Below are 52,112 nucleotides of genomic sequence, written 5' to 3'. Positions count from 1 at the left end.
CCTCTATAAGGTCTCTCCTCAGCCTCCAATGCTCCAGGGAAAATAGCCCCAGCCTGTTCAGCCTCTCCCGATAGCTCAAATCCTCCAACCCTGGCAACATCCTTGTAGATCTTTTCTGAACCCTTCCAAGTTTCACAACATCTTTCCAATAGGAAGGAGACCAGAATTGCATGCAATATTTCAACAGTGGCCTAACCAATGTCCTGTACAGCCGCAACATGACCTCCCAACTCCTGTACTCAATACTCTGACCAATAAAGGAAAGCATACCGAACACCTTCTTCACTATCTTATCTACCTGCGACTCCACTTTCAAGGAGCTATGAACTTGCACTCCAAGATCTCTTTGTTCAGCAACACTCCCTAGGATCTTACCATTAAGTGTATTAAGTCCTGCTAAGATTTGCTTTCCCAAAATGCAGCACCTTGCATTTATCTGAATTAAATTCCATCTGTCACTTCTCAGCCCATTGGCCCATCTGGTCCAGGTCCTGTTGTAATCTGAGGTAACCCTCTTCGCTGTCCACTGCACCTCCAATTTTGGTGTCTTCTGCAAACTTACTAACTGTACCTCTTATGCTCGCATCCAAATCATTTATAAAAATGACAAAAAGTAGAGGGTCCAGCACTGATCCTTGTGTCACTCCACTGGTCACACCTTCTGTGTCCTTCTAGTTTCCTGCTTGTCTAATTTGGATTCCAAATCTACAATTTTTTTAAATCTCTAACTAAGTTTGTACTACTGCAAAGTCTCTTCAAAGGACTTTGAAGAAGTTCTTTGCCTCCCTCAGACATGAACTCAGTGAATCCCTTTCTCACTATCACACTGCTGTGCCCCTTCAGCTGTTCGACTACACTGCAGGCCTGGCAGCATCTGTGGCATCTGCAGCTCTTTCAGTATCTCTTGGAATAATTTTTTAATGTAATTCCTCACTTTGGACTCAGTAAATGCACTGCTTCTCTTATGACATGATTGGGCGTCTGTTTTCTGATACGGGCATTATTTAAATATAATGGATAAGCTGCAAAAGCTAAGTGAAAGTGCATCACCAATCAGAAACATGGAGCATCTGCATTTTGAGGGTAAAAAAGGAATTGAAGGAGAGGGGTACTGTCAGAGTTCCAGGCAATAGAAAGGGAAGTTCGATGCCCACTGTACTTGGCACAGAATAGCCTCCAATGGTCTCTTCTTGAATCACTGACTAGGCTGTTCAATATCAAGTACCAGTCAGCAGAGCCTATGCGACATATACTCCTCCCATTGATAGTTTAAAAATGCAACAAAATTGTATTGACGTAATGAAGTTATTCATGGGAGTAATGAGGGCTGTTAATTTCAAGGCTTCCACTAAATGCTCATGACCAGTTTTGTGGTAAAGTTGAGTAGTTAAATGCTATGCTGCAGTTTTCATTGTTCAATAATTCCAATCCTGAGATAAAGATTAGTCTCATGACCTCCTTATCTGCCTGAAATCCTATTGGATCAACTAATGCACAAATGAGGAAAACAGTTGAGAAATCCAAGGCCAACTTATTAATATTGGAATATGTATAATGCTTGTAGTGTTACAATGAGAGAAAAACAATGAATAAAAATGTAGTGACTCGTGAAATGCAGGTATCAGCTCATTGAGCCAAGTGGCTTGATCAGTGCTGTCACATTCTGTGATTCTATCATCTATCCTAGTTTCACCTCTTCCTTTTAAAACAAATCCACTGACATTAATCCAGCGTTCTGTTGTAGTTTTTATTTTTCCAGCAGATGGCGCAAGGAACATGGTGGAATATGAGTGGCTAAAGCTTACTAGAAATCAACGAAGTAATTTCTTTTAGCGTCTTTTGTGGAGGATTTCTTTTCATGAGGCCTCATCAATTTTCCTATGTTATTGCTCCAAACTCACCTAAACTCTAGTGGTGAAAATGTGTTGCTGGAAAAGCGCAGCAGGTCAGGCAGCATCCAGGGAACAGGCTTATGCCCGAAACGTCGATTCTCCTGTTCCCTGGATGCTGCCTGACCTGCTGCGCTTTTCCAGCAACACATTTTCAACTCTGATCTCCAGCATCTGCAGACCTCACTTTCTCCTCAAAGATTTAAACTCTAGTGGTGCCTGACCATAGATGGAAATATTTGCCACTGCTTGATTTCCAAAGCTAGCAGCACCACCTTTAAAAAGGCATTATGCACCTGATCAAGCACTGTCAGTCTGGGGCTGCCCTGTATCAAGTAACTTGACTGTGGCAGAAAATGGAAATTGGTGTTGCAGTTTACAAACAGAGACCTGGAGATCCTGGTGGACAGGGTGATGCAGCAGAGTAGCACCCTGTTTCCCCCAGACCTGAGAGAGGAAGCCACTGCTCAAGACCATGCCAATGGTGATTCTATATATTCCATATACCTATTTGTTCTATATTAATAACAGTGAACTTCAGTATTAATTACATTCCTAGATATTGTACCTTGAAATTCTTTTGCAGTTATAAAACCTGCCACAGAACAGAAGGGGGAATCAAAATTAGAAAATAAGTTACAATGTGTGTTAATTTTCATAAGACCTTCTGTTAAAGTGAAGTTTTCACCAGTCACTGAGTCTCAGGTGAATGGATCACAGTCTGTCTCTTGATCTCACTGCCAGTACTGCCCTTCTCTCTAGCACGTCTCACACTTAAAGAGGCAGGTTTAAAGCATACCCTTTGCATATCCCCACATCCCATAAGTGATAAACGTTATCTGTGTTTTATTTTCTTGACCTTGGTGAAGGAAGTAGGGTCTGGTAGCTGAAGGCAGGTATCATTGGGGTAGTCATTGTCTTGACAGGCCTTTAGTGTGCCAAAGAAGCCATTCTTTACTAGCTTCATGATATAAAATTTCATGAGCTACCTTACCACTGTTAAACATTAAATATCATGAAGTTGCTGAACTACAGTCGATACAAGCAAAACAAGCCATAGATATTTAATTTCAGTGATTCAAAATTGTAAGTATCTTCTTAATGTAATAGTTGTCCATTACTGGGAACAGCCTCTTTGACACTGAAAATTGTCTGTATTATAGCTACGGAGTCTCATTCCTTCAGATTTGGAAAGCATAGTATTATGCTCATTATTGACTGGCCACGAGATCCAATGTTCATAGACTTGGAATATGTTTTTTAGTATAATTACTTCACTTCAGTTAGATGAGGGCCTATCTTACAAGACTTCAACAGTGACCTGAAGCGGAAAATTTCAAGTCTGTGGATTAAATTTCACATTCTACCAGTGCTTGAAGTAGGGTGGAAAGATTTACCTCATTTAAGTGGGCACCAGGATCACTTAGGTGACAGCTGAATAAGTGGCTGCTGTTGGGGCAGTAGCAGCAAAATGGAGACACCTTGATGATAGTACATCCTCAAAGTCAAGTAAGTGGGTCCAGGTAGGAATGTCTTTGTGAGAGAGAAGGGGCAGGTCGCTAAGAGAGGCAGGTAACATCATTCTTGATGCCATTGGGGATCACATATTATCAAAAAACGAGCCCCTCCCCAGCACCACAGCTATCCACTGGGAATCTGCCAGGCTTTACTAAGTCTCCCCATGTGGTGATGAACCCACCACTTAATCTCTGGTACCATCCAATGGAGGGGATTTTTCTGACCACTGACAAAATGCCATAACAATGGGATGATGATGATACACAGGTCACCCGTCATCTTCCTGCACCATTGTTCCACCTCCTAGCCCATGCCTAAAAGTTCTGGTAAAATGCAGCCCTACCTTTTGTAGTGCAAGTGCTTCCTAATAATGAGGAGCTAATAGAACAATGCTACCGAAATAAAACTCCATATTGGTCGTAGGGTTCATTTTCAGATAATGTTATTTTTTAACAAGCACTGAATTTACTGCACTTTCAACCTGGAACACTTGATGCTTAGGTCTACAACAGAACTACACTACTCCAAACCAGCAGGAACCGAAAACACTACAGACTAGCAGCTTATGATACATTATTTACTCCATAAGCAAAACACAATAGTATTTTAGATCGTATTTATGTTTCCCTTCTGCCAGCATTTAGAAAGTTTGTGGTGGACTTTAATCTGAGTCCATTTTGGGAGAACCCTTATCAGGAGTACCTCTCGAATGATTCCTTAACTTTAGTTCGAGAAATATAATTCCTTAAAGATGCTACGTGTGTGTAAAGGATTGCTCTGTGTCTCCACCAAATGAAAGGAGCCAGCTGAGTGTATTTCCGTCCTCCAGAAAGGCTTTTTGTATTATAATGTGTAAGCCACATTATAATAACCTGGAATTTTTGGGGATTTGGGCTATGTTTCTATAATACATTCTCCCACCAGGGGGTATAGAGTTGGACTTGCAAGTATGCAATACAAAAAACTGAGAGAGACAATGAAAAATCTAAAAGGTATAGAAGAACCAAACATTTAAACTAAAGTCAACTGGAAAGTCAATCACAACATTCAATAGTGTAGAATCTAGATTTATATTTCAATTATTGTTACAGTAAAATGTTTTAATTATCAGTTAATATTGTAGCATTTACCTTAATTCTTTGAGTGAAATGAGAGTTAAGAAGATGACTCTGCCCAAGTTAGAGAGCAACTTGCCTTCACTAAGCCTCAGAAGTCAATCCATTAACTTGTATGAGATGCATAAGCGAGCAAAGCAAGTTTAAGGGTGTCATGTGTGTTCTCAACCTTTGTAGCAATTTTGAGGCTGCACAGTTAATGTGTTACATATAGTGGTGTTATCACTGTTGTAATTAGGTTCACTCACTTTTGTGTTCCAAAAATTGGTTTTGATCATTGTCAATTTTTTTCTTCGGTTCAGCCCTGTTAATTTTAAGTACACTTGTATAACTGTGAAATTAAATATAAAATATTTATTGGTGACATTGATTCTAGCACAGCCAAACTTCTGTGGTCTCTTGATTAATTTGTAAACAAGGAGAAAAATGGGCAAATTTAATACAAAGCTCTGAACTAACTGCTGTATTACTGAAGTGCATTTTAAAGGGATGATAAAATGCATTAATTTATGTATTAACAAGTGAAATTATCCTGTTGAATTATTTGGCTTTTCAACCTCCATGCATTCCTGGCAGACTATTGATAGATCACTCTGTAAAACAGTCATAGCAGACTTGAAATGTTAACTCTATTTCTGCCTCAGATGCTGCCAAACCTGCTGATATTCTCCAGTATTCTGTGTTTGTTTCAGATTTTCAGCATTTGCAGTATTTTGCTTTTATTGCTGATAGATCACCAGCAAATGTACAAGAAGCTGGTGAGACCACATCTGGAGTACTGACAGCAGTTTTGGCCCCTTTATTTAAGGAAAGATATTTTATTGGAGGCAGTTAGTATAGGGGGGATTGTCTTATGAGTAAAGGTTAAACATGTTGGCTCTCGATTCTTTGGAGTTTCGAAGAATGTGTATTGATCTCACTGAAACATATATATCATTGACAGAATAATTGCTGAAAGGATGTTGCACCTCATGGGAGAGTCTAGGACCAGAGGGCATAGTCTCAAAATTAAGGGTGGGGTCTGATTGGAGGTGGCGGAAATGACGAAGGATGATACGATTTATCTGGAGGTTGGTGGGGTGGTAGGTGAGGACCAGTGGGGTTCTGTCCTAGTGGCAATTGGAGGGGCGGGGTTCAAGGACGGATTCCAATTCCAATACCCATCTTCAAAGACCGCAATTTCCCCTCAGATGTGGTTGATGATGCTCTCCATCGCATCTCCTCCACTTCCCGCTCCTAAGCCCTTGAACCCCGCCCCTCCCATCGCCACCAGGACCGAACCCCACTGGTCCTCACCTACCACCCCACCAACCTCCAGATACATCGTATCATCCTTCGTCATTTCCGCCACCTCCAAACAGACCCCACCACGAAGGATATATTTCCCTCCCCCTCCCCTATCAGCATTCCGGAAAGACCACTCCCTCCGCGACTCCCTCGTCAGGTCCACACCCCCACCAACCCAACCTCCACTCCCAGCACCTTCCCCTGCAACCGCAAGAAATGCAAAACTTGCGCCCACACCTCCCCCCTCACTTCCCTCCAAGGCCCCAAGGGATCCTTCCATATCCATCACAAATTCACCTGCACCTCCACACACATTATTTACTGCATCCGCTGCACCCGATGTGGCCACCTCTACATTGGGGAGACAGGCCGCCTACTTGCAGAACGTTTCAGAGAACACCTCTGGGACACCCGCACCAACCAACCCAACCGCCCCGTGGCTGAACACTTTAACTCCCCCTCCCACTCCGCCAAGGACATGCAGGTCCTTGGCCGCCTCCATCGCCAGACCATGGCAACACAACGCCTGGAGGAAGAGCGCCTCATCTTCTGCCTAGGAACCCTCCAACCACAAGGGATGAATGCAGATTTCTCCAGCTTCCTCATTTCCCCTCCCCCCACCTTATCTCAGTCCCAACCCTCAGACTCAGCACCGCCTCCTTGACCTGCAATCTTCACCGCCTCCTTGACCTGCAATCTTCTTCCTGACCTCTCCGCCCCCACCCCCTCTCCGGCCTATCACCCTCACCTTAACCTCCTTCCACCTATCGCATTCCCAACACCCCTCCCCCAAGTCCCTCCTCCCTACCTTTTATGTTAGCCTGCTTGGCACACCTTCCTCATTCCTGAAGAAGGGCTTATGCCTGAAACATCGATTCTCCTGCTCCTTGGTTGCTGCCTGACCTGCTGTGCTTTTCCAGCAACACATTTTTCAGCTCTGATCTCCAGCATCTGCAGTCCTCACTTTCTCCTAGTCAAAATTAAGGGTTGCCAATTTAAGACAAGTAAGGCAATTAAGGTTTATGGGGAAAGGACAAGACAATAGACTTGATGAGTATCAGGTCAGCTGTGATCATACTAAATGACAGCAGGCTTGAGGAACCGGAATGCCTACACCTGGTCCTATTTCTTTTGAATATTGTGATCAATTTGCACCTTTCTGCACTGACTCAGCTCTGTCATATCCATTACAGGGACATTTGCAGAGATATCTTGGTGCAATAAAGACTAAAATATTTAGGTACACTGTCCTGAAATGTGATAACAAACTTATAGATACCAACAACTCTCTAGGAGAGCTACAATAATAATAGTGGAGTAATAAAGGAACAGGCCCTTCGGCCCACTAAACCTGCACTGATTCCTAATCCCTATTCAGACTCGCTACTTATTGCCCATGCACAATATCTACCCCTTTATTTGCTTCACGTTCATGTGTCTATCAAGATATGCCTTAAATATTGCTAACATGCCTGCTTCCACTACCTCCAATGACAGTGGATTCCAAGCACCCACCACACTGTGTGAAAACATTTCCCTGCCCTTCTCCCTTTAACTTGCCCCCTCTCACCCTTGAATCTATGCCCTCTTGTAGTTGACCTTTCTACCCTGGGGAAAAGCCTTACTATTCACCTGTGTCTCTCAAAATTTTGTTGACCGCTATCAGGTCGCCTCCCAACCTTTGTCTTTCCAGTGAAAACAATCCAAGTTTATCCAAACTCTTCTCATAACTAAAACCCTCCAGATCAGGCACCATGCTGATAAACCATCTCTGATCCTCTCCAAAACATCCACATCCGCTGTGCGACCCGAACGGCACTCAATGTTCTGAATGTAGCCTAGCTAGCATTATATACAGCTGTAACATAACCTGCCAACTTTTATATTTGATGCCCCAGCCGATGAAGGCAAGCTTGCTATATGCCTTCTTGACCACCTTATCCACCTGTGCTTCCACTTTCATTGATCTGGTACACCTAGATCCATCTGTATGTCAATGCTTCTCAGGGTTCTGTCACCTGAATTCACACCTGAATTTGATCTTCCAAAATCTTGCATCTATCCAAATCATTTATTACAAACAACAAAGATCCCAGCACAGATCCCTGCAGAACACCACTAGTTATAGATCTCCATTCCAAAAAGCACTATTCTACCACTACTCTCTGTTTTCAATGACCAAGCTAGTTTTGTATCCATCTAGCCAGTTCACCTCAGATCCCATGAGATTCTACCCTCTGTACCAGCCTGCCATGAAAAACCTTATCAAATGCCTTACTAAAGTCCATGTAGTCAACATCCTCATCAATCATTCTTGTCACCTCAAAAAACTCAATCAATTTGTTGAGACACGACCTTCCCCACACACACCCATGCTGCCTATTACTAAAAGTCCATTCACTTCTAGTATGAATAAATCCTGTCTCTTAATATCTTCCCAACATTGACCACTAACATATTTGTTAAAATACACAATGTATGGATAATTAACTTTTGTTTAATTGTACACACAGAAATGTCTTCCCACTCAAATGGTTCTCTAATTCTAAATGCCATGATGTGGAGGTGCTGGTGTTGGAATGGGGTAGACAAAGTTAAAAATCACACAACACCAGGTTATAATCCAAGAGGTTTATTTGCCAATGAAGGACCGGCGCTCTGAAAGCTTGTACTTCCAAATAAACCTCTTAGACTATAATCTAGTGTTGTGCGATTTATAATTCTAAATGCATATTATGTTTCCTATGGAACTCTACTAATTCAGTTCCCATCCTGATCTGGAACCTGTCATCTTTAGCCTTAATTTCATATGGTGTTTCTATGTTGGAGCTGTTGCAATTGGCAATAGATTTGCAGTTCTCTAGATATCTCTTGAGTTTGGCACCAGAAATAGGAATCTGTAAAGTCCTCGCAACAACGTAAATGATTTAAGGTAATGTTGTGCACTTCTGCAATCCTGATAACTTTGTCTTTTCTTTATTTTTGGGCATTATGGGCCATAATTGCAGATGTGCAATTATTAAATATAAAGGTGAGAATGATACATGAAGGCTGCCCTCTGAAACAGCAATAATTGATAAAGGATTCCCTCTGGTTCATTTGCACAAAACACTTCTCTGAGTTCACATCATGGGAACAGTGGTACTTGAAAGTGTATAGAAAGGCTCAATAGGTGACATTCATGTCACTTGTGCAATGTTAAGAGAGATTTGGGAGCCTTTGTAGATCTTGGCTCTGTAGGACCACTCTTGGCTCTGTAGCTGCTCTTTCAGCATAAATGCATTTAACATAAAATGCGCCAACATTCAAAAGCAAGAACTGTTAGCGGTGGACAGTTTTCAGAAATTGGCCAGCTCTGCCTCCTGGCTTGTCACAGGAAAACCTGCCATATACACACACACCAGCTTCTCCAATACACAGGCAGACAACTGCACATTGAAAATCTGTCCACATGCAGACTCAGAACCATTGCCTTTCAGTGGTGTCTGACATTCCTTGCAGATAATAATCTCAGCCAACTTTTTTGAAGTGAAATTGAAATGTTATAACCAGGAGTTTCCCCATCTAAACTGTATTCGTACATGAATGGATTTTAATAAAATTGTTATATTACGTAAGAAAACATGGATCTGAGGGTGGTGCTTTTTTCCAACAGTCTCTGTCATGGATGTGATTTTTAAGAAATGTATGGTAGGTTAATGACAGCCAAAGCGAACATGGAGGCAGCAGCTGACAGCAGTGACTGCACTGCACAGCATTGAGCTCTCGGGAACTCATGAGGATGATTCTGATTAATTTAGCTGATATTTGTAAATTAATTTGTGAGTACTGATTTAACCTAAGATAGAAACTGGTTATTGATATTTGTAAATTTATCAATGTTACAATGAACTATTTAAAACAATAGTTGACAACCTGCACCATTTTCTTGACACACATGTTCACAATGATGCTTACAGAAGTTGTGGCTAGTGTTGTGCTGGGTGAGGGAGAATCCTACTCGAGGACTATATTTTTCCTTTGTCATTGGCTATGGGCCTTGCTGGCTAAGCCAGCATTTATTGTCCATCTTTAATTGTCCTGAAGAAGGTTCAGGTGAGCTGCCTTCTTAAACCATTGACTTGAACACGTTATCTTAGCTGCTACTCTTGAAAAAGGAATATAGGAACTTTAAGCCATTCAGCCTTTTGAGCCTCCCACCATTTAATAAAATCATGACTGATGACCTAACTCCAAGTGTCCACCTTTTGTCTATATCCCTTTAATACCTTTGCTTAACAACATTTATTTATCTCAGGCTTAAAACAAACAACTAACCTTGCATAAACTGCTGTTTGTGGAAGAGAATTCTTTTCTATCACTGTTTGCATCTCTCCGGAACGGTCTAGCCTTAATTCTCAGACTAAGATCCCCCTGCCTGTTTCTACAATCACCAACCAGTGGTCTACCCCTTTCCTGTTAATATCTTGTAGACTTTGATCAGATCACCTTTTAACATTCTAAATTCTAGAGGAACAGATCTGATTGTATAATTTGACCCCTGAAGTCTAGGTATCATTCTTCTACTCTCTCTAAGGCTAATATATCCTTCTTAAGGTGTGGTGCCCAGATCTGCTCACATTGCTCCAAGTGGGGTCTAACCAGGGTTTTCTATAGCTGCAGCCAAAAAGGGTGGCACCAGAAAAGCCCAACAGGTCAGGCAGCCTCCAAGGAGCAGGAAAGTTGACGTTTCAGGCATAAACTCTTTATCAGGAATAACATGCATCCTTTTACTCCAGTCCTCTAGATCTAAAGACCAGCATTTCAACAGCCTTTTTGATTATTTTCAGTGCCTGTTTGTGGCTTTTTGAAGATCTATGTGTCTGAACACCCAAGTCTCTTTGACCATCCATTTTATTTAACACAATACCATCTAGAAAATACCCTTTGTCAGTCCAAAATGAATAACCTCACACTTGCTTACTTTGAACCTCATCAGCCCATTCAGTTTTACTCATTCACCTAGTCCATCAATATCCCTTTGTAATGTTCTGCTCAAACTAGTGGCTTGGAAATGATGTACTGCCAGAAGGAGTGACTCTTCAATGAAGTATTAGATGAGGTTCTGCTAGCTGTTTCAGGTGGATATAAAATGTTCCTTGATAATATTGAAAGAAGGGGCAGATACTCCATGTGTGCTTGTCAGCATTTATCTCACAGCCAATTCTGCAAATTTATTTTTTAACTCATTTGTCATGTTGCGGTTTATGAGATTCTTTCTATACTACATTGGGTGTGAAGGAGTTAGGAGCATCCTGAAGTCATGAAAACTGCTTCATAAATACAATTTTTTTTTTCCTTTTAAAACTTGATTCTCTTCAAGCCCAGGTTTTGAGTTATGAGGGAAAGCTAAAGCTTGATTTTTTTTCAACCTGGAAAGGAAGTATCTGTGAGGCGATCTTACAGAGTAATAACAAATATTCAAGGGAATGGCAAGGGTTGGTCTCCAATGCTGCTTTAACTCATAAGAAAGGAAAAATGGTGTGTTGTTGGAATGTTCAAATCAGTGGAAGAAAGAAAAGTGAGCTGTCAAAAACAGTGAAGTCCTCTATGACTTACACTAAATGTATACCTACAATGATGTGAGGTAGGGAATTCCAGGATTTTGACCTGCAGATATTTCCACACAATCAGTTCTTCAGCTGAGATTCTATAATAGGATTTTTTTGCCAGTACTTAGCAAATGTATGTTTCAAAAGGATTACTTATGCCCTGCCTAGGTTTAGGTTTCCAAAGCATATATCAGAGACAGTAACCATCAGAAATGTTTGTTTTTTTGTCAAAATTTGCTTCAAATTACATGGAATTACATAACATACAGCAGTAAACAAGTCCAATCAGCATCATAGATCTTTGTTAAATGTGGAAACGGTCTTCAGACTGTTTCTATTTCTTCTGGGACTCTGGCTGCACAGGCCATTCTGTTTGTTCTCAGCTGTCAATCAGTTGGCCTTTTCAACCTCATGTTGGGATGGGTTTGTGCTGACAAGGTGGTGGGTAGTGTTCTGTGGGATGAGGTTAAGGGAACTCATGTCAAGAACTGAAGGCTCAGATGAGGAGCTCATGAAAATGCTCCTTCCAACACATGCTGACTGTTTCTTTATCCTTGATGATCACCATTCTGTTCTTAGTTCTTATAGGGGTAGGGTGCATGGGTTGTGACTGAAGAATCCATGCATGTTATGGCTGTTGGTGAGCTGCTAGATTTCCTTTGCCAACAAAATGAAAGTTGTTAGTCAGGTTGCTTGCAAAATTCTCCTGAGAACAATATCTCCTTGCTGATCCTGCCCAGGCATGCCAGAGGGAAGAACCAGTAAAACTTCAAAATGACAGTCTTGGTTTGAACTGCAGAGCCATTTTCAGCTATATGAGACATGTTCAGACTGGTTCCAGGTTTTACAGTTTTCTCCGAAAGGAAATGAGCTGAACAAACTGCAAACAATGGGAAAGGATCCTATTGTCATGTGCTGATGAACTTCAGCAACTTAAAGCTCTTTGTTACTTTGCTGTAGGGAGCTGACACGTCTCATGTTGACAATATAGACAGATTCATCCAAACCTGTTCACCCATTTCATATTTTATATGTGTTAAAATGATCAAACTCCATTGAATACCTTCACTAAATTGGATTTGTGCAGTTCAATCTATAAAATTTATTTTAAAAATATAGGGTTTTTTTTCGATGTTACTCTGGGGTTGCATTAGGCTGAGATCAATTGACAGACAGTTCGTGTGCTTGGGGAATTTTTTAACCTGAGCAGATGCAGAAAAATCTGGTTACTGCAGTTTCCAACTGACATGTTTGGGAGTTTTAACCTCCCTTAGTTGGAACAAGCATTGTGGTTAGGGAGGCAGTACAGACAACGAACCACAAATGATCAGACTGTGAACACTGAGATGTAATGAGCCAGCTCTTGTTCTGGAACTTGCTAAGAGTATTAAAAATAATAAGTCTTCCATGATTGTTTCAATTATCCATTTCTCCTTATTTTGATTGAGTCTGATCACTCCTGCCTGACATTGAGATACTGACAATCAGCTAATCTACAATCAGTTATATAGTTATTTATACTCTCCTTTGTGAAAATAAATTATCAACCAGGTATTCCAGGCTAAACTAAATTAAATAAGACCTGGAAGGAGGAGTACATTGAACAATGTTTAGTTTCTGCTACATTATTAACTACTTGACATCACAATTATGCTGCAACAATTAAAGTGCAACGTGGCTTTGTTTCAGTTTGGAGATTGTTTGGCATTGCCCTCCACATTTGCACTCAAGTAAGAATCATTCTGAGGCTTCAATTATAGTGTGAATGCAATCTAAATGGACCAATTAAATTCTGCTTGCATTTATTAATAATGCTTAGTAGTAAACAAATTTTCTCTGAAAGTATTTACATTTCTGCTGTGCTTTTAAAGATTACCGTAATTGAGTTGAAACACTTCTCCCTTAGGGTCGGAACATTGTGGGTTCATGCAAACTCATCAAGGGATTTAGACAAACAATCTATGTTGATACCAAATATACAATGCCAAGAGAGTACTGTTGGTCGTCCTATCTATCTGTTCAGGTGGATGTAAGCCTAAGGTTACCTTTCTGGGAAGAACAATGAAACTAATGTTGTGCTATTTCAACAATGCCCCCAAAACAGAGTAATTCATCAGTTTATTTTATTTCTATTTGGGTCTTTTTGATTGTATACAAATAGGTTGTTCCATTTTTCATAGAAGTGACTATGCTGCAAAAGTTGTGAACTGTCTGAAACATTGAGAGACATAAGTGCACTTTCTTTCTTAATCTTGGTTCTCAGATACTAATCACAAGATTGTATTGTGTGTGAAGAGATATAGGAGCTAATTTTGGTCTTATTTTTGCTCCAGAGTACAAGAAAGTGTATAATGGAAGCAATGTTTTCTGCTTATTTTGGTGACAATTTAAATTGCTGTTGAGAATTGAGTTTACACGTAGTAGTTTGTGTCTAAAATTTGAAAATAAAGATCTAGAGTACAGACACCAGTTGCACACAGCTTTGGGTATGCAAGAAACATGACGCAAACAATGTGCAAGCCTCATTTTAATCTACTCCATTTGGCTTATTTCACTCTGTGTCCAATTTACACTCCACGGAATCAATGTTGAAATTCATATTTAGGCATTCAGTTTGTTAGGAATAGCAGAACCTTTAAAATGCACTATATTACAAAAGCAAGTATTTGTAAGGTAGTTTGGACTGATCTTTTATTACAAGTAATTACATCATTATGAGGCTTTCTGGCAATTTGCATTATTATTTCTACCCAGCATTGTTCCTGGTACTTATGGGTTTCCAATGGGAATTCCCCTGTGAGCTAATTGGAAGAAGATACATGGTGTGACCAAAGAAACTTTAGTCAGAACAAGCCCACACTATGCCCACTTCCCACGCAGCTACATTTGCAGGCACAGGCAAGTGTATTTAACTTTGGCCAATCACTTCTGCATACTAGCTAAAGCTGGGGTGGTGATATCAAATGGTAAAATGAGGATTTACAGAAACATTAACCAATGTCAGAGAAAATCTAATCATAACGTGTTTTGCACGGAAGAAGCAATATGGAGTAAGTGATAACTGGCATAATCTGCCTGCACCAGCCAAGATGCTGTTAATGAAAGTGCTGGTGCATTTTCTTGGCAGCAATTATAGGGTGGTCTACACAATGGCTAGGTTGATGAAGAGTTAGATATAAGGTTATGCCTCATGCTGGAGAGATGCCTGCAGTCGCCATACATCTTGATCATTGTGACGGTTGCAGATATAGTTGTGCTCTGAAACTTGTTTTACCCTAATTGCTGGCATGTTGCACACTGATTAATGGTGGTCGCACCATACTGTTGTCACAACCAACTCATGCAGCAGCAGCAGCAATACTTCAACGTCCTAATGAACATCAGGAGTTAGGGAACTTCAGCATTTCTCTGAAACTTAATGCTGAAACTTTTTTTTCTTACATTATTTTCTCCCTGCCGTTTCAAATTTGACAAAAGCTGTTCATGATGAGGAATATGTTAAACTCTGTCCAAAAGCTTTGAAATATTTTTGTCATTCTTTGGCCTTACACCCTATCAATCACCCATTTTTAAATTTTATTTAAATGCAATTTTCTCTTCCCAAATGTGCACTGATATCCATCCAAGTCTACTCTTCATCCAGTGAATAATTATGAAAATTATCTTATTCTAGAAAATTACATGTCATTTGGAATTGTCAGTTCGCTGTCATATAACAAAGGCTTACCCAGACTGATGAAAATTGATCATGCTCCCTGACATTTTTAATAATGACTGGATTGCTGGCGTTATCATCTACAAATGGGTTTCAGACACAACCAGAGTAACTGTTCTGATAAGCAGCTCTGTCCACTTTTACTTCTTGACTCATACAGCAGAGTCAGAATAGCTTGGCACTGCATTGGGAAGAATTTATAATACTACATAATACATGGTCCATTGGAAGTAGCAAACTATGACTCTCATGCAAGTAAGGGGACCACATAGAAAAAGCTTATTACACAGTGAGTGGTAATGACCCAGAACTTGTTGCCTACAAGTGTTTAAGTAGAGACAAGCTTGTAGAGATATACTAGGGGAGTGGGATTGACTGGATGACACTACAGAGTGCTTGCATGGACTCAGGCAGAATCAACACTCAACTACAGTAGCAAAATCATCAGGTCATTGTTTTCATATTAAAATGATATCTTCCAGGTCTATCGACCACCAGCAGCACCATGCCACAGAGTCATAGTTCTACAGCATGGAGACAGCCCTTTGGCCCAGACTGGTCCATGCCAACCAAAATGTCCATCAACGCTAACCCCATTTCCCTGCACTTGGCCTACCTGACTGCCTTGGTTGACCCACCTGGTCCTACCCGCCAAACATATCTCTTCATATCTTGACACCGTCCTGTTCCCCCTTGGTCCAAGAACTCCCCGCAAACATTCAGCACACCATCGATGCCCTTCACCTCTTCCATGACTTTCGTTTCCCACGTCCCCAATGCTTCATCTTCACTATGAACATCCAATCCCTGTACATGTCCATCCGCTATGCGAAGGCCTCCAAGCCCTGTGTTTCTTCGTCTCTTGCCGACCCAACCAGTACCCCTCCACTGACACACTCATTAGGTTGGCAGACCTGGTTCTCTCCCTCAGCAATTTCTTCTTTGAATCCTTCCACTTCCTTCAGACCAAAGGGGTAGCCATGGGCACCCGCATAGGCCCGAACTATGCCTGCCTCTTCGTCGGATATGTGGAACAGTCCAGCTTCCGCAGTAATACTGGCACCATTCCCCACCTTTTCTTCCGCTGCTGGCACCTAGCCTACACATCCCTGAACACTATGGGCAATTAAGCATGGCCAATTCACCTTACCTGCACATCTTTGGACTGTAGGAAGAGACTGGAGCACCCAGAGGAAACCCATGCAGACACGGGGAGACTGTACAAATTCCACACAGACAGTCATCCCAGGTCTGGAATCGAACCCAGATCCCTGGAACTGTGAGGCAACAGTGCTAACCACTGAGGCACTGTGCAGTCCACAAACCACCTTCTAAAGCTTTCCTATCCATGTATTTGCCCAAATGTGTTTTAAATGTTAATGTACCCACCTCAACCACTTACACTAGCAGCTATTCCATATGTGTTCCCCCTCTGTGTAAAAACTTTGCCCCTCAGGTTCCCTTTTATTCTTTCCCCTCTAACCTTAAAGTGATGCCCTGAGGTCCTTTATTCCCCAACCCCGGGGAAAAAAAGTGCATTCAGCCTATCCATGCCGCTCATGATCTTACACACTTCTATAAGTCTCCTCTCAGTCTCCTCTGCTCTAAAGAAAAAAGTCCTAGTTTGTCCAACCTTTCCATGTAACTCAGACCCTTGAGTCCTGGCAACATCCTTGTAAATTTCTTCTGGACCCTTTCCAGTTTAATAGCATCCTTCCTATACCAAGGTGACCTTGTAACAGTCCGCCCTGCTTAGCCTGAGGCAGACACCTCAGATTTATTATCAGGTTCTTGCGTGCTTATATATTCTCAGAATGCTCCAAATGGCCCTGACCCCAGGGTCCTAGCTTGGAATGTTTAACAAAGGAATATTTAGCAAGGAATCACTCCTTGTATAAAGTAGGCCAGTTCAAAATTGTTTAAAGCTGCGCCAATCAATTTGGGGGTGGAGCAGTTGGCGCAGGGCTGGTTCTGGAAGGGAGAGAGAACTGAAGGTCTGAAGAATGAAAGGTGAATGTGGGGAGTCTTTGGGAGTGGACTGTCATAATTTTTATATCTTAACTATCACGAATACAGAAGTAGCTCGTAAATCAATAGACACGCTTAACTGTATGGACCACCTATCAGTTAATTCCTAAATTGTTAAACCACTCCAAGTTCGCCAGCACTCATTTTGTCTTGTTGAATTTGCTCTGACAAGGTCACTTTTATTTTCTCTTTTCATGAATATCATCAGGTTCTTTGCCATATTCAGTATTTGCACAGAAATGTTAAATCAATATTTCATCATCTGACTTGTCTATCTTAATAATTCTGCCAGCAGACTGCAAAAGGACTGAGGTAAACATTTCCGTTCTCAACTCATGATCATGAGGTAGTTGCTGTGATTTGGAACCCAGCCATTGTTAGTGTACTATTGACTTATATTTTGCTTCTCTAAATTTATTTTGATAATCTTCAATAAAAATGAATTTGCAACTAAATGAACCACTAAAATTGTTAAAAATCACATAACACCAGGTTACAATGCAACAGGTTTAATTGGAAGCACTAGCTTTCGGAGCGCTGCTCCTTCATCAGGTGGTTGTGGGTGCTCCAAATCATGACTAAAATTCTAATTAGGACAACAAACCAAATATTGGCCCAGAAATTACTCAGATGGGTCATCTCGCAATGAATGATGGTTCAGCCTGTCCTGCTGCTCCCATTGCTTTCATGCAGCAGGTTGCTAGCTCCGCCACTTAATAATGGGGCAGCAGCACCAATATCACCTGCGATGTCCTGAACACCATGTCCACAGGTTAATCTCTTTAAACAAGTAAAGAAAAAGTGAAGAAGGAAACAGAACAAACAAAAGGGAATAGGATAAATGAGGAACTAATTAAATACAGCAATAAAAAGAAAAAAGGAAGTGAAGTGGGTAAGGGAGCACAATTAAGGGACAGGAAGAGAAAGACAACAATTGAAATAAAAATGTAAAGACTCTTTAAAATCAATTTACTAGTTGCAGGAGTCAGACTACACAATTTCAGATTGTACTTTTTAAGACCTCTAATGTTAGGCAGTTTTTAAATCATGTCAGTCACAACATAATTATAAGCTCTAAATAGCTGGAAAATGATTGATTCATATTTAAGATGAAAATTGGTGTTTTTTTGATGCTTAATGACTGCCAGTGGGAAGATTGATAGTGAACTTTTGATTTTGCAAGGTGTAATGGCAGAGCAATGCAAATTATCCAACAATTTGCAGTAATTCACAATTCATGACATATCTCTTCCTTATTACAAATTATTGGCTACATCATATGTTACAATAGTTCAAAATTGCTGGAAAATAATATCATTTCGTCAGGTCAGACGGCTAAAAACATCTTGTATATTATGGTGCCTTTACCATAAGCACTGTCTGGAAACATTTACACAACCAATTCAGATTGAAAGCATTTGTTTTGGATGAAGGGATAGCCAATAACAGGTAGATTTATTACATTCAACGTAAAGCTAAAACTATAAATATATAAATGCTGTGCAGAATTCACTTTGAACTATCGTCAGGAATTTGAAGCTTGCACATGAAAACAGAGCAATCATCATCGACTGCCAACGATGTTGTAAGAGAGCTGAGATTCCTGTAGGTTTTTCCAGTAAAGAGGTGTTTTGAAATGTTATTTTTGTACATCGTCATACTTTTGATGCCTTTCAAAATTGTTGCATGTTCTAAAACCAGCTGAGTGAATTTTTTTTTAAATTGAGAAAGCAAAGAAGTAATCAAAACCCAAAATGCAGGACAACACCAAGTTTCATAGAGTTAAAGAGAAGGCAAGATAAACAGAAAATAATGATTAAGCAGCATTATAAGTGTTAATCGGCATCAATTGGCAACTCACTGCTACCTGGCAAGAATCTCCCCACAATGATTGTGAAAAGTATAAAAGACGGGATGAGACAATCTTAATGCAAGATATGCCTTGCTGGATTTTATGCCCGAAATCTATCACACATCTTGCTATTGCCCACTTCGTTCAGACCCCTGCAAGATATGCCCGGGTTCTCACCATCATCCGGTAAAACTGAAGCAATTATAGTAGGAGATTGTAATGAGGCTCAAAGTAGACACATGGATCAAAGAGGAAGATCCTGCAGGATGCACATTTGGAAGAATCAAAATCAAATGGATTGCTGAGGTTGTGAACAGTCTTGTTTATCCTCAGACAGTTGTCAAGGAGGAGAGCTAGAGTGGGGGCTAGAGAACAGTGTTTGTGGCAAGCCCAGAAGGTCTTCCTAGTGTTTAATTGAAAGGAATTTCTGCCATTGTGATACTGGATGTCCAACAAGCAGCATAATAAGGTTGACAGAGATAGTAGTGGCTGGTAGGCCTGGATATTGTCATACAGCTTACATATAGAATGTTACCTGTTTTCGGATGGTAAGCGTTGGTGCATATAGAAGCAAGTATACTGCAAATGCTGGAAATTTTAACTATAAACAGGTAATGCTGGAAAAACTCCGCAGATTTGGAAGCATGTGTGGAGAGAAAAACAGAGTTAGTGTTTCAAGTCCAATATGAACTTGCTTTTGATGAATGTCGCTTAAAATGCATGAAGAAACATGACATTTTTAATGACGGTTATGAATGATTAACATGTTCTTACATGCTTGGATGGAATATTTCACCCAGGCATTTATTACTTTAAAATAGATAGTTCAATAACACCATTAGAAGTTAAAAAGATGGATCTTTATAAAACCATAGTAAGCTGTCATTAATAACACAGAAGAAGTGTCCAGTTTTGATTCTCTGAAGAATTAAAATAAATGTCTCTGTTGAAGATCATGGGGGAGAATGTTGTAGTGATTCAACCTAGTCACAATTTAAGGATTGGAATTTGTGACCAGTGACAATAGATGAGGTGGAAGAAGTTAATGACTGCAATATAGATTCATCAGCAAATCAACATCCTCCCTTTACCTTGCTATCTGACCCCTCAAACCTTCCAAACTGAGGGCAGCCCAAATGGAAGATTCACTGTCAGTGATTTCAGGCAGGCCATAAATTAATATCCTGCCAGTAAAGCACAGTAACGATGGAAAGCTGTCCAGAAGTGTCTTCTCACATTTAACTTCTTTGAGAACTTTGATCTGTGCCCATTTTCAAATATGGATCACGATCTATCCCATTAGATGATCCTGGAACAAGGCAATGATCTGGTATCAAATTTCTTTTGTTCCTTTTTTCTAACCTCTGTGTCCAGGTACAGCACGGGGCTCAGTGGTTAGCACTGCTGCCTCACAGCGCCAGGGACCCAGGTTCGATTCCAGCCTCAGGTGACCGTCTGTGTGGAGTTTGCACATTCTCCCTGTGTCTGTATAGGTTTCCTCTGGGTGTTCTGGTTTCCTCCCACACTCCAAAGATGTGCAGGTTAGGTGGATTGGCCATGCTATATTGCCCATAGTATTAGGTGCATTAATCAGGGGTAAATGCAGGGGAATGGGTCTGGATTGATTACTCTTTGGAGGGCCAGTGTAGACTTGTTGGGCCAAAGTGCCTGTTTCCATACTGTTGGGAATCTAACCAGCTAACCTGCTTTTCCTGAGAACAAAGTTCAGAAGCAGTGATGACTCAGGATTTTTTCAGACTGCTAGAGGTGGTAGTTAAGCCTGATTGAGAACTAGATCTGACAAGAGGGGAATTTCTACTTCTCTTTCTACTAAGATGACAACATTATTGTGGTCATAATGTAGGCTATTCAAAATTTCACAAAAAAACCCAAATATGAAAGATGGCCCTAAATTTCATGGGATATCAGATTTTCAAAGCAGTGAGGATTGGATTTCGTAGAATTTTAACTTAGCCCTGTCTCCCACTAATCAAGTTTTCATGTCTTCTGACTTTGAACTTATGTTTCTTGGCATGACCTTGCTATTCCTTTTCCAGACATAAAGGCAAGTCATGCAATAGCTAAACTGTTAGAGTAGTTGGGACTCACTTGCAGTAACAAACATTTAGTGTCAGAAGCTGTAGGTTGATTAAGTTTGGCTGAACTTTCTGCTCACATTTTATCTCTCTATCAATCAACCTAAAATAGCAGAGCCAAGTAAACTTTAGTGGTTGTCTTGACAAATGAAGAACAATTTTCCTAGTCTGCTGTCAGATAACGGTGTCCAGAGCTGACAATTATTGCTTCTTCTCAGTTGCCCTTGGAGAATAATGGTGGACCTGCTTGTCATACAGACATAGAGATGTACAGCAAGGAAACAGACCCTTCGCTCCTACTCATCCATGCCAACCAGTTTTCCAAACCTAATCTAGTCCCATTTGCCAGCACTTGGCCCATATCCCTCTAAACCCTTGCTATTCATATATACATTCAGATGCCTTTTCAATGTTGCAATTGTACTAGCCTCCACCATTTCCTCTGGCAGCTCATTCCATACACGCACCACCCTCTTTCCCCTTTCACCCTAAACCTATGCCCTCACCCATCCCCACCCCAGGGAAAAGACTTCATCTATTTATCCTATCCATGCCCCTCATGATTTTATAAATCTCTATGAGGTCACCCTCAGCCTTCAACATCCAGGGAAAACAGCCCCAGCCTACTCAACCTCTCCCTATAGCTCAAATCTTCCAACCCTGGCAACATCCTTGCTAATCTTATCTGAACCCCTTCGAGTTTCAAAATATCTTTCAAATAGAAAGGAGACCAGAATTACATGCAATATTCCAAAAGTGACCTAAACAACATCCTGTACAGCCTCAACATGACCTCCCAAAGAGACTCTCCACTATCGCCCTCTGTATTCTACCTTTGAGCAAGTTCTGTATCCAAATGGCTAGTTCTCACTGTATTCCACGAGATCTGACCTTGCTAATCAGTCACCCACGGGGAACCTTGTCGAACGCCTTACTGAAGTACATATAGATCATGTCCACCGCTCTGCCCTCATCAATTCTCTTTGTTACTTCTTCAAAAAACTCAATCAAGTTTGTGAGACATGATTTCCCCCACACAAAGCCATGTTGACTATCCCGAATCAGTCCTTGCCTTTCCAAATATATGTAAATCCTGTCCCTCATGATTCCCTCCAATGACTTGCCCACCACCAACATCAGGCTCACCGGTCTATAGTTCCCTGGCTTGTCCTTACCACTTCTCTTAAATAATAGTACCATGTTAGCCAATCTCCAGTCTTCCAGCACCTCACCGGTGACTATTGATGATACAACCAGTGGGCAGCTTGCCAGGCCAGACAATGAGGCAGCTGCAGTCATGAGGACCTAGGTCAGCCTAGGTAAGGTCGACATAATTACTTCCCTAAAGTTTTGATTCTTACAACAATTCTATTGCTTCATAGTTCATTTCACTGATACAGATTATATTAGCCCAGTTGTTTCACAAACACAAGTCAAAGCCTCAATTTTTAGTTGTAGTAAAACTATCATGGCAGAATTGAAACTCACTTTCTACTATCATTGTAGCAACATAACTATTACATTCTCAAAAATTGTTAAAACATTACCCATTGAGGTGATGCTGCCGGTAATGTTGGATCTGTGTTATTGTTGATACTATATTGTCTTCTCAACATGCTACTGAATGGACCTTATCATCTGCGGGGATCACATATTCATTGGACAATCTCATTCAGCTATCAGGAAATGTTCTTTATATCATTTCAGGTGCTCCCTAGAACTGATACAAGTGAACAAAAGGCTTTATATTAAAAAAAAGCAAAAGTGAGATGGTGAGATACAGACTGGAGGAGAGACAGGATCCTATACAGAGCAGTTGGTGGGGGCCGAGAAAGAGAGAGAGAGAGAGAGAAAGAGCAAAAGACTAAGATCTTAGGCTTGAGAGTTCAGAATCGAGAATAGAACGGAGCAGATCAAAAACCTATATCAACATTATTCTTAAAATTACCATATATAGGAGGTCATCATGCTCATATCAGTGACATTTTAATAGAGTTATCTATACTAATTCCATCTTCTTGCTCTTTCATTTTATTCTTTTTATTTTTCCTTTCAGTCATGTAATAGTTCAACCTTGATTACTACTTATGTAAAGTATTCCATTGGCTTGTTGTTCTAGCTTTGTGAAAACACTTCTAACAGAGAACAATCAAATAAGTAAACACATTGAAAGATATTTAACACACCAGTTGTCATAGAAAGTAAATAAACTGCTTTAGAATTCTTACTGTGATACATTCAAAGTACAAATATGTTTGTATTGAAAGATTATAAATGAAATTGTATGCACTGAAGAAAGTAAGAAAAAATTGCATTCATATCACATCTTTCAAGACCACAGGGTATCTGTTTAGTATCCTTGCTTTCATTGCTCAGATCTTTGAGTATAGGAGTTGGAAAGGCCTATTTAGGTTGTACAGGACATTGGTGAGGTCTCTTTTGGAGTACTGTGTCCAGTTCTGCCTTGTTATACGAAGGATATTATTAAGCTGGAGAGGGTTCAGAAAATATTTACCTGGATGTTGCCAGGAATAGAAGGTTTGAGTTATAGGGAGAGGCTGGATAGGCTGGGACTTTTTTCACTGGAGTGTAAAAATTTAGAAAGGACATGGGGGAAAACTTGTTTCCACGGAGAGTGGTCCTTGTGTAGAATGAACATCCAGAAGAAATGGTGGATGTGGGTACAGTTACAACGTTTAAAAGGTATTTGGATACATACATGAGTAAGCAAGGTTTAGACAGATATGGGCTATGTGCAGGCAGGTAGGACTAGTTTAATTTGGGATTATGGTTGGCATGGACCGATTGGGCCAAAGGGTCTGTTTCCGTGCTGTATGACTCTATGACTCTATCTCAAAGTGCTTTACTGCCAGTGAAACGCATGAACTGTTGTAATGTAAGAAACAGGCATGTCAATTTGTGCAAAGTGAGATCCCACAAGCAGCAATGTATAAATTACTAGATAACCTGATATAAATGTTGTGAGGTTGATTGAGGAATAAATTTTGGCCAGAACATCCTGCTTTCTCCCACCTTCAGTGAGAACCTTCATTCTCTTATTAAAATAGTACTCAGGCACTTTTCTTACTTTCACCTGAAAGGATAGTAGGGCCTCAGTTTAATGTTGCATCCAAAAGGCAGCAGATACAGTGGAACAGCAGATACTGCACTGGAACACTAATCTCGATGAAAAACAGAAGGAGCCGGAGAAACTCAGCAAGTCTGGCAGCACCTGTGGAGAAAGCAAAACAGTTAATGTGTTGAGACCAATCTGACGCTTCTTTGGAACAACTCTGTTTAGTGTTTTTCTCTCTCCACAGATGTTGCCAGACCTTTTCCATTTTTCCAGTATTTTCTGCTTCAATTTGCTTTTTTATTAATCTAGATTACGTGTTTAAACCTGTGGAATGGGATCTCAACATTTTATGCCTTATAAGCTTAATTGTAGTATCACACATGAAGTATATTTAACACTTTTGATTGATGTAGGCTTTGACTTTTTCTGGCTTCTATAAGAGAAAGATAAGAACCAGGAGTAGGTGTTGACAATTCAGCCGTTCCCCCACTTAATACAATCATGGCTGATCTCATTTTATAGGCGAGAAATTCACCACTGAGCTATAGCCTACACTAATCCATAACATTGTAGAGTATGATATGGATGTTGGCTGATAAATATCACTAATGTATCCACAATGCTTTTCATTTTTAGTTGTCGTATGTAATGTCAGTCACTACCGGCTTGTGTTTGCTTAGTTTGCTGTAACCATCCTATTTCCTTCTCTAGGTCTGAGGACTACTTGGTTCATAATGGAACGATAAAACCACCTATGAGTCTTAACAAGAAGAGGCTCTTGTATTAAGCAAGATTTGGTTAATTCCATGATAGCAATCAGGTACAGGTTACATTGTAAGTTCTATATTGTTACTAAGATTATAAGGAGATCTGGGAGGCAGAACAGTCCTCTTCAAGATCCTAAGCTGTTCTGTCTTTTTCTTGTGATATTATGAATTTGACTGGACCCTAATGCAGCATCCAACATTACCCCTTTCAGAAACTTTACGTTATACAAAACAAGTCTTAAGATCTTCTTGCAGCAATCCTGCACTGTTAGCTTATACCTTACTGTTCCTCATCGTCTAAAAGTATCCTCAACGGAAAAATAAATAACTGTAGGCTTCAAGTTATAGTTTTAGGACAAGGGGTATTAGATTTAAAACAGAAATGAGGAGAAATTACTTCCTTCAAAGGGTCGTGGAATTCCTTATCCCAGAGTGTGGTGGATGTCAAGACACTGAATGACTTTAAGGAGGAGATAGACAGATCTTTAGGAATTAGGAATGGGTTGAAGGGTTATGTAGAGCAGGCAGGAAAGTGGAGTTAAGGCTGAGATGAGATCAGCCATTGTCATATTAAGTGGTGGAGCAATTTCAAAGAGTTTAATCGCCTACTTCTGCTCTTGGTTCGTATGATCATCTAATGGGGAAGGCAAGACTACAAGCCAAAGCCTTCAACAAACAAAGGTCTGAAATTGCTAACATGTGATTCTGTCACAAGGTTGTAAACTATGATATAATGTTTTAAGTTAATTGCAAAAGCAAACAATGCTTTCAGATCTCACCTTGGAACAATAATCTTACATGCAAGAAAAATATTTGCATTTGTCTTGTTGCTAATTGTGAAAGTGAACTGTTTAAAAAATTCCTATTTTTCATCCCTATTTTGGAATCAATTAACTGGTCTCAGTTCAGGCAATGTCACAGTCACATTGTCGTCTACAAAACAGATGAAGAAAAAAAAATTATGACTGATTGACAATGCTGATTATCATCACATACCCCCTTATGAAAATAGTTTGGACAGCAGTTAAGAACAGGATTTGGCTTGTCTGTGATGCTCCTGTAAGCCTGGAGCTAGTGCAGACATGAGGGGCTGAATAGCGTCCTTTTACACTGTAATCACTATGTGATTAAAGTACAAACCACTAGCTAGTGCCTTCAGAATGCTTGGGAAAATGTTTCAGATAGTAGTCAGCGGCAGTATAGCTGCACCAAGGTTTGTAATGCAAAAGCAATGGACACTTTCATTACTGACAGCAATTCGACAACTGAAATTTGCAACTTTTTTGTACCGTATATCTGATTTCCAGCATATGCAGGATATTAAAGGGAACAGTGATGACCGCGTGAATCCGCTGTGAATAATTAGTCATTTTTCACACACTGTATTGTTTCCACTTTATAGCATTTATGGTGCACTATAGCTCTTTAGGAGCCATTATCTGATAAGATTTCACACTTTCCAACTAAGGGGTACAGAGCAAGGTCCTTTACCAAGCCTTTCCTATGATTGTAACTAGAGGGAAGGAATCCTGTTGCAAAATTTGATTCTGACAAAGATGCATTTAGAGTCATAGAGTCATAGAGATGTACAGCACGGAAACAGACCCTTCAGTCCAACCAGATATCCCAACCTAATCTAGTCTCACTGGCTAGCACCTGGTTCACATCCCTCCAAACCCTTCCTATTCATATACCCATCCAGATGCCTTTTAAATGTTGCAATTGTACCAGCCTCCGCCACTTCCACTGGCAGCTCATTCCATACACATACCACCCGCTGAATGAAAAAGTCGCTCCTTAGGTTTCTTTTATATCTTTCCCCTCTCATGCTAAACCTATGCCCTCTAGTTCTGGACTCCTCCACCCCAAGGAAAAGACTTTGTCTATTTACCCTATCCATGCCCCTATGAGGTTGTATCATGGGACTATACCATCTCATATTAGTCCAACTGGAATATTGGGGCTCATGTCTAATCCCCACCAAACAGCATGAGAAAAATGTAACATTGATCGTGGTCTAACAGAATTTATAAAAGTGAATCACTTTGAGTGTTTTTGGAATTTAAAAAAAAATGGTCTGGCATCTGTATAATAGAAGGTCCAAAACAGCATCTGCAGCCCTCACTTTCTCCTTCTCTATAATAAAGTTGGGTTAGGAAAGGTGATACACCACATCTTTGAACATTGAAAATTGCTGATCATTGAGGTGACACAATGTGGCTCATTTATACTGTTATCAATAAGGTCAGGAAAATACCAGCATTTCATGTTTGAAGTTTGTTAAAGCCCTTAGTGGTGAACAGGATGTCTGGTGTTTACAGTGTTCATAGATATCCCTTCACTTTGTATTAGAGCTGGGAAGCATGGTGGCTCAGTGGTTAGCACTGCTGCCTCACAGTGCCAGGGACCCGGTTTGATTCCAACCTCAGGTGACTGTCTGTGTGGAGGTTGCATGTTCTCCCCATGTCTGCATGGGTTTCTACCTGGTGCTCAGGTTTCGTCCCACAATCCAAAGATGGGCAGGTCAGGTGAATTGGCCATGCTAAATTGCCCATTGTGTCCAAGGATGTGTAGGCTAGGTGCATTTGCCACACCATGAGAAATGCAGGATTACAGGGAGAGGGTAGGGCATGGGTCTGGGTGGGATGTTCTTTGGTGGGTTGGTGTGGACTTGTTGAACCGAATGGCGTGTTTCCACACTGTGCGGATTCTGAAAGAATTCTGCTTTTTACAACACAACCGCAACAAATTATCTTTTGGAATGAAACAAGTCTCTTGTGATTGAAATGAAATTGCTTTTCAGACATCTCAAGGAGCCTTTCTTGTTCACATTAATACTTCATGCTTAATTTGGAATGGACAGTGATTTCATTTTCAGCTTTAAGGGATTCTGACATATTTTATAGAGAATTATGGATTCTTAGTTATGATTACAGATAGTTATTCTATTGAGAAGTTTGAATTCTGAATTCCAAAATTAATTGGTTCCCTTAAAATCATTCTCTCTCAAAAATATGGTTATGCTTCAATGTTATGTAGATGAGAATAAACTTTTTGCTGCAGCAATTATCATTGTAGATGTTGAGTGTCTGGATACACATCATTGATGCACAGTCATATCCAGAGTGCAGAATTAATAATTTATAACTATTTGTCGGAAAATTCCATCCTTGTTGGATATTGTATATCAGATACTTTTTCTTCTCAGCAGAGCCTTGATGTAAACACATCATTGACAAGCCTTGAAATAAAACAACAAACTGTGGATGCTGGAAATCTGAAACAAAAACAGAAATCAGAATAACTCAGCTGTCTGGCAGCATCTGTGGAGAGAAAGCAGAGTTACTGTTTCGGGTCCAGTGACAGGAAACGGTATTGACAAACCTTATCCCATTGCTTCAATACCTTGACTATTAATATTCAGCAGAAGCTCAGCGACATTGTTTATAGTGAGTCAAAAAGAATTATTTTTAAAAATGGGGCTGAGCATTTAAAATGGAGAAGATAAACTACCCATTTTGGTCCAGTCTATTGCAATTTTGAATTGCCTAATTTTTCTGGGGTATGAGCCAATTACCGAGTCAGGTGGCAGCCTAAAATGTTTCTGTAAATCAAAGTCTTGTTGGATCAATGAGTCAATTGGAAGTCAGAGAAAGTGGATGTCTGAGAATAATAATCTGTCAAATGAGGCCTGTCAGATGAGGGATAAGTTAGAATAGGATCCCTACAGTGTGGAAACAGGCCCTTCGGCCCAACAAGTCCACACCGACACTCTGAAGAGTAACCCACTCAGACCCCTTTCCCCTACCTTATATTTACATCTGACTAATGCATGTAGCCTACACATCCCTGAACACTTTGGGCAATTTATCATGGGCAATTCACATAACCTGCACATCTTTGGACTGTAGGAGGAAACCACGCAGATACGGGGAGAATGTGTAAACTCCACACAGACAGTCGCCCAAGTTTGGAAAAGAACCTGGGTCCCTGGTGCTGTGAGGTAGCAGTGCTAACCTTATGAATTTATTCCAAAGAGCTCCTTAAATCCCACCTTTTGACCAAGCTTCACCCCCATTTAGAATTTTCCTTTATGTCTTCCTCATGCCTCTGCAGTACATACACAAGAAGCTTTTGGTATTGCTCTTGTGATAAACAAAACCAAAATACTAATACGTTTCTCATGCATTAATCTGCTGACATAAGTGAAAGTATGTGGGCCAGTGTAGTTGACTCCACTTCATCCTCTCATTTCATAACACAAACAGACACTCTGAAATTGTATCCTCTGCCTGCTTGTGGAATGGATCAGTGTCATCTGTCACTCGTGTCACCTTACTGATCATGTCTGGAAACCTGAGGCACCTAACCCAATCGCCTTGCAGATTTTATTTGAAACTGTAGCTGAATCCAGTCCTTTAATAAGTTCTATCCTGTTCACTTAAAATATTTGCATTCATATCGATACTCAAAACTAACATCCTATTGAAGTGCTGCATAATTGCACAGATGTTTGCTTCTCTGAAATGTAAATTAAAGAAGTGAACTAATGAGCAGAACAAGGTTCACAAACAGTCTTTTTCTACCATCATCCAGTTATATCTGTATATTTGCAAACCTGATCAAAAGAATTTTTTTGAATAGATAATTTATTTGCATGGTTCCAATTTCTTGTTAATGTAATTAATGAGCACCTCTGCAAGTAACTCTTTATTCCTACTTGAAAGGCTTATACTTGAAATATTTCACTAATATAAAGACACCAACATTAATATCTTATGCAAATACCAAATATTCACCTTTGTTGTGCAAAAAATATATCAGGCACTTGGATCAATTGGATAAATCTAAATAAATGGATGATGACTGAAAACCTCACTCATAGCCACAATGAAGGTGTTGGAGCTGGTCAGTTAGTTTGGGACTTGCTAGTACTTGGAATTAGTGTTAATTTTTAGCAAAGTCTTTTTGTTGCGGCAGTTTGTAATGTGCCAGCATAGTGTTTGGAATAGGTGGGCAGTGGAATAATAATGTACTCTACTGACTAACCACAAAGTAATGTCACAGCTGGCTGTGTACTCTATATAAGCATTGATAATGACCAACCCCCCACCCAACCATGTGATCAGAATGGATGAGTGATGGTGATAAACATGCCCAAGGCAGAAACTAAGAAAAATTAACCAAAAATTGAAAAGGTGGCAGGTTATTAAACCCCAACCACACTAATGTCTTGCAGTTTATCAATTTGTTTCATATGTTTCTTGGCTGATTGAATTTGTTCAATCTTTTACATGGTTACTCTCAGAAACCTTCATTTTGTGTCTCATTTGTGCATCATGCAAATCCTGTCAGCTGCTGAAAATGCATAATATTGTTGGTAGTCAGAGGACCACCAGGACCTTTATTTTCTAACATCACCATTGAAAACAAAGACTGACAGAATCTATTAGTAGATATTTAATTGTGACAAGCAATCTGCTGATCAGTTAGTGCTAACTATAGTTAGGCATTAATTCTCAATGCTCTCTTGGCGATCAGTTAAATGCAAGTGTCACAAAATGGATTGCACATGCTTATGACATAATCCACAAAATCTCTAAAAAGAAACAGTAGATTGGATGAAGGACCAATGTAATATAGTTCAACAATAATGGGTCCGATTTTAATTTTGTGCAAGTGAATGGTTCTGAATCAGTTAAAATCTCGCTCTATTTGCACTTCCAATAGATGCATCCATCACTCTGATCAAAACTCTCAACTGGAAAAAGTGAACATAATTTCTCCAAAAGTAAAATCCACACTAAAATAACAACATTAACTGAATCATTTCTCCAAAGTTTAATAAATAAACTTGCAAGATTCATGCTCTGAGGTAGGAAAGATTGGAATTGCAGACCCATGTATATCTGAATGGAAATCCTCCCTCTAATTCTTCAATTTGGTTTGTCATGTAAATTTGATTTTGAAACTGCTGAAGAGTTTGGCAAGCAATGGGCAGCACTGCTGTCGTGAGCTTACATCACTGCAATGATGTGTATGAAAGGCATATTTCCAGTAGTTACTTCTGTTACCTCATTTATGGTAAGGATTAAATTAACAATAATTCAAATTGAAATCCAATGCAATTTCTGAAATACTTTTTCCAAAACAAGGAATAGGTTGTGATATCAAAATTCATAGGAGAAAGTGAGGACTGCAGCTGCTGGAGATCAGAGCTGAAAATGTGTTGCTGGAAAAGCGCAGCAGGTCAAGCGGCATCCAAGGAGCAGGAGAATTGACGTTTCGGGCATGAGTCCCTCCTCCTTACCTTTTATCTTAGCCTGCTGGACACACTTTCTTCATTCCTGAAGAAGGGCTCATGCCCGAAATGTCGATTCTCCTGCTCCTTGGATGCTGCCTGACCTGCTGCGCTTTACCAGCAACACATTTTCATATCAAAATTCATATAAATGTACAAGCAAGAAACAAGTCTAGGCCATTTGGCTCCTTGATCTTGCATTGTTCATTTTTATGTGGGGCCTTTGGGAGCCAGGTTCAGCATTAAGAAAGCAGAGAGCCATTGCACTGACAACACCTTCCTGAAGCAAACTAGAAAAGCACCAATGTAAAAGTACTGAGCTGCTCTGGTTCCACATTTTCTAAGTTTTGAGACATACCTGTCAATCTTCATCTGTCTATACAAAATGTCTTAATGTGGGTGGCACAAGGGCTCAGTGGTAGCACTGCTGCCTCACAACATCAGGGACCAGGGTTTGATTCCACCCTCTGCACTCCTTCTGTGTGGAGTTTGCACATTCTCCCTGTGTCTATGCGGGTTTCCTCTCGGCGCTTCAATATCCTCCCACAGTCCAAAGATGTACAGATGTGGTGGTATGGCCATGCTAAATTGCCCATAGTGTCCAGGGATGTGCAGGCTGGAAGGATTAGCTTTGGGGAATGCAGGGTTACAGGAATATGGTAGAGGGTGGATCTGAGTGGAATGTTAGTTTGGAGGACTCAATGGGCTGAATGTCCTGCTTCCACACTATATGAAATCTATAAGTGTTCTGAATAATCCACCAGTATTTCAGGCTGCACATTATGCTGCACAGTTTGTAAATGTAAACAAGCAGTGTCTTCTTAGGGAGTTGGTATGCTCAGAATCTGAAAATGCATTGCAATGTTTTTGCTGATGCACACCCAAAATCATTTCCAACAAAATCAGTGGGGTGACAATAACTTGAAATAATGCACAGTATTTTTTTGGTTTCAAACTTCTCTAGACAGTGGGGGGTCAGCATCAATCCAGGCCTAGAAATCTGAAATGCACCCAATTGAGTGCATTTCAGTCAATAATGTGCCTTGTGATTATGATATGGGTTCTGTCTGGCTCCCAAGGATGGCATTATAATGAACGTTTACCCTGTTTTGGAGAGATCATATCATGAACCGATTGTACATATAGCACTGTTTCCTGCTGACATCGCTGTTGTGGATTTAATGTTGGGCTTTATTCTAATCTTTGTGCTGCGCTGTATATTTTATGCAGTTCATTATCCCACCCACAGCACAATTAACTGTGCTTAGTGAGCAGTTCTAACAAAAACAAACATATAAGCTAACATGCAATTCATGAAGGTGCACAAAAAAGTAGATTGCCCTGTGGTCTGTTTATATTGGTCCAAGTCTCATTGTACAACACCCAATATCAGAATGATAGGAAGAAACTAGTCATTCTGGAAGTAAAATGCAATAAACTCTATTTTTCATTTGAAACCTCAAGCACAAATACAGTAAAACATTCAAACAAGTTAACTACCTGAAATTGCTGGAACAGGATATTTTGCCATGTACCTATCTGCATGGTTAGATAGAAGTTTTTCTGCACTATTGAAATTAAAAAAGTAACAGGAATTCTGAGCTGGTTACAGGGACAAGAAGAGATGTCTTCTTCTTCTTTGGCAATTCTTCAATTGAGGATGGCTTGTTTCCACTCTGGTTTGATCTCTTCTGACGTGGTTAAAATACATAATCTGTAGACTCTGTCATGTGGAGCAAGTGTTGCTTGGAGCGTTGGATAGATGAGTTGTTTGAAGACTGTTATCCTGTTTTTGATACCTCAGTTTCACTCAGTATGCTCCTAATGAAGCCTCTTGAGGTATTTGGCTCCCCTCTGCAATCAACCTTCTCCATTTGGTCCTTACAAAGGACAGTGTTGCTGATGTTTAGTGATTAGCTCCTTGAAACTGGGTATTTTGATTTGGGAGATGATGCTGCTGTGGCACCATCTTTCTTGTCATTCAGTTAGAAGATCCTGTGAGTGCACTGATGGTCATGCCACTCCTATGCTGTAAAGTGTCTAAGTAGGTTGTCCAAGTCTCCAAAGCATATAGGAGCATGGAGGTTATTTACATCCAGGAAACCATGTTTCAGATCCATAGGACATCTGGGAACTTAGTAAACAGTGGGTACAAACCCTTGTAGGTATTAATTGTAGCATACGTCTGCGAATTCTCATCTAACTGCAAATGCAAGTCCACATGGCTCATGTCCAACTTTGTGAAGGACATTCCCCTGCCAGTTTTGCGTACAAATTCCCTGTGCAAGGCATTAGATATTTATCCAGCTGTGAGAAGCAGTTAACTGTTTCTTTAAAATCCCCATGAAGGTGAACTGACCAGTCAGGCTTCACAATCGGTACAACCAATGCTGTCCAATCTGTGATTGGTTCTGATTTGGATATTGCAAAGCAATTTAACTGTTCCAAACCAGATGTCGGTGAGCTTTCCAGAGTGTGCACCCTCCTGGATACCGGCCTATGAGTTCTCTTACTCAATTTAGGTCTAGTGGGACTCTTGCTGTCTCGAACCCGCGTACTGGCAGCAACTACAATGGCTCGCTGGCCCAGATCCTGAAGAAAATTTTAACCATTTAACTGAGGTTTGGCTTTGTTTTGGGGTTTTGCTGTGGGTTGACCCAGAGTCCTTTTATTCAGGATATGTCCTGAGTAAGGTTGTGTAATTGGTGTTCCCCAAGTTCAGTCAGACTAGTGACGGTGTCCACTTCCATCAGAATACTGTGCAATTCAGATGCTCCACTTGCTGCATTTTCCAAGGATAAAGCCAGTTGTAGTGCCTGCTTGAAAGCCAGTTGGGCTTCAGCTATTAGTATGGTTTTGCATCATTAATCACACATACCTAAAGTTCTCCTAGCATCTCATAAAGGGTTAAACCAAAGTCACATGCCTCTGCTGGTTATCTTAACCTCGTCAAAAGTCCTGATACACATTCCCTTGGTTCTCAAATTGCTGTGTAAAACTGATAGCATCTCAGAATTAGAGGAGGTTTCGGGACGTATTATTCCTTAACTAAATCTGTCAACTCTTGGAAGGTTTTGGTATCTGGTGCCTCAGGGAAAATTAGGCTCCTAAGAACTGAAAAAGTTACAGAGTCCACAAGCTGTCAGGCGAATTACTCATTGCTTTTCATCTACCTCAATATCATTTGCCCAGGAAAAAATACGCATTCTTTCCACATACTAGTCTTTGACAGCAGGATTGAATGAGTCAAACTTCCCAAATAATAGCATGATACTAGAAATTCTTACCCTAACTCGAAAGTGACTGTTGCGTGCAAATTTCTTCAGGTGTGTGCTTTTCTCTTGCTGCCACTGAAATAACTCCACAGAGGCCAGTATCCCATCACCAAATCACCCTTCATTTACACTGATCCAGCTCCCTCAGAGCCAGCTCTCAGAGTAAACCCTCCTGTTTATAGCTGTCAGCCAGGCCTCTCTGATTGAACAAGCTAACAGCCCCAATCAAGGAACTCATACTCTCTGTGGCTGACCTTATTGAGATATGAAGGCAGGAGAATAACACTAAGTGAATTGTTCATTTGGAGAGCTAACAAAAACATGATGGGTCACATGGCCTCCTTATCTCACCTTTTGATTGGGACTTTACATCCTTTGGACTCAACGTTGAGTGTAATAATTTCAGACTGTCACCACTTAACTGTTTCTGCTGTTTCAAATGTCTTCTCATCTGACCTACCTTTCACTTTTTGCTTATCCCATTGCCATCCATGGTTGCCTTGCACCATAATTTCTCTTGTCATTTAAATCTGTTAGCTCCCACACTTGCGTTTTTTTTTCTTCTCCTCCCACATTTCCTACCCCCTTCCATCTGTGAAACCTGGTACGATTACAAAGAAAATTTACAGTCCAGGAACAGGCCCTTCAGCCCTCCAAGCCTGAGCTTTTCCAGGTTGTGACAGAAGACTATGCACTGAAGTACAGGCCATTCTGCTGTAGCACATGTTTCGTTAACACAAATTCACTATAACAGTATTGACGAATTGGGTACACTACTTCTAAAGTGCAAAATTTTAAAGCGTGTATTGGCTGTAATGCGATTCTAGACGCATTAGTTTAAATGATGTTGCTCGTACACGATTTTTTTATAACACAGGATTGCACGAGAATGGAACTACTGTGTTATAGCAGAACTGGCTGTTCTTAACTCTCATCCTCTTTGCAGATGCTCCAGAATGTTCTATTTTTTTTTCTCATGCAGAATTTTCCATTTGTTTTCCTGTGGCCTTTCCAAGACACAATGCTAGGCAGCTTGGTGCATCCGGATCTGTCATTGACTCCTAGCTCTGCAGCAGTTATGGGAATGGCCTGAGTCGTTCCAAATATGCTGTTGGCAGATTCTGGCCTAGTTTCCATCCCTGACAATAATTTTTGTGTCTCTCCAGTAACAGTCAGAAGGTCCCTCAGGCCCTTGCTTTATTTTTTGATATCCCCCCAGTTCCAGTCAAGAAATAGATGTGGGCCAGGACATGGATATGCAGCAGCTGTTGGAGTACAGTAGGGACCCAGAGAAGAAAGTTGGCCTTGCTATCAGGAGGTGAAAGGAAATTAAAATATCACAATAAACAAGCAAAATACAGGAGACTCACCAATTTGTAACTCGTGGATGATCTGCCTGCTAATCTTAACACTCAGGGATTTAAGTGCACAATTTGACTACATAACTGAACAATACACACCACATTCTCCTTGAGATTTATAGGCAGAAGAAATATTCTTGAATTAAATGACCTGGAATTGTTAAGATTTCAAATGCTGGCTTCACATTTGTTTGTATGAAACCGTTTCCTGTCAGAGTGAAAACCAAGGTGGTTACACAGCTGTGTATATCTTACTGTGTGAAAAGGGGCTTTTTACTAACTGGTTGCAGTTACTCACTGGCTTCTCAGGTTGACCACACTACTTCCTGGCTATGTTAAAAAGCTCATTATCTCAGCGAAAGAAATTGAAACAAATTCTTAAACTCCTTCCAAATAGTGAAAATGCGATTCCTTCATGACATTGAAGGTGGCAGATTAATGATTGACTTACAGAACAAATCAGCTCAGGGAGAAAGCTGACAAATGAGAAACTGGTTATATAAAGTTGCAAAAATCTCCCTTGGGTGATTTGTTACTGATATTTGTTTAAAAGAGCTGACCTCATTTGACAATGTAGCCGAAATTGCATTTTAGCATAATTTAAATCAAAATTGCAGATTGAAACAACTCTTGAATCATTGCTGGGGACATGGGACTGCTATAATTTTTGGTAAAGTAAAACCAAAGGCTGAATCTTACCATATTTTGACAAAATGTCATTTTTGTTCAGCTTTGGAGAGACCCAGCTGGTGTTCTCATAAGATTATTCCAAACTCGTCTCAGGGAGAGGCTGAATAGGCTGGAGCGTTGGAGGCTGAAGGTTTATAAAGTCTCATGGAGCATGGATAGCATGAATAACCAAGTTCTATTTCCTAGGGTGGGGGAGTACAAAACCACAGGACCTAGGTTTAAGGTGAAAGGGGAAAAATTTAAAAATGAACTGAGGGGCAACATTTTTATACAGAAGGTGGTGTGTGTATAGAATGGGCTGCCAGAGGAAGTGCTGGAGGCTGGTACAATTACAGCATTTAAAAGGCATCTGGATAGGTATATGTAGGGTTTGGAGGAATAGCGGTCAAATGTTGGGAAATGGGACTAGGTCAGATTGGGATATCTGGTCAGCATGTACGAGTTGGACCGAAGGGTCTGTTTCTGTGCTGAATGACTCTTTGACTGTATGAGTGCCAAACCTTTCCTATGCCCCCTCCCTTTCCCGATGCTTACCTGATTCTCCCAATTGCCACAGTTCATGATGCTTGCCACTGTGTGGATATCCTGGCATACACTGGCATCCTTGCTGCCGGTGTCATATAAAATACACAGCCAGTCTACACATTCTTTCCAGGTGTGGTAGAGAAGGGAAAATTGTTGCCCGCTTTGCAGACAGGCACCTGGAGGTCCTCATGGATGGAACTGTGCAGAGGAAGAATGTTCTCTTCCCCCAGGATCACTAGAGAAGGTCACAACACCAGACCCTGCCAAACTGGTCTGAGCTTGCCACCCAGTTTGCTACAGTCTCCATGGCCTGGAGAAATTCCCAGCACCACATAAGGAAGCTCAATGACCTTCTCCAGTCTGCCGGAGTAAATGTCACCCTTTTCTCTTTGCTACCTCTGTCTCACTCTATCTTTGCTACTGCACACAAGGCTCATGCTCTGCCACTTTAATATTCCATGCAACATCTTCCCTCACTCACTGTCACCCACTTCTACCCCTGCACAATACCGAGTCTGCCTGGCCTCAGTGCTGCCTACTCACTCACCTGGGGCACTTCAGTGATTTTCCCCCATCTACACCAGCACTAATAGCTGTGCTACCCACCATCACATCCCTCAATGCCTCCATCTCTCTCAGTCCAGGAGAACACATCCCAGAACAGAGCTGACAAGGCCAGGATGGGTTTGGGATGCCTAATATTTGACTCATCAGCACCTTCAGGAAAAGATCTTGACCCTCACCTGCAGGGACCACTCTTGTGGGAATGTGGAAATGTTCATTACTTGGTAATCAAACAACATTGTTATGTCAAGATTAGAGTGGCATTGGAAAGGCACAGCAGGTCAGGCAGCATCCGAGGAGCAGGAAAATCAACGTTTCGGGCAGGCGCCCTTCTTCATTCCTGATGAAGGGCGCCTGCCCGAAATGTTGATTTTCCTGCTCCTTGGATGCTGCCTGACCTTCTGTGCTTTTCCAGGGCCTGTCTAATCTTGACTCTAATCTCTAGCATTTGCAGTCCTCACTTTTGCCAACATTGTTACGTGTCATGCAAACCTCCCATTATCCCCACAGTGCATTTCATGTTAACCTCTACACCTCCCTCAAAACAGTCTCTGTATTTTCTCCTACAGGTACCAGGATGTTGTTCACTATGGCTACAATCAAGAGGGCTACCCTGAAAGCCTCTCCACATTCCTCCACCTCTGAAGAAGACAGTACTGATACCTCAGAAGAAGCACTGGCAAAGCTGCCTTCCACTCCCAGAGACACACACACGTACACACCACAAACAAACACACACACACACCCACACACACATTCACACACTCACTCACTCACCAACCAGCTCAGATATTAAAACCTCAAAGGGTATTTTATCCAGTGTACAGTTGTACGTACTTCACTACCATATCTCTACAGTTAGTGAAGAGAGAACCACCCTAGGTCATTGGCACTCAGAGGGGGCTGGAGAGAACGCTATGGTCTCAGAAATAAGGGATTTCAGCCATGTATACAAGCTGACGTAGGAGCAGCGGCAGGTTTGTTGGCAACATTATAACACAAACATTGCAGCAATGATGTTTGCACTATGATGCTTCTGGCATGTGAGAGATTGGCAGCCTCCATCGACAGGTTGGCAGCTGCTGTAGAGAGTCAGGACCAACTCTCTCAGAATCTGCTGGGTATGCATATTGACCTGCAGCCCATCATTCTAGTCATTAGTGTTCAGCACCAATGACAAAGTGACAAGGGCAAGAGACCTTGAGCTCACTCCAGGTGCCCCTTCCTCACAAGGAGACAGGGTAGTGTCAGTAGGCACCCAGCTCTAGGATTAACTATATGCAGAAACTTCCAGAAATCTTCTCTCAAGATGCCGCAGTCGGGAGCTAGGCTTCCATCTCCACCCTCAGCTCGGTTGGAGTTCAAACTGAGAAGGGTACATTTGCCTCTGGACAGGAGCACACTCAGAATATCCGAGCTCTTTAAACAGAAACATCACTGGGTTAACAGCCAAATGTCCAAGGTGAATGGGATTGAGTATAGGACAACTTCCCTTCACCCAGCTTCAGACCCTGAGACTGCACTGAGACATAGTGTGAAGGAAAGAAATAAGATCTTCTGAGGGAACGTAGGTGGCAGAGGTGAAATATTACTGAACATAAGTTTCACATATATTCCCTTTGCTCATCATTATTCGTGTGTAAATTTCTGCTGGAAAAGCACAGCCGGTCAGGCAGCATCCAAGGAGCAGGAGAATTGACTTTTCGGGCATAAGCCCTTTAGCAGAAATGAGAAGGGCTTATGCCTGAAACATCAATTCTCCTGCTCCTCAGATGCTGCCTGACCAGCTGTGCTTTTCCAGCACCACACTCTTCAACTCTGATCTCCAGTATCTGCAATCCTCACTTTCTCCTAGTGTGTAAGTTTCTGTCTAATTGCAACAGCAGCATTGAAGGTACAGAGCCCACTGAATCCTTAGTGCTACACAATATTCCATGGTCCAGGCTGTGAAGTGAACAGCTCCTGTACTATATGTGAATCGCAACTACTTTAGTAACTAGGCTTCCTCTTCCCAGATATTGCTAGTGGATCTCAGGGATTAGTAAGATTCACTAATTATCTGACCTGAAAAGGTCAGTAATGCACATAGTAAGGCATTGGTCTGCATATTGGAAGATGCTGCCTAAGGGTCACAGGAATCTGGTGCTTACAAACATGTTCCAAATATAGCGTACAGGTGTCTGTGGAATGCTATTGCTCTATGAAGGCCCTCACATCCTCAGCCTCCACCTTCACAAAAGCACTAACCTTGCCCACACCAGATGTGGGCACAGTTATGTTCATCCTCATTGCAGATTGTTACTTACAGGGCAATGGCCACTCCTTGGACAGTGGGTTTCATGCTCCACCTCTCAGTGTTGGTGAACCTCCCCTTCCTGACAGCCCTATAGGCTTCTCATTTCCCCAAGTCAAGACCCAACCCCATTTATCTGAGTCTGCCTCTATCTCCCACCATCAGCATCCAGTTCCAGGCATATAATGTAAACATACCAAATCGGTTGTTGCATCGTCGCCCCATGAAAGGCAGGGTACTGCTTACAGTTCACAACCTCCAACATGAACCCTATTGATCCCATGTTCTATTGCCCCTCTCCCCTGATGAGCTGCTTCCCCTTGCAGTGTTGTCATCTTCTCTGATGGTATTGTCCCATGATTAAGTTACCCATCTTTCCTCCCACAGTCTGGCCCACTGAAAATTACTGCTTACCATTTAGTAGACAGAATCCTCAGACCAACTGTGACCCACTACCCCTTGAGTAACTTAGCCACACAGTCAAGGATGATCAGTGACCAGATCGACAATTAATAACTGTCAAGTTCCTCAACTGTGTTCCCATGGCTCCTCAGACTGTTGTACTAGACCCACAGGGCTGACGATAACCCGTTCCACAGACTGAAGAGGTATAGACTCCCTGATGTGACCATCTTAACCAAACACCAGACAATGCCAAGCCCCTTGATTGAACTCAGAAACCTTCTGTGCTGGGACCCTCTGACTGAAGGGTGTCTTCCTGTATTTCAGGAAGGACTAATTCCCTTCTCCTGACCCTGTTTCTTATCCTCTTATGATGCAAGAGTGAGATGAAGTAGCACACTGTCATAGGTTGAGGCAAGACCATTTGCTTGCAGCACATGCAGTGTGTTTGCCACATAAGCTACTGGTAAATGTGAGCTTGACAGGGGAGATGCTTAGAACGTTTCCACCAGTGGAGGAATCACAGACTAGTCACAAATAACAGGACACTCATTTAAACTGAGAGGCAAAACACTTTCTTCTCCCATAGGATAGTGAATGTGTGAAAGTCTCTACCCAAAGAGTTATGAGGCTGGATCACTGAAGGCATTTAAAGAGGAGGTAGATAAGATTTATTGAAATATTGGCAAGTTGAGGACTGTGATGAGCTGTTATGAAAGAGGAGTAGAGGTCAGGGCAGATCAGCCATGAACTAGTAGATCGGCAGGGCAGGCTTGATGGGCTATACAGCATACTCCTGACCCTGTTTCTTATCCTCTTATGGTGGAAGAGTGAGATGAAGTAGCACACTGTCATACAGCAAGATGTCCACCTCTCTGAATGATCACTGCTGGCAACCAAGGATATGCTCCCTGGCTTGCTGTCTGTGCTAAACTACAAGGCAATGCTGTGAGTCTTTAAACCCTGGTGGAGCAGGCAGAGTACCAAAAGGCAAGGCTGGAATACTCTGAGCCATCCAGGAAGGTGTTAACTGAGTGTACGTTAAGAGAGTGAGCTAGCAGGCTTGAAACACAGCCTGCTCTATTCTGAGAGTTGGGTGCCTGTTGTGGTAGCTCGTTCAGAAAATGCACTGATTCTCAAGCCCAATTACTCCTGGGGTTGCCACAAATGTTAATGTCTAATTAAAGTCACAAAGACCCTGATTTACTTCTCTTTTAGAATCAAGTTATCAGAAAGCACTAACCAGATTTCTGTACAAGATTAGTTGTTTCTTACAAATAAGTAAATTCTAATCAGAAATAAATAACTATGAATTGTCAACATATCTCTTAACTAGTTAAAACTCTAACCACCTTTTAAAACTCCTACACACACACAAACAAAAAAAAGAACATAGAATATCCTTTATTGTGACGTGTACTCCATTGTACTTTTACAATGTCTGCCTCTTATGGCGCCATCTTAGGTACAAGTACCAATGTACAAATCTCAAATATATAAGAGGAATAAAATAGTTGCATAGATTTTCTGGTGGAGGGAAAAAAATAATTAATGAACCACAGTTCCATGGCACTAGTCCACATGATTTACTAAAATGATCCTTTTGGTTTGCCTTCTTAAATCTATTTTCTTTTGGTGCCTTAACCTCTTTGCAGGAGATGTAGGGCAATTGGTACACAAGTTACAAAGTCTCTTAGTTACCTGTAAAAACAATAGCTTACAGCAACCGGTAGGAGAAAATAAATGGCTTTCTTCAAGCTTCAGCTATTTTGAATATAGAGAAGCAACCTCCCCTTTCAGTGCACTGAAGACTCTTCATTGCTATCATTCATATCCACAAGCTACTCAGCTACCCAGGAACCAGAGAGCTAAGTCAGGCTGATAACCTTTGGCATATACAATTGGGCAGAGTTGCACAAACTAATCAACTAATTATTGCCAGCTAAATCTCAATTTGCATACACCCTCTGGTATTAAACTGTTTACAAACAGCTTCCACTATTATTTGAATAAAACAGCAGTGTAAATAGCACACATAATGAGTATCAGTAGCTTGCTTTTAAAAGCACAGCAATTCCTTCCACAATCCTTGGTTTTAAAACAGTCATTTTTTTTCCACTTCAGTCCACAATACAGCATAAAATAATAGTCATTACACTGTCGCTCAGCACAAAATGTCCTTGCAGCATTATTCCAATTATAGTTGCCAGTGCACCATGACAGTGAAGAAACTTACTGGAGGTGGGTCAGAGAAGCGCCATAATGATACAGGAAAGCTGGCACATGTCGGATGCTGGTGCCTGTAAATGTTAGGTGTGCATGGCCACAGGCCATTGAGCATGCTCTGAGATAGGAGCATAGGAACTGAAATAAGTCATTCAGCCCCTTAAGCCTGTTCCACCATTCAGTGAGATCATAGCTGATCTATGGCTTAACTCTATCTACCTGTCTTTGGCACACATCCCTTAATACCTTTGCTCAACAAAAATTTAAAGATTTAAACTTAAACTGATCCATCATCTACTGTCATTTGTGGAAGAGAGTTCCAAACCTCCACCACTCATGGTGTATAGAAGTGATTTCTAACATCTCTCCAGAATGGTTTGGCCTTAATTCTCGGATTACGCCCCCTAGTTCTAGAATCCCCAACTAGTGGAAGTAGTTTATCTTTGTCTACCCTGTTGTTTTTCCCGTTAATATCTTGAAGACTTCAATTAGATCACCCCTTAATCTTATAAATTCTAGAGAAAACAGGCCTAGTTTTTATAATGTCTCCTTATAACTTAACCCTGACGTCCAGGTATCATTTTTATAAGCCAGGTACCCGCTCAGACTTTCATGTCAGGAATTCTTGGCTTCTAGTTTACACCTGGTGGGTGGAAGAATGGGAAATTGCATCCTGACATGGCAACATTAGGTAGTAATGAGGGTGATGATGAATAATAATCCCCATTAATAAGCCTCTTGCTGCTCACTAGTGATAATCTCATCTTGACATCAAGGACTTAGTTGGAAATGCAATTTGTTGCTCCCAATGTTGAGAAAGGTCTACTCAACTTCTCATTCGATTCTCCTAAATTTCTTGCCATTGCCCACATAGTTCAGGTCCTCAGAAGACTTTGCCCGAGGAATTGCTGACCCTGTGGAGCTGTGTACTGAATAAGTACATTTAGTTTCTGTTCTGGTGTTAAAACCAGACTCCATTCAAACTAAAATCAAAACTCTGTTCAAACCTTGAATGTGCGAGAGAAGACACATCAAACTTTTCTTGGATTATCTCTCCCAGAAAATGTAAATCTTATTGATTTTTATCCATTTTATGTTGTTATAGTTTGTTCACAATGACTGCATTTAAAGTAATTTATTGGACGTGGTATTGCCTGAGGATATTACTGAAACATGTCAAAGACTCTTTATAAAGTGCATTCTCATCCTTTGTTACTTTAACCCTTCAATCTCTCTCACTCTACAACTTTCTTCCCAAAATTAGAAGATCCAAATACAAAGCGTTGCATCTGATACACTCATGGTAACTGTAACATTTTATTGCAGAACCATCAATATTTGGAAAATTAGTGCAATGTGTTTATGAAAGAATGTGAATCAGATCACAAAGGCATTTAAGCTCATGAAATTGTGCTAATTTTTACAAGCTTGTTAAAATTGATCATAATTTTTAAAGCAAAATGCATAGATTGGTCAGTAAATCTGCACTTGACAATATACTAAAAACAAACCTGTCAGAATATTATATCAGTTCTAAATCACAACTGTGGTTGTATGTCCCTCTTGCCTCATTTTGCCTGTCCTGCTCTAAATAATAATCTTTCAACAGCGTAACTGAGGGCTCCTGTCACAGAATTAATTCTCATCAGTCACCATTTGCAGATTGGAACTTTGTTATTAAAGGCAGGACAATAGGTAGCCAGCGAGTAATAACAGCCAGAGTCCTCACTAACTAATGGAAAGCATCTGAGATTCAGTGTGAAAAGTGAAGATGAGTTGTAATCTAATGGGAGTGGAGACAAAGCATGGATGGGGCTGCAACATATTGATAAAATCACCAGAACTTTTTTTTAACCCTGTTTCTGTCTTAAGCCTTGTTATCTCATCTGGCCTCTTTGACAGTAAAGTCACTCACAATACAAGCCTACTGCCAGTTGTTAAGAAGTAATTGAAGCACACAATGATATCGATGAGATCTGAACAATCATTTATGGTTATACTTGACTTCTCTCTCATTGTTATTGATATTAGAAAACTACAAACCTTTGTGAAAATCAATGCCTACCACCCCAAGTTATCACTTTATACAAAGAATTTGGACCGATTATGCAGTGATGGTGCAACAGCTGTTTTACTCAGAAATTTGGAAGAAGCCCTCAATAATCGTTATTCTTCAAGGTTTGAATTCCATTGGCCACAGGTCATGTGAATTGACATTCTTTAAGTACAGCACGCAAAGACTTGAACAAATAGCCCAAACGTTGTTTGACATTGCATACAAAACAAGCAAGGTATAATTTCCATGAGGTTCCCCAAACCTCTGTTGTATCTTCAACAGAAGCACCAGCAGAAACCCCAGGCAAGTAATGTAATCACCATGTTAGAGCAGGAGAATATCGATGAAAATCACTGTCAAACACTTCTGACAATGCAGCACTCCCTCTGAGTTGCATTGTCAGTCTGGAGAATGTACTCAAGTTCCAAAGAGTGAGGCTTAAACCCTCAATTTTGTAATTCTGAGTGGTATCAGATGACCCACATTTTTCTCAATAGTTCACAAAGTACATTATACTCTTATTTTTATTGAAAAGTCAATTTCAGTTCTAAATTGCTCATTCCAAAATACAGGATATTCAGATGCCTGACTAATTATCTCTTTTATTTTGTTGGTGATGGACAGAGTTCGCTTTATATTTATTTTGTGACTGCCTGAAGCCATGCTTTCTATGTTCTCGTAGTTCCTGGCACAACCATACAACTACGCATTTTCTGTTTCCAAGCCAAAAGCCTGTCCCCTGTAGAGTTAGTGTAACAGAAACATTTTGTTCCTTAGTTGTTGCCAGTTCTAGATTTTGTATAAAAGCCACGTGGTTCAACAGTTCAAACTCAACAGTTGGCCAGACTCTAATTCACAAACACATTCCTGGAGGTAACACTTAGGCTATTATTTTACACCAAGATTTTGACGTGGTACTGCATGACATTAAATTCAGCTAGTATAACAGACTTCATTCTAAATATTGTTTTCCCAAGTCATACAGTCGTGCATTTTGTTAAGTAAAGAAACTCAAGTTGTTTATTATTTAAATGCTTCATTTGTTGTCTGCATAGTTGTACAAAAAGCAACATCACCTAATCTATGAAAATATTAATCATCAATATATTTAGCTAAATTAATCAGTTAACCTTATTTGCCTATGACTGGATGTTATGGCCAACAAGATTAGCCTCAGTTACCCCGCCCTTTACTGAAGCTGCCTGACTTTCATTCCGATTATATCATTGGAATGAGCATTATAGAGATTCTATAACACGCAGGCGATCCATTCCACCAGATCATTTGAGAATCTGTCATGTGTCTGTCCAGCTAACTAGCCTGTCTACATTCTCGTGAAGTCTGCTGCTATCCCCACCACTACTACATGCCGAATTTTATATCATTTGCAAAGTTCAGAACCATATTCAGTTACCTAATATATTTATCCAGCAACTAAATTCGCCCTAATCATAATTGCTGCAATATCTTTCCTCCATTTAGATAGAACAATGTCTGTTCACCATTACTCACTGCCTCCTACCCCTTTATCAGTTACTTATCAAGTTACCAAAGCCCCATTAATTCCGTGTGCCTCTGTCTTCCTCTATTTTGTACTTTATCAAATATCTTTTGGAAGTCCATATATACAAAACTAATCATTCTATTTTCGCCAATCTTTGCTGTTACATTATCAAAGAACTTTAAGTTACTTTGACAAAATTCCTCCTGAACAAATCCATAATGCATAAGTTAAAAATCACACACAACACCAGGTTATGGTCCAACAGGTTTATTTGGAAGCACTAGCTTTTGAAGTGCCACTCCTTCATCAGGAACAGCACTCTGAACGTTAGTGTTTCCAAATAAACCTGTTGGACTATAACCTGGTGTTGTGTGTGATTTTTAACTTTATCCACCCCAGTCCAACACCGGCACCTCCAAGTCATAATGCATTAATCCTTGCTTCTTGAAGTGAGAATTCTTTTTCCCTTGACATTGGCCACTAATATTTTTTCCGCTGTCATTTGTCTTTACAGGCCTAGTTACCAGGCTTAACCCTTTTTCCTACTTTTGGAAAAGGGCATAATCTTTGCAATTATGCAAAGTAGTATTTTCCAGTAGTATGGGGAGCTGATAACCATGATATTGTCACTGGACTAGTAATCCAGAGAGGCAGGTCATGTTCTGAGGATCCAGAACCGTCAAGACAGATGGTAGAAATTGAATTCAACAAAAACCTGGAATTAAAAGCTTAATGATGATTACACAACTATAGTTGTAAGAACACATCTGGTTCACTAATGTCCTTTAGGGAACGAAATTGCTGTCTTTATCTTATGTGACTCCAGACTTACAGCTATATGGTTGACTCCTAAATGACCTCTGAAATGTGCTGGAAAGCTACTCAGTTCAAGGGCAATTAACCATTCACAGCAAATGCAGGGTCTTGAGATTGATGCCCACATCCTATGAAAGAATAAATTAAAATTGTTATTAGTTATTTTATGATGTGATGTTAAGAAATAATACATTGCAGAATTCCAACAAAAAACACTCAACATGAAAAGCAAGGTCCACTCTCCATGCTTATTCCTCTACTAGATTAATGTTCATTATAATTTCTTCATTATGGTATTAGGAGGTACTGTCGTACAGTGAGGAGCAATCTGCCTTTGGGTTAGAAGATACAGCTTCAAATCCAACACCAAGACTTGATGGCCACAGAAGCTGCGTTAATGAAATCGTTAAACAGGTTGATTGTCAACCTGCAAACCCATCCAACATGGCTATGCAAACAAGTCTGAGTGAGACAATCCCCTGGTCAGCCAGAACCATCTGGTACCTGCAGCACAACACCCTTCCTGTATCAAAAGTCTTTAGATATCCTGGTCTGTTCTCTGTGGCAATTGTCCTCCTCACTTTGTGGGACTTAATCTTAATTTCTAAAATAACATACAGGAAAAGCAATGTGGACTGGAAATCACTATTTGTGAGAGTAGCAAAGGTAATTTGTATTTTTTACTACTTTTTCATGAATGTGAGCATTCCTGGCAAGGCCAGAATTTGTCGCCTGCCCCTAATTTCCCATCCGCAATACACTATTCGCTATTCCAACAGAGATGTTAACATAATTATTTTGAACAGTTTGTGACTCTGTTAAATGAAACAATGTTATGAAATCATGTTAAATACACTAGCTTTATGTTTTAAGTTTTCAGAAGCTGAAATGTCTGAAATGCACAGAAGATAATCAGTATTCAACCATCAAAACATAGGCTAATGCTTCAATGATATTAACTCTTAAATTATGCCTTTATTTTGATTCTGTTTTGATTTTAATGAGGGAACTGAATGTATAGAAAGAAACCGACCAATAAAACTAAGATGGGTAGGAAGGTAAGTTATCGAGAAGAGTTGGAGAATCTGCAAAAGGATATAGAAAGCTTAAGTCAGTGTGCAAACATTGGCAGGTGGAGTATAATGTGGGAAAAGGTGAACTTATCCTCTTTGGCAGGAAAGATGTAAAAGTAACATAAAGGTTCAGTTTATAATTACTTTACCAGATCATAGGGCTGCTCTCCCATTACAGGGAGATGACTGGTGTTTGTTGAGAAGGAGAGTCCTTTACAGTACCTTAGCCAGTGCAGGACTTGAACTGTTGTTGGTTTTACTCTGCATCACAAACCAGCCTTCCAGCTCACTGAGATAACTGATCTCCTTAAAGTGGATAAATGTTGGAGAACTCAGTGATGTAGAGGGACCTGGATGTTCTCATACATGAATCACATATATGCAGGTGTAGCCAGTGATTATGATAGCAACTGAAATGGTATTGTTTCTTGCAAAGGGACTAGAATATAAAAGTTGGCAAGTTTAACTGCAGCTCTAAAGGGCCTTGATGAGACCATGTCTGGATCACTGTGTAAACTCTTGATCTGCTTTTTGGAAAAAAAGATATTATTGCATTAGAAGCAAATGAGAGAAGGGTTATCCTGGACTGAAGGACTATGTTATGAAGAAACCCACTAGATTTTAAAAGAATGAGTGGTGATCTTACAAAAATGGATAAGATTATGTGTGGACCTGACAAACTGGAGAGTGGGTGAATGTTTCTTCTGGTGTGGGAGACTACAGCTAGGGAACATATTTCAAAAATACAATGTCTCCCTTTTAAGATCGAGATGATGAAGAACTTCTCTCTCTGATGATTGCTCATCTATGGAATTCTCTTACCCAGAAAAGAATGGAGGCTGAGTCATTGAATTTATTCAAGGCACAATCAGATAGAATTCTGGTAGAGAAGGGAGGCAGGAGTTATGGAAGGAAGACTGGAAAGTTGTTAAAATCACAGCCAGATTATTCCTTATATTAGCGAATATTAGCGGGCTCAAATGGCTGATTCAAACAAAAACAGAATTTGCTGGAGAAATGCAGCAGGAACAGGTCTGGCCACATCAATGGAGAGAAAGCAGAGTTAACATTTTAAGTCCAGTGACTCTTCTTCAGATTTCCAGCATCTGCAGTTCTTTGTTTTATTCAAAGGGTTTACTACTGCTCCAAAGTGTGATGTTACTACATAACTCAATATTAATCCTTCTGAGATTATTTAAAGGTAAAATTTGTTTTTTTGATTTAGTAAATCATCAGAACTTCAGTCTATTTTATCCTTTCGAAACTCTGTATTCCCTCCTCAGTCACGCAGCTTGCATCATGATAGTGTTGGCTGGACCCTGCAGCCATTATCATGGGGCTATTATGCCTGCAGCATCGGAGACTGAGGAGTGACCTTATAGAGGTTTATAAAATCATGAGGGGCATGATAGGGTAAATAGAGAAAGTCTTTTCCCTGGGGTGGGGGAGTTCAGACCTAGAAGGCATAGGTTTAGGGTGAGAGGGGAAAGATAGAAAAGGGACCTAAGAGATAACTTTTTCACGCAGAAGGTTGTGCATGTATGGAATGAGCTGCCAAAGGAAGTGGTGGAGGCTGGTACAACATTTAAAAGACATTCGGATAGGTATATGAATAGGAAGGGTTTAGAGGGATATGGGCCAAGTGCTGACAAAATGTGACTAGATTAGGTTAGGATACCTAATTTTTCTGAGGTAACTTCTCACCTGGGGTATAGGACAGGGATAAAAGTGAAAAGAAGTTAGCTTTGCTCTTAGAATGCTGATTGCACTGCTAACTGAGATTATCAGCACATGAGGTAAATGACTTTAAGTCCCAAGTTAACATAATGGATCTGAGGATCTGCTGCCAGTGGAAGAAATTAGATCCTGTCACATTTTGTATTATAACTATTTTTGAGATTTTGTGAATTTGCCAGAAAAAAGGTATTTCGATTAGTTTTTGCTCCAAAATGTTGGCAAATGGAGCAAATGAAGTGTTAAGAGCAACAATTATCTGAGAAGCCCCAAGTGGCAAATTAAATTTAAGTTTCTGCTTCCAGAATGATTAGCTCATTCAATAATTTCTAAATTCAATCCTGTAACAAACTGTTTCCTACCTATGGTGTAGGTGGATAGGATGGTGGACCTACCCGTAGTTTCTATCTGGAGAAACTGTGTCCCACTGCCCTTTCAATTAAGAAATTGGATAGGGCCTATAAACAGATGAGGCAATGTGTGTTTAACCTACACTGATTCCTTGCAATGTAGGCAACACCCAAATCTCATTCTGACCTGTTTATAGGGCCATAAGAGTCATAGAGATATACTGCACGGAAACAGTCCCTTCAGTCCAACTCGGCCATGCCAACCAGTCCCATCTTGCCAGCACTTGGCCCATATCCCTTCCTATTCACATACCCATGCAGGTGCCTTTTAAATGTTGCAATTGTACCAGCCTCCACTACTTCCTCTGGCAGCTCATTCCATATACGCATAACCCTCTGCATGAAAAAGCTGTCCCTTAGGTCCCTTTTATATCTTTCCCCCTCACCCTAAACCTATGCCTTCTAGTTCTGGACTCCCCCACCCCAGGGAAAAGACATTTTCTCTTTACCCTATCCATGCCCCTCATGACTTTATAAATCTCTATAAGGTCACCCCTCAGCCTCCGACACTCCAGGAAAAAAAAAACAGATAATGGCTACAGGGTCCAGCCAACACGATCATAATGCAGACTGTGTGACTGAGGAGGGAATACAGAATTACGAAAGGATAATTTGAGTTTAAGCTAACTAAGCTATCTAAAGCAAACCTGTCCTTCTAAAGGACATTTGCATCCTGGTTGGAACAAGTCTTAGCTTTGACAAGGGTCAGTTAGACTCGAAACATCAGCTCTTTTCTCTCCTTTCAGATGCTGCAAGACTTGCTGAGATTTTCCAGCATTTTCTCTTTTTTGGGAACAATTCTTGGAACTGGTTACAGAAGTGACTTTACTTGGAAAGTCATAAGAATGGCACAACATGGTAGAGAATGGGCTCCAAATACCGCTTGTGCAGAGTGGTAAGCCTTGAAGCTAAGAACATAGGAAATACACATCTTAGAACTTGCTTTGCCATTCAATATAGCCATAACTGATCTTCCAACTAACTGCACCTTCCTGGCCAGCCCTCAAACCCTTTGCTTTCCTGAGAGTTCACAAAGCTGAGCAAGTCAGGCTTAAACCTATTCAATGATGGAAAATCCATAACCTTCTGGATAGTCAATCCCAGCAGTTCATGTCATGTGTAGTATTTGCAACAAACTAAAGGAATTAACGTAGTTCTAATATCCTTGCATGCTATTGAAGAAATGTTCCTCTGATCATGGACTGTGCCAGCTCTGATTTACTTGTCTTTAATGGTTTCCTTCAGTGCTCAACACTTCTGTGAATCTGGGATTCTTTTGAGTTTTTTCTAGTGAGACTTCCCATTCTAATCGTGATTGCAAAATCTTGGTGTATAGAAATCAAATAAAACACCCATTCTCAGGAAGTGATTTGTAACTATGATCCTGGGGTGATTTCCAAGTGTTCCAAACAATTATCTGTAGGTTTTGATATTAAATCAGAAATAAACAATAAATCTCTCCAAGCAGAATCTTTAGATTTTAAAAGCAATTTTTAAACAAGAGTCATGATGTATTTCAAAACAGCAGTAATATGGGAAAGAGCAATATCTAACATCTAGAGCAGTTGTAAATAGTTCTAACTTACTTGATTTACTAGCCTGAGATCTTTGGCTAGGCAAAAGAGCTAGGCAAAAGTGAGGGCTGCAGATGCTAGAAACCAGAGTCTAGATTAGAGTGGTGCTGGAAAAGCACAGCAGGTCAGGCAGCATCCGAGGAGCAGGTAGCTGTGGAGCAGGTTCAATCAATAAGCACATCGACCTGGACCCGATATATCGGCTACTGCAGTGGACACTGGAACTGACAACCGGAAGCAGCAGATACAAATTACTATAAATGCCGGAGGAAACATCACAGAAGCGCTTCACAGGAGGCTTCCAAGCACTGAGGATGTCACCTAGACAGGGGACGAAACGTCTGCAACACAAATTCCCAGCTCGGCGAACAGAA

General features: G+C 40.6%; 1 long non-coding RNA gene across 1 annotated transcript; it reads left to right on the top strand.

The window, feature by feature from the left end:
- The first annotated feature begins 24,873 nt into the window (after window positions 1–24,873).
- On the top strand, window positions 24,874–39,010 carry LOC148142508 (uncharacterized). Its single transcript, XR_015751911.1, has 3 exons — window positions 24,874–24,987; window positions 28,146–28,306; window positions 38,220–39,010. It is a non-coding gene; the product is annotated as an uncharacterized LOC148142508 (long non-coding RNA).
- Window positions 39,011–52,112: the final 13,102 nt, after the last annotated feature.

The sequence above is a fragment of the Chiloscyllium plagiosum genome, unplaced genomic scaffold, assembly GCF_037043375.1.
Source record: "Chiloscyllium plagiosum isolate Xiang-an unplaced genomic scaffold, Cpla_swu_hap1 HiC_scaffold_28, whole genome shotgun sequence".
Taxonomy (NCBI): domain Eukaryota; kingdom Metazoa; phylum Chordata; class Chondrichthyes; order Orectolobiformes; family Hemiscylliidae; genus Chiloscyllium; species Chiloscyllium plagiosum.
This window is presented reverse-complemented; position numbering and strand designations above follow the sequence as displayed.